Here is a 72,089-nt window from a genome sequence, read left to right as displayed (position 1 = left end):
GAATTCTGTAAGACTTATAGGATTCTATAAGTCTTACAGAATTCTTATAGGATTCTATAAGTCTTACAGATTTCTTATAGGATTCTATAAGTCTTATAGAAATTCTTATAGGATTCTATAAGTCTTACAGATTTCTTATAGGATTCTATCAGTCTTATAGAAAATCTTATAGGATTCTATAAGTCTTACAAAAATTCTTATAAGAAATCTGCATTTCTTATAGAATTCTACAATAATGCTGTGCGGGTCGCATACCTTTTAGGTTTTTATCCAGCAGGCGTGTCACCATAACTTATGTTGGCAATTGATAATTATTTAAGGAATTCTACATAAGACAATTTTTTAAAAATTATGTATAACTCTTTTTAAGTAATGTTCTGCTAATTTCCTGGTTTTTTTCAGCATGGTATTTGACATAAATGGTTCCAAGAAGCGGAGGCTTCTTTAATGCGACTTGTTAGTATATATAGCTGAGGGCACATGAAAAATTATAGACTTATAAGATCTCTCTGTTTCGAGTCTACAGATTACTTGACCGATGGAAGTTCGATATGGGCCATGAATGACCACGATGTATACTACGATTGCATACGTTGCAGGATACTGTTCACCCCTATTGGAAATTTCTTATAAGAAAATTTCTTATCAGAAATTGGACATATTTCTTATAAGAATTTTTCTATAAGAAAATTTCTTATCAGAAATTGGACATATTTCTTATAAGAAAATTTCTTATCAGAAATTGGACATATTTCTTATAAGAAAATTTCTTATAAGAATTTTTCTTATAAGAAAATTTCTTATCAGAAATTGGACATATTTCTTATAAGAAAATTTCTTATAAGAATTTTTCTTATAAGAAAATTTCTTCTAACTATCAGTTACAAAATGTTATTTATAACAAATTTTCTGATGGAAATATTTATTATAAATATTATATCAACATGCTTAAAACACTTGCGCAAACTTCTATAAAAAGCTACATAAGATTTACATCCCTACTGAGAGTACAAAGTTAGCATTATACCTAATTCAATCCAAATGTAGACGCCTATATCTTATACAGCAAACCTAATGATTTCCCATGAACCAAATGTAGATGTCTATCATCAGTGTACATCAAAAAGGACATTGAAGCCCTGTAAAGTTCACCTGGCTGGCCAGACAAGGCGAGATACCATAGAGGTCTTTCAGGGCATGGGTTCTGTGTAGGGTTAATGTCCCCACATGATAAAAGAAACTAAAATCAATGAAACCAACGATAGCCTAGAATGATATACTGATAATTGAATACAACTTTGGCAATCATTACACAATGAAAGATACAGGAATTGCAATATGGAATATGATTTAACCTGGAAAATTGAAGAAGCAAATGAAATAAAATTCAAGTTCCACTCGGGATAGGTACTTCAAGAAATTATATGGGAAGGAAGAGTAAAATTTGATAAATCAAATGCATATGAGCAATGTTTATTTAAGATACCAGAGAGAATGAGACCTCTATATGCAGATTTGGATAGATAATGAAAGAAATAAGCAAAGCAAAATGGAATTTGATGCCATTTTGGAGAAAAGGATATGTAGAATATGGCTAACAATAATTGCAAGATTTGGGGAAATTAATAGGAATCACAGAAACACTGATTGAGAATAATAGCTGATGTATTTTCCATAAAATAATAACTGTGCAGATGTTGGCATACTCATACAAATTCATTCTCATTCTCTTCAGAGACGACTAAATCACTCACTTTGTCCATTAAAACACTGTTTTGATTAAAACTTCCTCTTATGTTAGATATGCCACAATCTGAAAAATATACATGTCTATCTAAATTAATGATGAAAAGTTTAAAATCAATGAAACTATCTGTTTAAGGTAACATAATTTTAGGAATGCCAGTTTTTTAATACTTACCAAATGAGGTCAATGCCTTATTTTGGTTAGAAGCACACGACTTATTTTATTAAACTGCTATCACAAAGACATTGTGAATGATTAACATATAAAAGCAATCCCTAGCAACCTAACAACCAAACAAGTTTTGGTTGTTAGGTTGCTAGGGAACCATGTGAATAGTATCCTGCAACGTATGCAACCGTAGTATACATCGTGGTTATTCATGGCCCATATCGAACTTCCATCGGTCAAGTAATCTGTAGACTCGAAACAGACAGATCTTTTAAGTCTACAATTTTTCATGTGCCCTCAGCGATATATATACTAACAAGTCGCATTAAAGAAGCCTCCGCTTCTTGGAACCATTTATGTCAAATACCATGCTGAAAAAACCAGGAAATTAGCAGAACATTACTTAAAAAAGAGTTATACATAATTTCCAAAAATTATCTTATGTAGAATTCCTTAAATAATTATCAATTGTCAACATAAGTAATGGTGACACGCCTGATGGATAAAAACCTAAAAGGTATGCGACCCGCGCAGCATTATTGTAGAATTCTATAAGAAATGTAGATTTCTTATAAGAATTTTAGTAAGACTTATAGAATCCCATAAGAATTTCTATAAGACTTATAGAAACCTATAAGAAATCGGTAAGACTTATAGAATCCTATAAGAATTCTGTAAGACTTATAGAATCCTTTAAGTCTTACAGAATTCTTATAAGAATTTCTGTAAGACTTATAAGAAATTTCCAATAGGGACATGGTTCCCTAGCAACCTAACAACCAAAACTTGTTTGGTTGTTAGGTTGCTAGGGATTGCTTTTATATGTTAATCATCACTATGTCTTTGTGATAGCAGTTTAATAAAATAAGTCGTGTGCTTCTAACCAAAATAAGGCAAGGACCTCATTTGGTAAGTATTAAAAAACTGGCATTCCTAAAATTATGTTACCTTAAACAGATAGTTTCGTTGAATTTTAAACTTTTCATCATTAATTTAGATAGACATGTATATTTTTCAGATTGTGGCATATCTAACATAAGAGGAAGTTTTAATGAAAACAGTGTTTTAATGGACAAAGTGAGTGATTTAGTCGTCTCTGAAGAGAATGAGAATGAATTTGTATGAGTATGCCAACATCTGCACAGTTATTATTTTATGGAAAATACATCAACTATTATTCTCAATCAGTGTTTCTGTGATTCCTATTAATTTCCCTAAATCTTGCACTTATTGTTAGCCATATTCTACGTATCCTTTTCTCCAAAATGGCATCAAATTCCATTTTGCTTTGCTTATTTCTTTCATTATCTATCCAAATCTGCATGTAGAGGTCTCATTCTCTCTGGTATCTTAAATAAACATTGCTCATATGCATTTTATTTATCAAATTTTACTCTTCCTTCCCATATAATTTCTTGAAGTACCTATCTCCAGTGGAACTTGAATTTTATTTCATTTGCTTCTTCAATTTTCCAGGTTAAATCATATTCCATATTGCAATTCCTGTATCTTTCATTGCGTAATGATTGCCAAAGTTGTATTCAGTTATCAGTCCATCATTCTAGGCTATCGTTGGTTTCATTGATTTTAGTTTCTTTTAGCATGTGGGGACATTAACCCTATACAGAACCCATGCCCTGAAAGACCTCTATGGTATCTCGCCTTGTCTGGCCAGCCAGGTGAACTTTACAGAGCTTCAATGTCCTTTTTGATGTACACTGATGATAGACATCTACATTTGGTTCATGGGAAATCATTAGGTTTGCTGTATAAGATATAGGTGTCTACATTTGGATTGAATTAGGTATAATGCTAACTTTGTACTCTCAGTAGGGATGCAAATCTTATGTAGCTTTTTATAGAAGTTTGCGCAAGTGTTTTAAGCATGTTGATATGATATTTATAATAAATATTTCCATCAGAAAATTTGTTAAATAAATAACATTTTGTAACTGATAGTTAGGAGAAATTTTCTTATAAGAAAAATTCTTATAAAAAATTTTCTTATAAGAAAAATTCTTATAAGAAATTTTCTTATAGAAAAATTCTTATAAGAAATTTTCTTATAAGAAATATGCCCAATTTCTGATAAGAAATTTTCTTATAGAAAAATTCTTATAAGAAAAATTCTTATAAGAAATATGTCCAATTTCTGATAAGAAATTTTCTTATAAGAAATTTCCAATAGGGTAGATTACTTAACCAATGGAAGTTTGATATGGGCCATGAATAAGCACGATGTATACTACGATTGCATACGTTGCAGGATACGGTTGCCATGGAAACCTTGTTTGGTTGTTAGGTTGCTAGGTATTGGTTTTATATGTTAATCATTCACCATGTTTTTGTGTGACCTGTTTAATGAAATAAGTCGTGTGCTTCTAACAAAAATAAGGCATTGACCTCATTTGGTAAGTCTTACAAAACTGGCATTCCTAAAATCATGTCACCTTAAACAAACAGTTTCATGGAATTTTAAACTTTTCATCATTAATTTAGATAGACTTGTATATTTTTCAGATTGTGACATATCTAATATAAGTGGAAGTTTTAATGAAAACAGTGTTTCAATGGACAAAGTGAGTGATTTAGTCGTCTCTGGAGAGAATGAATTTGTATGAGTAAACCTAAATAACATCTGCACAATTATTACTTTATGGAAAATACATCAACTATTATTCTCAATCAGTGTTTCTGGGATTCCTATTAATTTCCCTAAATCTTGCACTAATTGTTAGCCATATTCTACCTATCCTTTTCTCCAAATGGCATCAAATTCCATTTTACTTTATTTATTTCTTTCATTATCTATCCAAATCTGCATGTAGAGGATAAACATTTCTCCTATGTATTCGATTTATCAATTTTTCATTTTCCTTCCCAAATAATTTCTTGAAGTATCCCAAGTCGAACTTGAATTTTATTTCATTTGCTTCTTCAATTTTCCAGGTTAAATTATTCCATATTGCAATTCCTTTATATTTCATTGCGTAGTGATTGCCAAAGCCATATTCTATTATCAGTCCATCATTCCAGGATATCGTTGGTTTCACTGCTTTTAGTTTTTTAGTTTTAAAATGTGGGGGGCGTTCACCCTATGCAGAACCCATGACCTGAAGGACCTCTATGGTATCTCGCATTGTCTGGCCAGTCAGGTGAACTTTACAGAACTTGAATGTCCTTGCTTGATGCACACTAAAGATAGACATTACATTTGGTACATGGGAAATCATTAGGTTTGCTGTGTACCAGATATAGGCACCTTCATTTGGAAAAAATTAGGTATAATGCTAACTTTGTACTCTCAGGAGGGATGTAAATCTCATGTAGCTTTTTATAGAAGTTTGCACAAGTGTTTTAAGCATGATGATATGATATTTATAATAAATATTTCCATGAGAAAATTTCTAATAAATAACATTTTGTAATTGATACTTTTGATAAGAAATTTTCTTATAAGAAAAATGCCCAATTTCTGATAAGAAATTTTCTTATAGAAAAATTCTTATAAGAAATTTTCTTATGAGAAGAATTCTTATAAAAAAATTTCCTTATAAGAAAAATGCCCAATTTCTGATAGGAAATTTTCTTATAAGAAATTTCCAATAGGGTAGCAGCTTGCGGTCTGCTCAATGAGGGTGAGTGGTGTTCAATTCATTTTAGTCTTGTTATTTGAGAAAAAAAATTCATATTGTACGCATTATCTGTTTCTTATAACTGTTTGTGTGATTATAAGAAGGGTCACAGTTTAGGCTATTTCCCATTTGATAATTTGCCTATCAAAGCTGTCCTGCCAAATTACAAATAAAGTCATATGTGAAATCATTCAAGTCAGATCTAGGGCGGATATACAACTGATGTTGTCAGAATTTCTATTTCGTGCCCGGTACTGATGGGTTCAGCATTCAATGGCAATTAATGGGAGCAATTCAAAAGGGAATGCCCAGGATCTGAAGTTGGGTGACAGCTGTCAGGGTGTTGCAGGGACTGGAATGGCAGTATGATCTGTGAAGTTGGTGGAGGATATACTACAACTACAAAATGAAGCACAGGTTTAACTTTTTATCAAATATACACATACATTTACTCTTATCGTATTATTAATGTTTGTTATGAAGAGTAGAGTGTCAGGCAAATGATAATTTGTTGGATTTAATGAAATGATTACAATAGCTTTATTTTAAACTACATCTTAATTTTATTCTACTATTTTATGTATGCATAATGTAACAAAATATATATGTACTTGCTGTATTTGATTTCTAAAACATCGCTTTTTATGTTATTTTCCACTTTTAAAAATTGAACATATTAATTAGCATTAACTGTATTACTCATCCCTATTGAAAATTTCTTATATGTCTTACAGAAATTCTTATAAGAATTCTGTAAGACTTATAGGATTCTATAAGTCTTACAGAATTCTTATAGGATTCTATAAGTCTTACATATTTCTTATAGGATTCTATAAGTCTTATAGAAATTCTTATAGGATTCTATAAGTCTTACAGATTTCTTATAGGATTCTATAAGTCTTATAGAAATTCTTATAGGATTCTATAAGTCTTACAAAAATTCTTATAAGAAATCTGCATTTCTTATAGAATTCTACAATAATGCTGCGTGGGTCGCATACCTTTTAGGTTTTTATCCAGCAGGCGTGTCACCATAACTTATGTTGGCAATTGATAATTATTTAAGGAATTCCACATAAGATAATTTTTTGAAATTATGTATAACTCTTTTTTAAGTAATGTTCTGCTAATTTCCTGGTTTTTTTCAGCATGGTATTTGACATAAATGGTTCCAAGAAGCGGAGGCTTCTTTAATGCGACTTGTTAGTATATATAGCTGAGGGCACATGAAAAATTGTAGACTTATAAGATCTCTCTGTTTCGAGTGTACAGATTACTTGACCGATGGAAGTTCGATATGGGCCATGAATAACCACGATGTATACTACGATTGCATACGTTGCAGGATACTGTTCACATGGTTCCCTAGCAACCTAACAACCAAAACTTGTTTGGTTGTTAGGTTGCTAGGGATTGCTTTTATATGTTTATCATTCACTATGTCTTTGTGATAGCAGTTTAATAAAATAAGTCGAGTGCTTCTAACCAAAATAAGGCATTGACCTCATTTGGTAAGTATTAAAAAACTGGCATTCCTAAAATTATGTTACCTTAAACAGATAGTTTAGTTGAATTTTAAACTTTTCATCATTAATTTAGATAGACATGTATATTTTTCAGATTGTGGCATATCTAACATAAGAGGAAGTTTTAATGAAAACAGTGTTTTAATGGACAAAGTGAGTGATTTAGTTGTCTCTGAAGAGAATGAGAATGAATTTGTATGAGTATGCCAACATCTGCACAGTTATTATTTTATGGAAAATACATCAACTATTATTCTCAATCAGTGTTTCTGTGATTCCTATTAATTTCCCTAAATCTTGCACTTATTGTTAGCCATATTCTACGTATCCTTTTCTCCAAAATGGCATCAAATTCTATTTTGCTTTGCTTATTTCTTTCATTATTTATCCAAATCTGCATGTAGAGGTCTCATTCTCTCTGGTATCTTAAATAAACATTGCTCATATGCATTTTATTTATCAAATTTTACTCTTCCTTCCCATATAATTTCTTGAAGTACCTATCTCCAGTGGAACTTGAATTTTATTTTATTTGCTTCTTCAATTTTCCAGGTTAAATCATATTCCATATTGCAATTCCTGTATCTTTCATTGCGTAATGATTGCCAAAGTTGTATTCAATTATCAGTCCATCATTCTAGGCTATCGTTGGTTTCATTGATTTTAGTTTCTTTTAGCATGTGGGGACATTAACCCTATACAGAACCCATGCCCTGAAAGACCTCTATGGTATCTCGCCTTGTCTGGCCAGCCAGGTGAACTTTACAGAGCTTCAATGTCCTTTTTGATGTACACTGATGATAGACATCTACATTTGGTTCATGGGAAATCATTAGGTTTGCTGTATAAGATATAGGCGTCTACATTTGGATTGAATTAGGTATAATGCTAACTTTGTACACTCAGTAGGGATGTAAATCTTATGTAGCTTTTTATAGAAGTTTGCGCAAGTGTTTTAAGCATGTTGATATGATATTTATAATAAATATTTCCACCAGAAAATTTGTTATAAATAACATTTTGTAACTGATAGTTAGAAGAAATTTTCTTATAAGAAAAATTCTTATAAGAAATTTTCTTATAAGAAATATGCCCAATTTCTGATAAGAAATTTTCTTATAGAAAAATTCTTATAAGAAATTTTCTTATGAGAAATATGCCCAATTTCTGATAAGAAATTTTCTTATAGAAAAATTCTTATAAGAAATTTTCTTATAAGAAAAATTCTTATAAGAAATTTTCTTATAAGAAATATGTCCAATTTCTGATAAGAAATTTTCTTATAAGAAATTTCCAATAGGGATGGAGCATTAAAGTAGTATGTAGATGCTTAATATGTAAAGAATATTGCATGTTATCACATACCTTTTTAAAACTGATTACAGCATTATAGGTCGCCATCAAGACTTGTAATAAAATGAGAAGTGTGGAGTATTTTGATCCTAATTTCAAAGTAGGAAATAATTGAGTCAGAGTACGCTGTTATTCAGATATGTAGTTAAACTCTTCAAGAGCCAGACATTGATCTATCAGCCCATATGGGGTGTGTGAGAAGAATGACATGGGCCAATCAATTGGCCAGGTATTCTACGATAAATATTGGACTCCAATATAATTCTCAAGTTGTGCAGGAGAGATACAACATAGGTGAATATTTTTATTGATGACATAAGTACAAGAAGCATTAATTTAAAGAAATGGCTTTGACATGTAAACGATGCAATTTTTTATACAATTGTGATAAAAATCGTGTAAATTAGTCCAAAATCCTTGGTATTCTTTGCGTGTATCAGTTTAAAGAGGGCGGTACTAAAAGAGTCAAAACTCATTTGGCAAAAGGCCTATTGTTTTGTTTGTCTTTGTGACATTTTGATGAGGAAAATTATTATTTAATTGTTAAGTTGATTATTTTAATTTCATTGGGTTTGGTCCTGATTTCTGTGAAATGATGAGGAGTATGTTTCTTGTGTAGGATTTTCATCTATCCTCATGTGTATGACATGGATGTAGTTATTACTAAGCCATCAGATGAAATCAAATATCTGGGAGTTATGGAAACCTCAACCCTATTGTGGGGAACACACAGAAGAAATATTTGTGGCAGTCTTTCTTTGTCAATAATACCAGCAGCCGTGGCTAAGATCCTCTGTAGGAGTCAAGTGCACAACAAGAAGTTCATCTTTATAACTCACTCACTGGTTCAACCCAAGGGTTGGTTTGAATAGGTGAGGGTACAGCTCACCCGGGACTAGACCACAGGAGTGTGAATTTCATCCACTCAGGGTAGGGGGAACTTAAGTCTTTTCCCTGTTTCACTTTGCGCTTTGAGGATTTTTGATTCAAGGTCTCTGAAGGCTATAAATCAAATTATTATTATTTTTCAGTTTTTATGCACATTTGCTATTTTTGATAAACTTTTAAATTAATGCGTTAAAGTCTAATACTGTTACTATCATTAAAAAAAACAAATTTGACCAAAATTCCATATTGTGTCATAATTAACCAAAAAATTCCAAAAAAATCTACCAACATTACGGAAGATAAAAGTTGATTTCTCAAGAATGTTTAAACATAATTTGGTTCTTTCAAAAGCAATGTAAAGCTGAATTTCTGGCCAAATGGCACTTACCCCATATGGGGTAAGTGCCATTTGGCCAGAAATTTGTATACATATGTGCCGCATAATGTGGAAATATATTGCACATCAACCATGGGATGCACTTGCCCCATGTATGGGTAAAGTGCAAATCCCTTGTCAAGATTGTAAGAAAAAATAATAAAAATTCACACTTTACAGAGAGAGGAATGTAAATCTAATTATCTTTTTCGGTGTTTCTTATACATACTATACTTACATTGAATCTCATGTTTTTAGCAAGCCTAGAAAATTTTAATCAGCTAGTTAAAGTTGATACCTGTACTATGCTATTTAATGGTCACACTTACCCCACCTTACCTTATATCAAATTCTAATATAAAATATTTGGCTGATCCCATAGTGGAGTATTTGAAAAAAAGTCAATTCAAAATTTTTAAACATTTAAGTATTACGACAAGTGGTGTCATAGAGCCGGAACACGACGGAATGCCATTCTGGCACTGGTCGATGAAAGACACAGTAGTCAAATAACAATTTTATCAATTTTTTCCTCATATAATACAGTTGAGGACCTCAAATCCATAAAACCATAAACCCAGAGCGTTTGAAAATTGTGCTACGATAAATCACTGGGAGGGCTTGATGTGTGTGCTTAGATATATTAAGAGTACCATTAATTTAAGATTATTTTTTCCAAAATGTAATGCTGATGTGTTCTGTGGCTATGCTGATGCTAGCTTTGCTGATAGTGAGGATAGAAAATCAACCTCTGGGTATATGTTTCAAGTTTTTGACTGTCTTGTTTCATGGAATACAAAGAAGTTATCTATTATAGCTAGATCCACCCATGAATCTTAGCATATGTATAGCACTAAGTAAAGCATGCAGTGTGTTCGGTTGTGTATTTTATACACCAAGTCGAGCCACAACACCTATTGGCAATGCCACTCCAATTTTGATAATGACTGAATAAGTTAACAGAAATACTTAATCTGGTCTAGTAGTAGTAAGCATAACATACATTAAGCAACCAATAACTTCTTATAAGGTTTTTCCTGTAAAATACAGGGCTGATCGTTACATGCATTAAAGTCTTCACCAAGTTTTAAAGGTGTATCATTTGGATCGCAGTCACTCATATTGAAATGATTCAACAATTTCTCTAAATAGGCAAATTTGCTTAAAAACATTCCTTCTCTTGTTCTTTCAATTTTAATCCCAAGAAAATAAACAAAACGTCTAAGATCAGCGACTCGAAAGAATTCTGACTTAACCTTTTCCCTATGGAGGCCGTGTTTTCACGACTTGAATTTTCCGATGCTAAAGGCTGAAGGCCGTGTTTTCACGACCTGAATTTTCTGACGCAAAAGGCTGAAGGCCGTGTTTTCACGGCTTTGCGGTCAAGCATGCCAAGTGGGTCCCCAGTGCCATTAGGGTCCCTAGGCACGAGAGGTCCGACCCTTTCCTATTGTCCGTGTGGGGAATATCTCGGCCCATTCCGGCACTTAGTGTCCCACTCAAGGAAGGTGCTCATGGTCACTTATTTGTTTATTAGTTAGAATAACTAAAAACGTACATGTTGCATCTATTGAAAATCAATGCCAAGAATTACATTCTGGATGTTCTGCTGATTGGTTTCAAATTTTAAACGGAACTCTAGCGTTCATTTTAACGGAGTTCATCATCACCAAGAACAAATTTTGGAGACGCTAAGGTTAGGTGCTTAATTGTTATTTTTAAACCTTACTAGCAAGTTTATAGGAGCGACATTGTAATGATTTACATCTAAAGATATTCGTTGCTCCGTTAGCCACATTCTAAGTGTACATTTGCAGTGAAATTCGATAAAATATCCGATTTAACTCCTATGAAAAAAAGCCCTCGTAATGTAATATAATATGATTCTCTCAGCTCTTTGTCGTGAACCAAAATTACAGCGACTATTTTTAATAACCTCTTATAAACCTTTGAATACAAATGTATTATAAATGAATTTTGCTATACATGCTAATTAGTGCATATCCTAAAAATTCGTAAATTTAATGTACAAATAAGGAATGTTTTTCATAGACACATGTTGTGATAAGCATTCCATACCATTGCAGGAAAGAAAACTGTTCTACCCAGGTAATTACCCTCATATCTTAGTTCTCTGGTCAGGTACCGTTAACGTTACATTAAGGTGGTCTGCCCTGTGCACCTCACAGGCTTACTTTGGGACACATTAGCGCATTAATGTTTTCTTGGAAAAACTTATTACCCTCCAACTGGCACATCCAAGAGTAGATTGGTGCAAGTAGCCTCCTACTGAAATATGTGGAAGAAAATAACCTCACTCTTCTCGGAATAACTCATTTTTTTCAAAATTTTCTTGATGAGTATTCAAATTTAGCCGTTAACTCACTGTACGCATTCCGCTACCTATACAAGGGATGGTTTCTGTAGAATCCTGCTGTGCGATGCAGCCCATACCATGAATAGAAAGAGAACTGCTCTACCCAGGTAATTACTCTCATATCTTGGTTCTCTGGTCAGGATCCATTAAGGTGGTCTGCCCTGTGCACCTCACGGGCTTACTTTGGGACACATAAGCATATCAGTTTTTTCTTGGAAAAACTTATTACCCTTCAACTGGCACACCAAGAGTAGATTGGTGCAAGTATCCTCCTATCCCAAGTGTTTTGTATTTTTTCTTATTTCGTGCGTAATATAAATTTATATTTATCTAAGTGAAATTGCTTTATAAATATAATTTAGCCATTTCAAACAACAAATTTGAAAGATTCAAGTAGTTTTATGAGAATTTTTTGGGAAATTATTCTTCTAAAAAAATTCGAAATGTTTCATTCTCATGTTTTCAGAGGACTTGTGAGAATTTGGGCATCATGGATCTGAAATATGTAAATATCATAAATCATAAATACCTAGAAGTATGCTAGGAACATTGAAAGATTTCATTCCCTTTAAAGTATTTGTTGGTCTATGATATAATGCCCTTTTGCTGAAAACCCTAAAAATAACTGTAGAACTTCGTTTAAAAGTTCTATAGGCATTGCAAAATGAAAGGTATACATTGATGAACTGACATTTGCTGCAATATTATCAATAAAAAAAAATTAAAATTGCACTAGTAACAATAAACTGATTGCAAAAGTACGCCGTGATGGGGTGCCTTCGGGGAAAGGGTTGAGGATTATATTTGCCCAGTTGCCGAGGAAAGGGTCCAGCACCCCGCTAGGAAAGGTCATTATGGGGAGGAAGCGACTACCTGGACAATTCCTTACCGAGAAACAACTCCGTACAGTGCGAAAAAGAAATGCTCAAAGCCTTCGTACAGCCATAAGCAACTTCCCGTGAAGGAGCCCGGCGCGAAAGGGTTAAGTTTGGCTTTAACTTCACTCAAAACTTTCATGTTGTTTCCTGTTAAAACAATATCATCAACATAGATTAGCAGATACATGATAGTAGAATTGCTACTGTAAGAGTACAGATGTTCATCGCTGATGCAAATTCTAAATCCTAATTTATTTATGAAACAATTAAATCGGTCATTACAAGCCCTTGGAGGTTGTTTCAATCCATATATAAACTCCTTTCAAGTTTACAAACCAAAGGAGGCTATATATGAGAACCATGAGGTGAAAACATGTGCATAGATTTTATATTAACATATTTGCTGTCAATACACTACCTATCGACTTGATGTTTATTGTAATTTTTTTATTACATAATTAATGACTTTTATTGTAATTTTCCTTACAATTAATATTTGTAAATTGGGTTTACTCCCGTAAAATAAATATTATTATTATTTCTTCATCAACAGTACCATGCAAAAATGCATTTTTTACATCTAGTTGTAAAGCGTAAGGTTCTTAGCATTAATTACTTCCAGCAAAATTCAAACAATGGTAAAGATGTGCTACAGTGGCATAGGTTTCACCAAAGTCAATACCTTGCTTTCACTAATACCTTGCTTTTGAAAGCAACCTTTTACAACTAATCTTGCTTTGTACTTTATGTTTCCTTCCTGATCAGTTTTCTTGCAAAATACCCACTAACAAGGCAAACATGATTTACCTACTGGCAGATTTGTAACAGTCCTAGTTTTATTCAACTCAAGAGCATGTAATTCCTTTCTTATAACACCATCCCACTGCTCTATATCTCTCTTGTTACTACACCCTCATATGAACCTGGCACGTCATCAAGAAAAGTGTCTAAAATGCCAACTTTCATGGCATAAGCCATGGCCCTGGAACTTTCTATAATATAATCTTTATGCCAGCCTGGTGGATTTGTCACTCTCCGGGACCTACGGACAGCAGGAAACTCCCTTTCTAATGCCTGCTCTTTTTCCTGTATGCCTAAATCTTTGTCAGCCTGGTTTGATTGGAGTTAAATGAGTCAACTCCTCATCCTGTTCATGAGTCGGATCCTCTTCCTGTTCTTGCTCATAATATACATCATCCTTAGAAAAATCATTTTCTAAGTTGCCACCTTCTAACAAAAACCTTTCATTAAAAATTACATCCCTTCCCATAACAACACACTGGCTTTTCTCACACCACAGCCTGTTACCATTTGTGGCATAGCCTATCATCAACACAGCTCCTGACCGAGGCCCAAATTTTCCATCAACAATTTGGGAGGGCAACTTCAGAAAAACAGGGCTTCCAAGTATCCTTGGATAACTTACATTAAACTTTCATTTCTACCAAAAACCAGGTGGAACATTTTTTTCAACTGCAGTAGTAGGACACCTATTAATGCCGTAAGCAACTGCCAAAATAGCCTCATTCCACAAGATTTTTGGCATACTTAAGCCTAAAATCATACACCTGGGGCCCTATGCTCGAAAGTGCATGAGCTCCTCCTGTCAGGTCTTCGTTTCGTACAGTCCCATCCGTAGGGGTTGCGAACGGAGGGGAAATCGGCATGCTATAGTCCCCTACGGATAGACCCATGCGAGGGGAGTTGCTTTACATACGGCAAGAGTTAGCAACGTCGGGCCAAGAAGACATGCAAAAGACTTCAGCCAATCACAGCCTCCAAAATCTGTGATTCATTCATTTCCGCGAAACTTTTTTTTGAATTCTCCTTCCACCCTCACATACAATGTAGCTGTAATCCCTTGGAGTAGAAATGCAGTTTGTTCATTTTAAGAAGTAGGTGCCATACAAGCATAACGTGAAGAATGGCGAAACTGAATGAGGAGCAGAAGAATATCCTGCTAGAATTTGTCGAAGGTCAGCAGATTTTAAACATACCTGGTGCCTATTTTTGTAAATTCCAACGGATAATCAAATTCTTACGATATAAATATTTTATCTTACAGGTAACGATAATATTGGGAAAGCAAAATTCACCTCCAAATTTGGGGCAAAAGATGCGGCCGACGCATGGCGTGAGGTGACAATGACATTAAATTCTTGTGGTGGTGCGGTGAAGCAGTGGAAGGAGTGGAGGAAAGTAAGTAGTAAGCACTCATTTTTGGACTCGTAATACAGTTCTGAGATTAGCGACTAGACATATATAGATCATATAAGGAGGACAAAGGCAAGCGGACACCCAGCCAGCACATTATAAGTCATTGAGATAAGGTGAAAGGAAAAAATAAGGAAGGTACTTATCAAGTAAGCTTGTTATGGGTTTCCTACGGCCAGGCTGACAAACATCCAGAGTAATGACAAAATGGATGCTACACTTTCAGCACTTCTGGAGATGTTGTCTTTATTCCATCATTTTAGAGTATTCATTAAGGGATTTATGTATAAGAACTATTTTTCCATTCTTTGCATGTCTATAGTATGAGTAGAAATAACATCATACGGCCATAATTTGAAAATCATTTACATTTATGAAATGATGGCAAAACGACGGTCGTAAGAAAAACACATAATTTCACAAGAATAGTGACATAGAATAATATGAAAAATACCAGAAGGAATCTCTAATAAATATATATAATGTAATCATTGGGTTATCGGACCGTAAATTTAAATTCATAAATGTTTGAATGTGTGGACCTTGAATAATTTCAGTTTTTTCATTCACGCACCAGCTTAAGTTTTTCTGTATAATTGGATTTTAAAATGGTAACTACGCCTTTCACACTCATCAGTTGCCGTGGTGTAATAGTTAGAGTGTTGAGCTGCGGATGCATAGGTCATACGATGCATTAATATTGACCTTAGAACTTCGTTTAAAATTTGACAATACTGAGAAAAAAATGAGGAATTCAATTCAAAGTCAGCAATTTACATGCAAGCAACAATTATCCATATGCCAAATACATATAAGCAATCCATAAGTTGACGGTGAACCAATGCCACAGGTATGGCCGTAAACCCGGAAAGGAGGGAGCACAATTACCCTCGGAGTCTGTGATAATGCGGAGTCCTCGCTGGGAGGGGTCGAAAAAGGTTGGAGCTGAAAGCATGTGATTATCAGCGAGACCCTCCTTTACGAATGTCCTCCAAAAATGCTCCATACCACAAGAAAGAAGAGTCTCTTGAGGCTCAGCACAGCAGTCATGCTAAGAAGAAAACTCCACCGTGTCGAAAGGGTCAATATATTTCATTTGTATTTTCAATTTTTATGCATGTTAAACTTATACAATCTCATTATATTATTTTAACAGACTGAATTAGGGGCAGGAAAACCCTGGAGAAACCCCTCATGCAGCACTCCTACCTTCCATCCCGACTCTACTCCCCCTATTTCACTCCCTACATTTACCATTTCATCTCCACACTTCAACCTGTTCCTCCCACAACCCCAACACAAACATTTTGAACATAATATCTGCCTTCTTTTACTATTACGAAGAAATTGGTGACTTGCTGTCCACAGCCAAAGATATAATGCAGCATGACCTTCATGAAGGTGTGTACAAGGTGCCTTGCTCTTGCGGGAAAACATATATTGGTGAGACTTGTCGCTCACTGAAGGTATGAATACAAGAGCACCGAAGGGCCATGAAAAATAGGCAATTCCAGCTGTCGGCCATATTGGAGCATGCCTGGACACTGGGACATGACATGAAATTTGATAAAGCCAGGATAATAGTTAAAGGAGGCAGTTATTATCCCAGACTTATCCGAGAAGCAATTGAAATAGCCCGGACGGACACTTTTAATAGGGACGGTGGCTACCACTTGGATGCCAATGGGAGGAGACTACTCAAAAGCACCAATGAGAGAGCAGCAGCCACAACTGGTGGGAATGAGCCCCTATATAAGGAGGACAAAAATCGTGGACCGGCATCCTCTCCTATTTCTTTTTCTCTGCAAATCCAGGAATTTTGGATTATGCCTTTGTAACATGTACCCACTTGGGTCTTAGCTGCTCAACAGCCTTGGCTGGCCAGACACCTCCGGAATTCAGTGATGACACTCTCAGGCTGCTACGTTATCTTGCAGAATTTCCATCCCATTTCTTTTCCAAATAGCGTCTATAAAATTGGAAGAATGGTCAGTCATGTTTCCTCATTTCTCTCTTTAACCCTTTCACTGCAGGAGTACATGATTTTAGCTACCAGCCTGTGCGGGTGAGAACCAAGAAATATTTTTCCCTCTAGCCTGGTGGAGTATCTCGCAACGAGTGAACCCTTATATATTCCGGGGCAACCCTTCCTTCTTTCTTATCAAAAGATGGGCCTGCATTTGGGCACTTGTCGTAGGCATATTAAAACCTTGGAGTGGGAAGGAAACAATAAAAAAATGGGCAGTAGGATAGCAATTACCTGGATGCATAGGCGGATCCAGGGGGGGGGGCACGGGGGCACGTGCCCCCCCCAGACCCTCAAAAATATGCAAGATTTTTAATACGCTCCCATTATCATTGCATTCGTTTTGTATTACGAGGTATCCTTGTGCTCCACCCAGAAAATCCAGGATACGGCCTTGCTTGTGCCCCTCCCAGAAAAAAATCCTGGATCCGCCCCTGCCTGGATGGCCTGGGAGAGTTAGGCCACGTTAGCGATCCCTACAGTGAGTGAAAGTGCACTTAGGCTTTACCCGAGTAGCAATAAAAAATTTGGGAAAATGCCTTAGGTAGTCAAGCAATGATCAAATGTTTAAAAACGTTTTTCTTGCTGTCAGGATACATAAATGTTTAAAAATTATCCGCAGTCTCAGGGTTGAAGTTTGTTAGAAGTTTTCAAATGGTAAAGCACTAAAATCGTCCAAAGTCCCAAATAGTCTAGTGCCTTCAACCAAATGAATGAGCCCATGAACATTGAGAGATACAAACTGTCTACCATAAATATTTCCAAAAGTTTCCACAGAATGTTCTGAAAGTAACAGAGCATAATTATCATGTTTTCTTAGCAATGACTGACTGGTTGAAATTATGAGAGCCACATATGAAGAGTCATGAAATGTTGAGGTAATACAGGATGCAAGAGTATAAAGCAAATTGCCACGGTTCTTTAGCTTTCCATTTACCAACATCTTATATTGGTTGTGGCCACTGAGCAAATTCTTTTACAATAAATGGTCGCAAGGACGATGATTTCTCAGAAATTAGTTTCACTTTTGCTCTGCTGCATCTTAAGACTTCCAGAGGAGGAGGAGTTCCAAGGAAGGGTAGACGAAGGATAGTCCTACCCTTCCCTTACCCTCCTTGGAGTGTAGGGTGTGGGTTGTGCAAGGGTAACTACCCACCATGAAGGCTACTACCCTTCCTTTACCCACCATGGAGGAGTTTATTTTTATCAGGGTTGCATTGCATGGACCTTTCACCCAAATCAAATTAGTTTTTTTACCTCCCCAATGCACACCAAATGCATGTAGTCCAAAAGAATTTGAGAATTGACCCCAAAATTGAGGTAGAGCTTAGAAGTGAATCACCCAGATGGTATTCTTCTTGAGTTTTTAACCTGCAGCTTTCATCAGTTCATTTGGCACTGTCTCTTTCTAAGTAGCTCATTCTGTTGCTTTGAAAGTCTCCTTCTTGAATACCTACATACATTTGGAGCATCCGAAATAAGCATGTGTGCTTTGGTTTAAAAGATAAAACATTTAGCAGGAGCATCACATGTAATTGAATGTCCATGATTTTCCAAAGCATTCAAATCATTCATTTATCTCACAAGTTCATTGAGTAACATATTTGAGTAACCATGGTATAAACCAATAACAAATATTTTCTTACTAGGGATAACACAGCCTAGAATTTGCCATAACTGACTTATATTAGAGTCTGATAGAGACAAACCATCAATTCCTACTTTCAATTTGATAACTGAAAAAAAATCAATATCCTCAAATTCATAGGTCTCTTTTATTCCATTTTCAATGGCAATAAGTACCAGGGTGCCTGTCAACTGATTTGCTAAACCTTGGAGTTTTTAACAGTATCCAAAGATCTTTTGGGAGTGAAGTTCCAATTGATTGCTTTCTAAGGGTCTGAAGAAGACCTCATAATGCTGATTGCGGAAATGAATGATTTATAGCCCATTCAGCAAGCTCTTGACTCAAAGTTTCAAGTGGAGTAATGTAACTGTGATATACTGGCTGTTGAGAGGTCAGAATTTTCAGAGGAATTTTTTGTCACCTCATTGCCCTTACAATTAACACTTGCCACATCCAAGGTTTTCATTGCATCTTCTACAACTATGCCAAATTAACACGAAAGCAATTATCAATGTCTACTTCTTGGGCTTTCTCAAGATGAATATTTTCTGAATAATTTCCCTAGTAACAATGGATATCCATACAATATCCATAGATGGTTACCAATATCCAATAAGTATTATATCTAAAAGTAATATTGTGTGGATATTGCAATGATAATAAATTACGATTGATTTTTGGAAATTAATGGGGATGTAGACATTTCTCTAATTCCATTCAAACATAGGTTTAATTTGATAATGCGATTGAGGAGAAAAAATATGATAACCATAGTTGCCAAAATGATGTGGGATCAGAAAGTGGCGATATTTCAGACCAGTCACATTCATATTTGAATACTTTGGAAAATTCAGCCTCAATCCATTATTGCTCATTACCGGATATTAGAGTGAAAAAATTGTTTCTTACACCAGTACAGATGAGTTGCTTACTCACTCTTATACAGATGAGTCACTATCTCGATGCTCTCTAAGGGTTCTGATGTGTTCTTAGATGTTTTCATCGCCTTTGTTGATGTTCTTCCACGTTTATTTATGTTTCCCTCTATTTTTGCATGTTCGCAAACGCTGTTCTGATAAACCAGTTCAGAAATGCACTATAGGAACACAGTAGAACCATTGTAGAACACCTACCGAGAGTGTTTGCCTTTCTGTTCTGGAACACTCATGAACGCTATCCAACTGGGCTGTGTTGGAATGCAGGTGAACCCCGGAGAAAATGCCTTCCATGAGTGTTTTATCATTTCTGTTCGGAACAACCAAGAATGCTGTCCGCCTGCGCTTGCTCATTTGGAGAACACATAGTTATTTCAGCTCCGTGACTAATTGGTATTTGCTCTTGAATAGCATCTGATGATTTTAATTCATTTTTATAAATAATTTTATTTCCTCACTTCACTACCTACTTATCAACCTCTGTCAATGTCTCATTGTAATTTCTATTGTCCTTCACTTTTCCTCAGTACAGGTCTCTGAATTGGATCCATTTTCTTATTTATGCAGGTTATCCTATGGAGACAAGTAAATTGTGATGTATTTCTTAACAATTACATATATGAATTAAAAAATTAATAATACCTTATTGTTCTAGTGACATAAGTAGCTCATATTTACACACAAGAAATTGGCGCATGAGAATAGTGAGATTATGTGTCAAGACTTCCATTCGTTACATGGGATAACATGATATTTCTATTTATTTGTCCTAAAAGACTATCTAGCAACATATGAAATGATTTATAATGAAGAGATGAACTCTTCTAACATGAACATTAAAACAATGTCAAAACAAACCAAAAGTATCTCAGAATTCCAGACAGAAATTAAACCATTGAAAACATTTTTCTATGGAAAAACAACCTTCAATTTGTGCATCAATTTTCCGTAACTGTTGTTGTCTATTTTCTAACTGCCTCCTGCTGTACATCCATTTACCACTCCTTCCTCAAATTTTCAAATCCTGCCCCACCTCTTCTTCAAATGTACACCTTCATAGCCACTCGAGAGGCCTTTTCATGGACCGTAGGCTCCTTTCCTGCGTTCTCGGATCTAAAACTATTTCATCACTTCTCTAAAAGTTGGTAACATCGATTTGTTTAACCCCGACGGGGCTCCTAATAAGGGACAAGTCGTCTCACTAAGCTTCCTTTATTACCTTCTACCATCTTCCGATTTATATTATCAAAGATAAACGACCTCCTAGCAGCATACGCGGGATGAATTTTGCTGTATTGGAGGCGTGGGAGGGGTAGAAGCGAGCGGGGAGGGGAGGGGATCGGCCTGCGGCTCTTGTATCCGCGACGCTGCGTGGGCGTTGGAATATTTTCTTTGCGGACGCGGACTCAAATTAGGCATTTTGTGGCTAAACGGTGGCAGATACATCAAAATGCACGAAATTTTTGCTCTAAAGGGCAGTAACTCGGCAAAATCTATAGGAAATGACCATAAAATACCATATTTTTCGAATTTCGACCATCCCCCCCCTAAATTGCATTTGAGCGAGGGTCAGGGGTTCACCTAGAGGTCTCAAATTTTTCAGGCCTTATTTTTGATCGGTCCCACAACTTTTTTTCATTGGGCCAGATGGATTTGAAAAAAATCGATTTTTCCGATCCGCCCTAATGTACATAGATATAGATGGATAACATAGAAAGACATAGATCAGTTCATGAAACAAATCTTCTGTTTGTTCCTTGGAATAATTATATGGTCACAACTTTGCAAACTTTTCTCATGGACAACACTATACCACACCTACCCCATGATGTTTTGTGTGGATCATATTGGTTCCATCCATGTAAGGGATGCTGGATCAAATATTGCTCATGGTGATGTGCTATTGTTCCACATCAGTACTCCTTGAAGGATATGATGCTAACCTTGGCTGGATCTCACATTCTTCCGAAGACATTGAGGCATTCAATGAAAATGCATTCCATGATCATTATTGAGAGCAGAGCTGAAGATGATGGTAATAGATTACTAGTAATGGTTTATCATTCCTTCAGTGTGATCCATGATCATTTTTATGGCATGATATTTGGGGAACTTGAAAACTATTGGTATGAACATTTATGTTCAAATAGGTAGTAAAGCTTTTCATGTGCAAGAGACATATATGTCTCTCTGTACAACAGCAATAAAGACAGGCTGTTTTGCTCTCTGTCAACTGTCATGTTAATGTACTAGTGGTATTGCAGCAAGCAACTTAATATTCTTCAGAAGAACTTGCGTGAGCTATGTTTTTGTTTGAGGGACAGCATTGAAGGTGGTGATGTTGATGGCTTGAGGCGTAGCTTTGTGAAAGCGGTTGATTCATTATGAAAAATGAAAGCCCGAAGTTTCTTCATTTTCATTTTTCATATTGAAGGTGGTGATTGCAGGATCAAGTGGAATGAATAAAGAGGAACAGTTGTGTCTCAGTGATCGATTCTATAGGAGTGTGCAAGATTTCATGATTTGCCCAAAATGTGTAAAAGACCACTACATTTATAGCAAAAGGAATCAAATTGTGGTCAACTTACCTTCAATGGCCTTCTGCCGGATGTTGTGACTTTAGCGCAGCAGAGTCAAAGCAGCTATCAGTCTTGTCAGGACAAGGTGGTGTAGGGTTATGGCCGGTTTTAATCTTTCTTCAACCTTGTGGAGGATTAGCATGGATGTTGCACTTCAATTTTAAAACAAGCTCCCAGCAGCAATAGCTGGAGTGCAGTAAAATTGCTGCCAGCTTTATATGTACTTCTCAATGCAAGCTTGTAAAATGTATGCAGAAAGCTTGCTTTTCTTCGTGCATTGGACAGTGAAGGTAATGAGTGACGTGTGCTGCAAACTTACGTCTCCACGAATGGAGTTGGTGATGTACTTTTTATTGCAAATGTTGTGTGGTATGGGACTGCATGAGAGAGATTATCTTTGTGCTGACTTGGCTGGATTAGGTACTTAAACCGAAGGAGAACTGAAATGGTTGACTGTTAATCATAGGAAGTGAGGTGTCCAAGGAAGGCATCTGCAATGGAGTGAGGGAAGGATGAAGATGGATGCTCTGACGAACTGGAGGAAACGTCGTTTACATGAAGGCCATTGATTGATCGATTGATTAATGATGGGGTGGGGGATCAGCTCCCAGGGCACTTAGACCTGTAGGTCCATTGTGTTAACCACCGACAACTGATCACCCATAGAGGCCTATGTCCTTAGCGAAGGACAAGAGGTCCCCAATGGGAAGATCTCTTACTTCCTTGGGCTCTATAAAAGGTGAGCCCAGGTGTCTATATCGAGTCCTCATAATTGCGGGGCACTCGCATATTAGATGGGTGGTTGTTTCTTCTCCCGTCTCACACCATCTACACCTATCTGAGTCTGTTACCCCCAGCAGGTGCATATGTCTCATTACATGATAGTGGCCCGTAAGCAGGCCTACTACCATTCGCAATTGACTTCTGTTCATAAGGAGAAGTCTTCTCCCGAGTCTGGGAGAGAGTTCTCCTATAAGGGTTTTAGCCTGACATACCTAACTCCGGTGTTTTTTATTAAATTTGCCTTTTCGACGGCAAAATTCGTACATTTTGTTACGAGCGCAGTTGAAATGCTCCGCCGACACTCACCGCTTAAAGCATGTGAGCGACTGGTCAGCTGCTATTTGGCTGGGACTCTACGTAGCCGCGATCTACAAGTGGGCACGGGCAAGCTACACCTCCGCCACTATATGTCGTATTCCTTAATTTATCATTGTTCTACAACATAATTATTTAAAATATTCTCTATTTTATCATATTACTGTGTTTCACTACATTTCATCGTCATTACCTCATTATGAAAATAAAAAAACTAGGCGCTACAGAATGTGATGAACTGCTATTGAAAGTGCGATAAATAAAAAATGAAAGTGCGATTTTCACGTATCTCTGCTCATGATTCATGGACATTCCTGATGTTTGATAATAGGGATCGGGTTGGTGTGGTGGCTAGTGTTGGTTTCCCACCCGCCAGGACCGGGTTCAAATCCCGGCAGTGGCAGAGAATTTTCAGAGATTGCCCGGTCCCTGCTTGAGTGTTGTGTGGAGGACATTTAAGCGCAGCACCTCCGTCCGTTGGATGGCGTTAAGCCATGGTTCCCTTTGCGCCTTTTGTTAAGAGCAGACTATTGCCAAGCGACGGGTTTCTCTCCACTCTTCCCTCATGGCGCGAATGACCTCTGCAGTCGGTCGCCTCCTCCAAATACCGTACCATACCTGATGTTTGATAAGGATGCCATTCATCGACATCCCTGGTTTTTAGTCTACTTCTGGGTCATTGATAGCCCCTAATAGGGTAGTTTCCTTCATCAAAGAAAACGAAAGGCATTGATTGCGATTCCTTACCCACAAATTACTGTATTCATAATATACAATTTTTTTGGTTTTAGAAATCCCAGTTAATGCGAATGGCAATGGTCAGTCTTAACTGCATTGGAGAAAGGCCAGATTGGCGCCCATGCGATGCCACTCCACGTGACGTCACAGGGACCTAGTTCCTATACGAGGAGTTTTACATCGTCTGAGATTACCAATGCATGCATGAGGCACAGACCTCGGGGAAACATGTCTTAATAATCACCTATTAAAACTGGCTATGGTCGGAAAGTTTCCTTCGTTTGATAAGGTATTAATAATCCATAATTAAGCCAAGCTCTACCTACTAGCAGGGTACTCTGCTACCTGCTAGCAGCCTGCATCGCATCAGCGCTCAAAGCCTCGCCCCAAGGTCACCTTACACGGCGACAGCGGGAACCAGAATGACATAACATGGGGTTATCACAGCATTCATACTTAGCCGTCGTGTTTTCCCGCGCTTGAAAATTTTCACTTTTCATTTAATCGCGAAAAATAGATATCGCCATTTAAAAATCTAAAAGCGTGAAATGCGTACTCCAGGAGTAATAATCCTTCAATTTAGGCAATAAAAAATAATAGGAAACCACCCCATTGAGGACTTTTGTTTATGCATATGTGAGTTATGTATTAGTAATTAACCATATTAAAATGTGTAAATACTTTGAGAATTTTAAATTTACATAAGTAGGTCAACGCTTGTAAGCGAGAGGTTCCGCTGTGAATCAATTGCAATGCACCATACTATTTCCTTACCTTAAGCATTATTGACTTCTTCCTTGAATTCCACCTTTGTCTGATTGCAGATACCTCCTCCAAATGCATGTGGTCCTCACTTAATATTTCAGATTCCGTCAATGAAAATTAAAAGGTCAACTTTTTGCTCCCAGCACAATACACATTTGGACCAATCACCACGTTGATACTGTTGACGTTAGCACACCAAAAGCACATTCCCCAACAATCTAAAAGTGTGAAACGCGCACTCCAGGAGTGCTAATCTTTTGATTTAGGCATATGCAAAATAAAAGTAAACCACCCTACAGTTAGTCTGCTGCTGATTCAATTTTGAATTACTGTTGCTAGAAATAAGGACAATCATTTAACATGAGAATTAAACATGTTATCGAGTGAATTTTCTAGATGAGATTCGGAGGAGATGATAGAGAGTATGGTTGGAGGGAGTACCTAGCGAGGTGGGAATGTTGAAAAAAATGTTAGAAGGTAGAATTTTAATTAAGGAAGAGGAAGGAAAAGAATAGGATTTTTTTTAGATAGAATGGAAGGGATTAGGCCTCAATCGTGAATAGGGTGGTTTCCTATTATATTTTTATTGCCTAAATCGAAAGATTATTACTCCTGGAGTATGCATTTCACGCTCTTAGATTTTCGAATGACGATATCTATTTTTCGCGATTAAACGAAAATTGAAAATCTTCAAGCGCGCGAAAACGCGACGGCTAAGTAGGAATGCTGGGAAAAGTCCGTGTGACGTATTTCTGGTTCCAGCTGTCGCCCTGTGAGGTGACCTTGGGGCGAGGCTTTGAGCGCTGATACGACACAGGATGCTAGCAGGTAGCAGAGTACCCTGCTAGCAGGTAGCACTTGGCTTAAATAAGGATTATTATTACCCTAATAAACGAAGGAAACTTTCCGAACTTAGGTAATTTTAATGGGTGATTATTAAGAGATGTTTCCCTGAGCTCTTTGCCTCATGCATGCATTGGTAATCTCAGACAATGTAAAACTCCTATCTACTCATATAGAAACTAGGTCTCTGTGACGTCACGTGGAGTGGAATCGCACGGGCGCCAATCTGGCCTTTTTCAAATGAGGTTAAAATTGACCATTGCCATTCGCATTAACTGGGATTTCTAAAACCAAATAATTTGTATATTACGAATACACGAATGGTGGGTAGGGAATCGCAATCAATGCCTTTCGTTTTCTTTGATGAAGGAAACTACCCTATTGAAGAGGGAAGTACATGAAGGAAGGGGAGGCTGCCAGAATGCTTCTTAAGTACTCCATGCAAACTTACCTTAATCAGCGGAATACTTTCCTAAATAAATAATAATCGAGTAAGTTGGTTACGTAAATGGAATAGAGTGGATTTTTCCTTTGCACGCCATTACCCGTCATGACAATTTCACTTGTCCCACGACTGCTTTCGTCAGCTTTCATGTGAGGATGATGTGATTAGACAGGTTGGCTCTTACTCTTAATCCTTCGGCGATTTCATGTTTTTGTGATTACCGCCATTAGATTCTTCGATTAAAGAAGGCGTCACCAGTAAGAATGACCTTATCCTAGAATGTTAATTTTTCTGCGTCATCGTACTTATCGTAGCGTTTATCCGTGAAAATAACCAGTGTGTTCTAGGCGGAGGCGTAGCCAGGAATTTTTTTGGGGGGTTCAGGGGAAAATTTTTGAATAATAGGGTACTAAGTATAGGGCTTTAAACCAATCTTAACACTTATGATAATCGAAAAAACTTAATTTCTCAAAGAAATCTTTTGTAAATTCATGATTTTTAAAATATTTTGTTCCTTATTATTTAATTTGTTTTGTTTTATTATTTAAAAATAGCAATTTTTTTGACAACGGTATGATAATTTATTATTTTTATTTTTTATTGGCAAAAAGGGACATTGATATCATGTGCGTGGACTGTGACGTGAAACTATCGGGAGGAAGTGGAAACTCCACCTCACCCCAACTGAAGCATTTGCGGGTGAAGCACAAGTCAGTATGCGATGAGAAAGTGATACAATTCTGGGGATACTTATGTGAGGAATACCAAATATCAGTCAATGGTTTATCCCAAGGTTGAAACCTATTTTCATTTAAAAACGTAAGCGTAACAGTTTAAATCCTGAGTGTGTAAAGATTTTATCGTTTTTAAAAAATAAAATGGAAGCATATAAAAACGATTTTTAATCAGTAAAAATGTTTATGCGTGTATGTAAATATAAATAGCATTCATTTGATTGTATTTACCCAGAAGAAACGTGCAAAATTACTTCGTTTTATAGTAGACAATTGAAAATACTAGGGATGGTCGGATCGGATACCTCGGATCCAAATATCCGCGGATATTGCCCTTCATCGGATACATCGGATCCAAAGTCGCGGAAGACATTGGATCTGGATCCGAAATTTTAAATAATAGCTTCACTGAATGCAACGCCCGATAGGGATTGAAAGAGTTCCGATTCTCTCTTCGAATGCGCCGTCGCATGCGATTCTTGTCCTACTCATGAACCGTTTTGTTTGAAAGCTCTCGCAGGGGTTACGTAGGAGAATTTCAGCCGAGGAAAATAAAAATAGCAAAATACGACTGGCACACAATGTGACTCTTCCCAAGAGATCGAGCAATCATCGGGGGAATCTCAGCGTCAGGAATTTGAAAATGCATTTGGATCCGAAAATATTCGATCCGAAAGACCCGGCTCCGAAAATCAAGGATCCGATCCGAATCCGGAAAAAATCCTGGATCCGTCCATCCCTAGAAAATACATTTGGATCCGAAAATATCCGAAGATCCGGCTCCGAAAATCAAGGATCTGATCCGGATCCGGGTCCGAAAAAAATCCCGGATCCGCCCATCCCTAATTTTTATAATTTTCCCTGCTCCAGGCTTAATTTATTTTTATTTGACTTAATATTTCGGGGGGGGGGGGGGGGGGGGAGTGATCCGGACCCCCTGGACCCTCCCCCCTCGCTACGCCACTGGTGCGAGGGTGATCATTTGAACCGCTGTTGGGTGCAAACCTGAAAATGTTCGTGATGAATGATCGTGTGATTCAAGTTTTACGGGGTTGACCGTGAAATGACATTTTTTTTTTCGGGGAGGGAAGGGTAGGGCAATGTATGGTCTGTTTGTGTTTCTTTTGTGAGCTTATTATACGTTTCGCCTCGTCGTGAAGGTGACTGCGTAGTACTAGAGGTCATGAAGTCATCCCATAAAACATCAGCGTAACTAGAAAACGCAGTCATAACGAGGAAAGGCAGTAGGTGTAGGCGTGTAGGTACTCGAGTTCGCGTGGTAATTGGGGTTACTTTACGACTTTGTTTACGGGCATAAAAATCTATCCTCCGATGGGAGATGAGAAAAAAATCGTGTTTTCTTTTCCCACTGCGGTTTTGGTTTGGCGGTGAGAGGAATTTATGTTCGGGAAAACCCTTTTGATGGGAGACCTACTCCTTATATGATCGAAGGTCGTGAAAGCAAGCGTCATAATTCAAACTAGGGAATGTTTTTCACGCCGTCGTCGCGGATATATAGCTTCTAACCGATTCATTTTGCGGCTAAATTGTAGAATCGCACTCCCAAGGTTTCCCGTTGCACGTTTACTTGACGCATTAAAATCATCTAAATCGCAACGCTAATTAGTCTAAATGCGGTTGATATATGGTCAAAATTTTCAGTGGGCATGAAGTATCGTTTTCAAGATTATTAAATTGCACTCTGCGACGTTATCTTTACCGCACCTGACATTTGTTGGTCACGGTGGCCGCGAGGTAAAGTTCTCACCTGCCGTGCAAAAGGCTGCGGTTCGAGTCCCGCCTGGGTAGGTTACCTTTATCCATGACTTACTAGTATTAGAAAGTTTTGGATGATTACTAGTTTTTAGTAGGTATTTCTGTTCGGTCATTGTTTATTAATGAACGTTGTTGCTGAATACCTCTCGACGGACATGGGAAATGGATTAAATAACAATTTTTTTTCGGAGGAAATGGATAAAAAGAAATAACTACCTGGAGCTGTATGTATCCCAATGTAGACTAGCCGTGAGTATTCCTATTTTTTGTGATTGAGAGTATTTTTACCTTATGTTGATGGAGGCGTCTGAGGAGTGGTGCAGTGGGAGCAGTTACGTTTCCGGGTTGTCCTTCGCGTCGTTCATCTTCGTGGCGACCTTGGTTTTGGCCTACATAAGACGATCAAAAACTTGCATGCGACAATGCACAACCAAAAACGATTGCTGCAACGTCGGCGAAATTGACATCACATTTTCACCGATTTATGCCTTAAAATAATTTAAATACGATCTATTTATCACATTTATATGTTATTAGAAATAACGCACACAATTCTTTAATCGCACCTATCATTTAATAATAATTTTATTATTGAATGCATACATTTCAATTTTATTTTAGCGTTTCTTAGCACCTAGATTTCGGGGGGGGGGGGGAGGGGGAAGAGTGGTCTTGGGTAGGGGATCCTAAACTCTTCAATCGCTTCATGGATTGGTGGTCGTGCTAAAGTACTACCGGTAATAGGGAGAGATTTCACACTTTGGTTTGAAATATGAGATTTAACATTGGTTGGATCGAAATAGAGATTTCTAGAGGTTTGAAAATTGTTTGAAAATTTGGTGGTGAAAGGCTTAGATTGGATGAAAGTGACGGGGATCATGATTTCGCTTTTGGATTAGAAGCTATGGACGGATTCAGATTCGATTCGAGTCGGCGTCAAAATGATGTGCCACTGTACTTTGCAAATTTATATCTGGCCTTGAGTGCATGCTAAAATAATGAGGAATACGTCATTGTAAAGAAAATGTTACCGTTAGTTCTGATTTATTATTTGTTTCATGAAAAATTCAAAAATGTAGATACGTCAGTGCAGTAAATGACTACGCGCACAGTAAAATTAGCCGTCTTATCAACATCTTGAACTATTCAACTTAGCCTAGGAAAAACAACTACGTCTACAGCATTTGTCTTCCACAATAATTTGCAAGCATCAATGAAAATAAATGAAATGGTTTTGGTGTAATTTTAGAACGCATAATTTGTTGTTAATTATCTAAAATGTTTAAGCATTATGTAGTCCTACAGTTTACCCTGATAGAAATAATAAAACAGATAGAATTACTTATTTTAATTTATTTGTAATTTTTTTATGATCCAGGAATACAGGATTTATATTTAGCATAAATTATATATGGAAATTATATATAATTATAATAATAATAATCATGTCGTTTATTTTCGTAGGCACTGGGGCCCATGGGAAAATAAAAGTACAGCTTTCTACAATTCCATCTTGGTAGATAAATAGAAGTAAAAAAGTAAATAAATATTATTACAGACAAATGCAATCAGTGCAGATCGCCAAGAGCATGAAAAAACAATACAATATTTTCTACAAAAAATAAATAATCGCACTTAGATATAACATACTAAATACAAGAATTTAAGGCGACTATACATTATTATGACAATTATGACAAACAATCATTTTTTTAAAGAAACCGTAACATTAGGATAACACTGTGTTTTAGTACAATTATAAATTTAGTTGACCATTTATTCACATATGTATCAATAAAAATAAAAATAACAATAATAATAAGAATTAGGCTAAACATGAATATAAACAAAAGATATTCAACTTGAGTTTAAGGAGGCATTCTTCAGAAACCCATATTTGCTATGTTTAAACCTACTGATATTTGTACTGCCTCTTATTTGGGCTGGGAGAGAGTTCCATATTCGTGAGGCGGTTACTATGAATGATTTGATCATATAGGGCGTGTGATGTTTTGGAATATGGAGGTCAATGGTATGATTACGGGTAGGTATATTATGTACTTCAGATTTTCTAACGAATTTCTCGTACAGGTATGGCGGGTAACCGGTCGTTAAGACACTAAAGGCTAGAGTTATTATCAGAAGGGTGTGACGCTCTTTATACTTAAGCCAGTTAATGCGGTTGTAAGAGTTACTAATATGGTCCCATTTTTTTAAATCATAAATAAATCTTACAGCTAAATTCATGGCCACTTGGAGTCTATTATTGTTTTCGTCGTCTAGATTAGTGAATAAGGCTGCACAATAATAATCCAGGTGAGGGAAGACTAATGTTTTCACTAAAGAAATTCGTATGTCGGGTGTGTTTCTCTGGCTCTGAAAAGTTGACGCAGTGATCCCAAAAATTTACGCCTCGCATAATGGGTTTGAGGCTTCCAGCTAAGGGTTCGATCAAATATAACTCCGAAGATTTTTACCGTTTCCTCATAAGGCATATTGTGGCTACCGATTCTAATTTTTGGTAGATTTTCGTGGTCTAATTGGGAGAAGAAGTAGTTGCTCCCGATAATTATTGCTTTTGTTTTCATGTCATTAAGAACCAAATGATTGGCCTGCGCCCAACTGCTAATTCTCTCGATATCCTCATTGATAAGTGCGATTGAGGTTATAATATTGGACAGCGATGAATGACGATAAATTTGGAAATCGTCAGCGGGTCTCGCTGAACGGCGTCATTGCCGGAACTTAAGTGAGCAAAGAGGGCTGATTTTATAGAACGCATTTATCTAGGGGACTTAGTTTGAAGGTTACGCTGCCGGAGTAGAAATATGCAACCATAAGAGTCGGCAGATTCCCAAAATTGAAATTAACAAATCTCATATCTGACCAAAACTCTTATGAGATTGAATGGTGAGTTTATTAGATGATAAATTTTGTGTACGAGTTTTATCTTTTTTTCCAATCGAAATGATGATTCAGTTGGGTCTGACTTGCCGGCTAATTCCCAAAAAAGAATTTTGTTTTGTAACGGTCTGCGAAATTAATGCAATTATTAAAAATTCAATTTTTTTCTGTGAGTCTCTGACAAAGGTTACTCCTCAAAAACAACCAAATATAGTTGGTACTAGAATTTGAAATTCGCTTTTTACGCGGAATGAATTGTTACGAGCTTAGCTTGTGTATAAGCATCCACTTATTCGAATATCCCTTTGAAAGCCTTTTTCGTGATGGTAAAATGATTAAATCCTGGAAAACGGCAGATGTTCGACAAGTTTATAATCCCACCAATCCTATTCATAGAGGTGCAAATCCCTCGGTGAGAGAGCAATATCTTCTCTATTATGAATCGTGGCTTAGGTCAGCTGAGAGTAGCCTTCTGTAGTTTTTGATGCTATTATCCTATCGAGCTGAAGGCTTTTACCCTCCTATCGTCCGCATAAATACAGGCATTTCAGCGTTGATTACACGATTTTACTAAATTTGGGCCTCTTCATAATCCCAAGTGATGTTAAAAGTTTTATTTAGGCCTTAAAACGTAAAACGCATCGTCTGTTAAGAGATGTAATAGTCATAGGCGGATTTAGGGGGGGGGGGACAGGGGCACGTGCCCCCCCAAAATCTTAAATAATAGATGCGATTTTAATACGGTTATCGTTACGTTCGTTTTATTTATTGTATTACGGAGCCTAAATCATTTAATTAAATATTAATACATTTATTATCAAAATAAATAAAATATTGTCTACAGTAATTGTTGTATTTTGTATTTAATCTCAAATATGAGAAGACCAGTCAGACCCTTGTTCCTCCGAAAAAAAATCCTGGATCCGCCCCTGGTAATAGCATTACAAAGCTATGAATTATTATGATCTAAAGCCATGAAACTAGAATACAATGTTATTTGCTTACGAGGCGAATAAAACGTATTTCTGGCTATCAAAACCTTTCACACCCAGGGCTGCTTCTGGGAGAAATAAAATTTCAAAACTTACCCATTTTAAAAACGTGCAAATTTTATGCTAATTCATAAGTATTGTTGCAGCTACATTTTTCGCCATCAATTTTACTGCACTAATAAACACGTAGTTTTAAGTCTTTTCATATAGAGCTGAAAATGTATACATTTTAGATGCTACTTAAAATTAATACTGGGTTATAATGGATTAATCACTTAATTTTATTGTTTAACGGATATTCGTAATCTTCGTTGTCCATGGTAGGAGTGTTTATGTCAGCATGCTTGTAAATGAATAGGGTTATAAGCAGCGTAAAATTGAAAGTAAATATTTTATATTTAAACTTATATTTAAAATATTGAATAATTGATACTGGAAAATTGGATGTTCTCGAATATCTAGTCGTATGTTCACTATTCAAAGATCAAGCCTTTGGATTTTTTTATTATCTCCTTTTTGGGTACATAGGCGTTTTGTAATGGAGCATTCCATTTAAATTTTAATCTGTTATGGTCGATTATGGTTTTGCAGGTCAGGAACGTTGTATTCATTAAGTTTCCAAATATGGGGCTGAGGAGGTTACCTAAAAATCTACGGTGTCTGTTCATTCAATATTACGTTGTGTGCTTGTTTAAATGCGGCTATGTTGTTCTCGTTTATCGTCAGTATCTTGGTTCAAACACCATTCACTGTTACGTGAGAAATGGTACTCAAGACAGTGTCGGATTTAGAGGGGGTCACAGGGATGATGCCCCCAAATTTTATCCAAAAGTTTTGATTTTCATTATTTTTAGAGTTTTTTAGGCTATTAATGTCTTCTCTTTTGTTTAAAAATTTCAGTGCCTAAAATTATTTAATTTCATCTGTCGTTGAGAATAAAAATGAAATTTTAGGGTCCAAAATGCGTAAGAAGGGAGAATCAAAAAAATTACACTGGAGAACTCCCCCTCTCTTCCGGGGAGTAACCGGTCCCAGTTCATGACCCCCCAAGATTTGGCGTTGAATCCGCCCTTGGCACAAATATGCTGTTCCAAGTTAAGCATCGACTACATATTAAATCAATCCATAAACGAGAAAATATTTCTCTAAATGAAATTTCAATTGCCTAGCAAAGAAATATATTGAGGAGATAATGGTTTGGTTGAAATTCTGCGGCTATCAGTGGAGGGAGACGTGGAAAAAAAACCCACAAAAAATGGTAATTAAGGTAATGATCGAACCAATGTGAATGGGGTCAACATTTGGTCGAAGCGTTATACTGTCAAAAACAGTACTGGCTTCGACTTCAATTGTTTGTTTTTCAAGATTTAACCAATAATGCTTGAATCATGCATATGCGATTAAAATTAATCCGACGTAATCCGTGGATTTGGGATGCTGGTTAAATTACCTTGACCGAGAGAGTTAAATCATCTGGAAATAAAAGTCTGCATTAGATCCTTTAGTATGGAAGAGAATATTTAACCAATTAAATTTCCACCCATATTCCCTTCATTGATTGCGTTGTATTACCGGGGTTAAAAATTTTAATTCCCTGATTTGATTGAGAATTAACCGTGTGGCTGAGGATCACATGTGCAATAAAGAATTCTTATGGCATTGATCGGCTTTGCGGGGATAGCGTCAACTAAAAGTTTTGTAAATTATGTCGCTGTCATCATTACAAACAATAAAATTCTTCTAACAGAGACTTTTATTTGCAGATGATTTAACTATCTGGGTCATAGTAATTTAACCAGCATCCCAAATCCGCGGATTACGACGGATAAATTTTAATCGCATTTGCATGGTTCAAGCATTATTGGATAAATATTGAAATAAAAATAATTGTAGTCGGAGCCAGTACTGTTTTCGACAGTATAACGCTTCGACCAAATGTTGACCACATTCACATTGGATCGATCATTACCCTAATTACCATTTTTTGTGGTTTTTTTCCCCCACATCTCCCTCTACTGATAGCCGCAGAATTTCAACTAACGCCTTATCTCCTCAATATATATCTTTGCTAGACAATTGAAATTTCATGTAGGGAAATATTTTCTCGTTTATGGATTGATTTAATTTTTAGTCGATGCTTAACTTGAAACAGCATCTTTGTGCCAAGGGCGGATTCAGCGCCAAATCTGGGGGGATCATGAACTAGGACCGGTGACCCCCCGGGAGGGAGGGGTGTTCTTCCGTGCAATGCTTTTTAATTCTCCCTTCTTACGCATTTTGGAGCCTAAAATTTAATTTTTATTCTCAACGACAGATGAAATTAAACAATTTTAGGCATTGAAATTTTTCAATAAAGAAGAAGAAATAAATACCTTTAAAAAAACTATAAAATAATAAAAATTAAAATTTGTTGATAAAATTTGGAGTGAGGGTTCATGATTCCTGTAACCCCCACTAAATCCGCCACTGTCTTGAGCACCATTTCTCACGTAACAGTTAATGGTGTTTGAACCAAGATACTGACGATAAACGTGAACAAATAGCCGCATCTAAACAAGCACACAACGTAGTATAGAGTGATCAGACACCGTAGATTTTTAGGCCACCTCCTCAGACCCATATTTAGAAACTTAATGAATACAACGTCCCTGACCTCCAAAACCATAATCGACCATAACAGATTAAAATTTAAAAGGAATGCTCCTCTACAAAACGTCAATGGACCTAAAGAGGAGACAATAAAAAAATCCTAAGGCTTGATCTTTGAATAGTGAACATACGACTAGATATTCGAGAATATCCAAGCCGATTTATCTTCCAGTATCAATGGTTCAATATTTTAAATATAAGTTAAAATATAAAATATTTACTTCCAGTTGTGCGCTGCTCATAATATCATTCAATTAAAAGTATGCTGACATAAACACTCCCATCATTGACAACGAAGATAACGAAGATCTCTTAAACAATAAAACTAAGTGATTAATGTATTATAACCCAGTATTGCTTCTAATAATTATAATTTTTTTTGCACTTTTAGCTCTTTCCCGGAAGAATTTAACTCAAAGTTCTCTTGTGCAGCAAGCATTAATGGCGAAATTTGTAGCTTCCTCAATAATTATTATGATTTAGTAGAAAATTTGCACGTTTTTACGAAGATGAAGTCTTGAAATTTAATTTCTTCCAGAAGCAGCTCTGGGTTAGTAAGGACTAACAACCAGATATACGATTCGGCTCCGAAGATATTCGGCTCCTAAGCAAATGACTTAATATTCCACTTTCATAGATGAATTGTAAATCATAATTATTCATAGTTAAGTAATGGTAACAGACCGATTAGAATATATTCCCTTTATTTTGATAAGAAAATTATTAATATTAAATTGAAATATTGAGTCTCCATGACACACAAAATAAAATACATATTATGATGCCCGTATTAAATATATTGTCTATTTTTAAAGCGTCTGGGGAGGGCTCGTGCCCCTCAGTAGCGGATACATATGGGGGGCGGCCCTTGCGCCCCCCATTAATATCCCCCGCTGAGTGACACCTTCGTTCAATTCCTCTATAGATGATCCCTGTCAGTATCTTCGGCGCATGTGAAGTGAGGCTTATGGTTCTAAATTCTTCGAAGTTATCCGCTAATTTGTTCTCAGGAATAGGGATTAAAATGTTCCTCTCGAAGTCCATTGGTATCCCACCAGTCCAATACATTTCACTAATGATTATGTACAGCTGGTTTACATGGCCTCAAAATCGAACAAATTTCGCAAATATATGCCCGCTTTAAAAGTTTTTTGAGAAATCATTTATTTGCAGCAATTCGTTTAATATTTTCCTATAAAAATTAATTTGAGTGAAAGTGTACACTAATTTTTGGACAACAACTGCGCGAAGTATCAAATCCATTCTAAAAGGAAGCATTTCTGACGTTATGTCCAGATTTTTTCGATTTTAGCCCACTGTGAGGCTAACTGTTCAAGGACGACTTTTCATGTGAAAAGAGTGGATGATAGTTCGTGGGGATACTGAATGGCGACAACGCATTTCTCGGGGATTTTCTAAGAAGACGTATCACACTGGCTGAACGGGTTGCATTTTGCCAGATTTCGTGTAATACAGCGTGTTCACAACTTACGCAATCGCCTTGAAAATTTTAAGATACGATCGTATATAGGAGCGGTTTTTTAATGCCTTGGTTACTTAAACGTTAGGAATAGAGAGTGTATTAATTGACTAATCATAGCGTATAAAAGATGAAGCACTTGGTATGCCGCAAATAGAATAATCTCTCCAAATGCACTGATTGCCATTCCACTAATAGTTTTCTCGACTCATAAATAAGTTTGAAACGTGTCATGGTACCATAGTAACATGGAGGGCATGTCTTTGCTTTATACTTAAAGGATAGAGCAATGAGTGTGCAACTTTTCATGGCGATTTTTAAAATTTTATTTCGTACTCGCCTTTCCTTCAGCGGTGGACGTCAGATGTTTTCAATACATGGCATAACGGTTTTCGACTCCTATATTCATGCAAGTGAACTTGGAATAACATATACCAGTAAATAAAATCATAATCCGTAATCAAGGGTGACATTCTATTTATAAAGGAACTTCTTTCAACCCATACTTAATTAACGCATTTATAATTGTGCACATTTTACTTTTTATTAATTGATAGATATTTATTTAATCCAAACAAAAGACATCTGCATGATTTATTTCGACCCATTGGATAAGAAACGAAACAGGTCGCATAAAAATATTTTCATAAGCAATTTGATATTTCTTTTTATGTGCAATGGCACATCGCTTCTACAGTATTTTGATTACGTCCATAGATTACGAGAGAAAAGTGACGGAGCAAACTACCCTCCGAATTTGGAGAACAGGTTATCCATGTTGTTAGGGTAACAATGCAGACTCGCGTATAACTTCCTCCTTGATTAACAAACAATCAGAAGTAGGAAATGCGCAGATAAAAGTCACCATCTGAAATTGGAAATGCGTTCGTATACGTCATCACTCTCGTGCATGCACACACAAAACAAAATCAAAGCGTAGGCGACAGGATGTTTTAAGCATGGAGTAATATGCCAAGTCCGCGGTATGGAGAATTCTTATTTAAACTCTTAATACTCGGCGGTATTTTCACTTCGCTTTCAGCAGGTCTCTGTACCAGGTTGATCCTCTGAAGAACCAAGTATAATCGCAGCTGGCAACCGTAGGATGGCCTTCTGGCTATCCTTATTGCTACTAGGCCTCGCCATTAGTGGTAAGTCCCTTCAAATCTATTAGTTGTAACTTTTTAACAATCCCTTCATGAATAAGGAAAACCAGTATAGGTCCTAGTAATGTTTTATAAAAAAATATTATGTCCTCGAACTATTTCTCCGTGGATATTAATACCTAAATCCTTCTCTTTCATTTCATTGCTGCCATTCTCAATGGAAATATTGAAATTTACGGGAGAACAGTGCACAAAAAGATGCCTCGTTTAGGCACTTTTTTTTAGGAACGAATCGTAATACCCGGCAAAGTTTGCGTACCCGGATGGGTATTGCAAATACAATTTTTTTCGAAATCGGTTAAGAACTTATGTTCGAAATTTAGTCTTAAAATTTCAAAAGTTTTAACAAAAAATGAATTAAGTAAAAGCTTTGATAAAATGAGACCAATGAGACCGAAGAGGTTAGAGAGGGACCAGGATGACCTGCTGTCTCGTCCTCCTGTGGTTCTCGTAGCACCTCTGTCCGGCCGCTTGAGGACCTGTTCCTCCAAAGCCGAGATTTTATCAAAAACTTGACCAAAAAAGTTCCTTAATGTCAGAACTCTCATCTCTGTTAATACCTGTGAAAATAAAATAATTTTATTCGCAATTTTGCAGGCCAACTGGCGTTGCATGTGAAGGATAGTTAATATTCTGAGTAGTACCAAGACGAATAATTATGTTGCGGAATAATATTAGAAATACTTTGCACAAAAAATTTAAAACATTATCAGGAGTTCAAGGAGGTATATATTTCGTAGTTTTCGTTTACCTTCAATTATAGTAAAATTCTTTCGATTGTATTTAATTAAAAACGTATAAAATCGTTTCAGGATTTATTTTGTTGAATATTTTTACACATCAATGATAAAAACACAAATGGTAAATTGACCCCTGGTGGAATGAAAGGCCATTGAAAATGACAAAAAATGTCAAAAATTATTGGTCAGTCGTTAAGTGTTAAATTTAATAATGTGGAAAATACCATTTCCGTTTTCCATACCAAACTCACAAAATGCCCATATGATGACATCCAGAAGCGTAACTAGGAATATCCTTTGGGAGAGGACGGGGGAGCTTGGGGGACAACCCCCCTCCAAGCAATGGAGGGTCCGGTGTTACAGGGTAGTATTTCGCCGGTGACTGTCATAGAATTTCTCTCATCATTCGCGGTACTTCTATTAATTTATAAACTCTGTTTCTATTAGCCACTTTACTCGTGGGAATATTATTGAAAATATACTTTATAACTGTATTTGCTAATTTCCGTTGGCTATACTTGAGTGAATACCAGTATAATTGAAGGTGAATGACTAGTTTACTCTCGTAAAATTTTATTTCCAGCTGAGCTGGTTGCAGAACGTAACCATGGTGATTGATAATAATATTCCCTGGGGAAAGGTTTTTGAGTCATAACTTCGCGAAGCCTAGCAATGAGGTAAGAAAAAAGGTTTAAATTTTGCGGTCCGTAGTTTATTTCAATGTATTAACGAGTTATTAACGAGTTAACGATCGGTTAATATTTACGAGTAGTTAACGATCTTTATTACGTTAAAACAAACTATCGGAAACGAACACAGTAAAATTTTTTTTATCATTATGGAAAGGCTTTGTGAAAATTGTGCCTCGATTATGTTTTCCCGAGGAAAAATTATTGTCAATCATAACACTGTGAAAATAAGCTTAGCCGAAAATAACATTTTAAAAGTCGAAAATATCCATTCCCCTACACTTCTACTGGTAATTAATGAGATTACAGCCAATGATAATCTTACGATAGCGGACCGGTCACAATAGTAGTATGAAAATATGTTCACGACGATATATTATCACCACGATATGACTATAAGGACAGTTTAATATACACAGTAGTATGACGAACGATCGGAAAACTCCGGTGACAATCAAGAAGTAATCGTTGCATTTTAATTTTATAAATCAGAGGTGATATAAGGAGTAGAATACTTGATTACAAGCGTACTCTGTTTGAGACTAAGTCCGAAAATGGTCAAACCAAGATGGCGGATTTCTGACCACGCTCAAAATTCAAGTACAGCGCCTCCAGTGTATTTACAACCTCGTTGCTGAGAAAAGAGGTCTCCTCCAGACGGCCATTGCAGTCTTTTCATGTCCCTGTTAAACTCCTCTTTAACTCGACGGAGAGTGAGAGCGACTGACTTGGGCCATACCTGCTGTTTGCTGATTTGCCAATGGAATGTCACGTACCCCTAACCCTCACTTGCTTTGGCCACACCAGCTCACCCGCAAAGATAAAATGAAAAAAAGAATAGTTTCAGCTAAGAAAGGTATTGGATACTTACTCAGAAAATCTGACAAGTTATTAATGCCCTCCTGAATCGCCTCCTTCAAGGACATCCAATTTGAAAGGCTTTTTCACACAACGCTTTCCTCTGCCGGAGGATCCGCAGTCATCGCCATACTGGTCTTCAGGAGCTGCCTCTTCTGTAAAGGGTGAAATTAGGCTTTTATCCGTCCATTCCTCAGTAATTGCTTAATATTCTCAGTTTATCTCCCCTAAACGTAATTTTAACATTTTCTAATCTTGGTGATTGCGCTTATAATTGCTTAAAAGTTTTGGTATACAGTTGGAAATGTCGTTTTGACAAGTAAAAATGAATATGAAATTTCAAATCAATAACACTAACTAAATAAAAATTACATTTGGAATATATTACATCTAGTATATAACATTTATTAGTGGCAATTAGAAAAACAGTTCGGTAATTTATGTCAAAATTCGTATTTAAATAAAAAAGCACTGCTACAAATGGTTTCAATGGAAGGTAAAATAGCGGAATACAGTAGAGTATCCACGACTTCTTACTTTATAGACCTATCTTAATGATTATTTTTCCTTTCATTATTATATAAATATATAATATTATGCACCTAGTCACTAAGTTTATATCAGGTCAATTAGGAAAATTAGGACAAAATCAATTAGTAAAAATGGATATAAAACTTCAAAACAATATCACAGACTCAATCAAAAATAAATTTGGAATATTTTACATCTAGTATATTAGATTTATTCAAAGCATCAGGAAATTACTTCTGAAATTAATAGCAATATTCCTTTTCAAATAAAAAAAAATAATGGCATATGAGTTTTCAATGGAAGGTAAAATAGCGAAATACAACGCACTATCTTACTTTATATACCTGTTTTAATGCTTATTTTTTTCTTGTTAAAGAATGCTACTTTTGGGTTTTAAAAATATTAGAATTAGAGTTTGTTGGCAATGTGGCTAAATTATAGCAATCAAATCGTTTTTGGTCTTATCGTATACTATCTAACCCGATTGATACGTGTTACAAAGACGCAATAGAGATTAATTTTATATTTACCATTTCCGGGTGTTCGGGCTCCTATAGCTGTTGCACCTTCTGTAAAAGAGGGAATAAATATTTAGCAATTAATTATTCAGTTTACTGCAACAAAAGGGGTCATTATGTTGGAACCAAAATCGCAGTGCTGAAAAGCATTTAAAGGTTAAATGTGTGAGAAATAAACCATTATTTTAACGTATGACTTTCAATGCTTTACAGGTTACCAGGATAATGATAATCTTGCTGGGTTGACTACTCATTTCTACAAAACAAGGGTTGACAAGCAAAAATGGATTAAAACCTTAAATCAATGTGACTGACGAAAATCAGAATTACATTTAAAATATTTTACATTTATCATATAATATTTCTTCATAGCTGCTAGGGAAATAATTCTGTATTTGATGTCAAAATATGTTTTCAAATCAGTAACTGATGCATGCGGTTCCATATAAATATCGTTTTGATCAGTATAAATGGATATAAAACTTCAAATGATTTTACTGACATAATGAAAGTTACATTTGGAATAGTTTACATCTAGTTTATGAGATTTATTCAAAGCAAATTTCAAAATACTTCTAAAATTCATGACAAAATTCGTTTTCATATAAATACAATACAATATCGGAATCGTTAGAGTATCGGTGATTTCCTAATTCAATGACCTGTATTAATCCATTTTTTGGAAGAATGTTAATTTTGGTTTAAAAAAATATTAGAATTAGAATTTAAAGGCAATGTGGCTAAATTATAACAATCAATTCGTTTTTGGGTTTTTCGTATACTATCTAACCCGTTTGATACGTGTTACCTAGACGCAATAGTGATTAATTTTGTAGTTACCATCTTCGGGTGTTCGGGCTCCTCTAGCCGTTCAAATCAATTAGAAAAATTAGGAAAAAATCAATTAGTAAAAATGAATATAAATTTCAAAATAATATCACAGACTCAATCAAAAATAAATTTGGAATATTTAACATCTAGTATATTAGATTTATTCAAAGCATCAGGAAATTACTTCTGAAATTAATAGCAATATTCCTTTTCAAATAAAAAAAATAATGGCATATGAGTTTTCAATGGAAGGTAAAATAGCGAAATACAACGCACTATCTTACTTTATATACCTGTTTTAATGCTTATTTTTTTCTTGTTAAAGAATGCTACTTTTGGGTTTTAAAAATATTAGAATTAGAGTTTGTTGGCAATGTGGCTAAATTATAGCAATCAAATCGTTTTTGGTCTTATCGTATACTATCTAACCCTATTGATACGTGTTACCAAGACGCGATGGAGATTAATTTTATATTTACCATCTTCGGGTGTTCCGGTTCCTCGAGCCTTTGCACCTTCTGTAAAAGAAGAAATAAATATTTAGCAATTTATATTCAGCCTAGTGCATGAAATGGGCTCTCGGACTCAAAATCTCTCGGACTCAAAATCGCAGTTGATGAAAAGCATTGAAAGCCGTATGTTTAATAAATGGGCAAGGCAAGTTACGAGGATAAAGATAATCTTCTTGGTTTAACTTATTATTCATGGTTTAGCATAAACTCTTAGGTTAAAATAGTGGAACGATAAGCTGCCGCTGCCGGACCCAAAATCGCAGTTGATGAAAAGCATTGAAAGGTTTAAGTGAAATGAATGGGAAAGAGAAGTTACAAGGAACATGGTAATCTTCCTGGTTTAACTACTCACTCATATGTTAAAATAGTGGAACGATAAACTGCCTCATACTTTTGAGTATTTATTACGATATTAGTCTAGGGACTTATCTTTTAAAATCTCTAGTTAAGAGAAAGAATCTCGAGTTATTGGTCGAATGGTCGGATCGGATACTTCCGATCCAAATATCCGCGGATAATGTCCTTCATCGGGTACTTCAGATCCAAATTCGTTTAAGGCATCACATCTTTATCCGTAATTTTAAATTTACGCTTCAGTGAATGCAGCGTCCCATACGAGGGAGTGGAAAGAGTTTCTATCCAACCTTCGCATGTGCCGTTGTACTGCGATGCTTATACTACTCATGAACCATATTGCTTTAAAGCTCTCGTAGGGGTTATGCAACAGACCTTCAGCCGCGGAGAATTTTACGGAAGGATATGACAGGCGCATAGTGTGATTCTTACTAAGAGATTGAAAAACCATCGGGAGAATCTCAGCGCCATAGGATAGCAACCACGTCAAAAGTGATATTTTCGTAGATTATAAAAAACACACCGTATCCTTCATTACCCCAAGCATGTGATATTTTGTACCCTTTCCTAGACCACATAGTCATTATCATCGAAGGAATATATCAATTTCGCGTCCTTTTATGCATGCATAGAGTAGGTAAAATGAGGCTGTGTGCTTAGGGTTACCCACCCCACAAAAGATCTTTCGGGGACACGACAGAAGGTCATCTCCTCGATACTTTAAAGAAATAAAGCTGAAGTATTTGGTCTAAAATATCAATTACATTCCAAATTAATACTATATTTCCAAAAAAGAGTGTTTGATCAAACCAACTTAAAATAATATTCGTCTTTATCATTTTTTTAAAATTTCGAAAAATTAAGGCGAAATGGTGAACAGAAGAAATTAACCGATTTCGAAAAAAAATCATATTTGCAATACCCATCCGGGTACGCAACTTTTTCCAGGTATTACGATTCGTTACTAAAAAAGTGGCAAAACGAGGAATCCTTTTGTGCACTATATGGCTTTCGGTATTAATATCCACGGAGAAAAAGTTCGAGAACATAATATTTTTTATAAAACATTACTAGGGCATTAACTGGTTTTCCTTATTGATAAAATGATCGTTTAAAAGTTACAACTAATAGATTTGAAGGGACTTACCACTAATGGCGAGGCCTAGTAGCATTAAGGTTAGCCAGAGGCCCATCTTACGGTTGCCAGCTGCAATCATACATGGTTCTTCAGAGGATCAACCTGGTACAGAGACCTGCTGAAAGCGAAGTGAAAATACCGTCGAACGTTACGACTTTAAATGAGAATCCTCCATACCATGGACTTGGCATATTACTCCATGCTTAAAACATCCTGTCGCCTACGCTTTGATTTTGTTTTGTGTATACATGCACGGGAGTGATGACGTATCCGAACGTATTTCCAATTTCAGATGGTGATTTTAAACTGCGCATTTCCTACTTCTGATTGTTTGTTAATCAAAGAGGAAGTTATGCGCGTGTCTACATTGTTGCCCTAACAACATCGATAACCTGTTCTCCCCATTCGGAGCGTAGTTTTCTCCGGTACTTTTCTCACGTAATCAATGGTCGTAATCAAAATGTTGTAGAAGCGATGTGCCATTGCACTTGAAAAATAAATATCGAAATGCCTGTGACAATATTTTTATGCGACCAGTTTAGTTTCTTTACCAATGCGTTGAAATAAATAATTGCAGATGTCTTCTGTTTGGATTTAATTAAATATTGTAGCAATTAATAAAAAATAAAATGTGCACAGTTATAAATGCGTTAATTAAGTATCAGTAGAATAAGTTCCTTTATAAATATAATGTCACTTTTGATTTCGGACCATTTATGTTTTTCTTTACTGCTATATGTTAATACAAGTTCACTTGCATGAAGATAGATGTCGAAACCGTTATGTCATACGCTGTCGTTCACACCTGATGGAAAGGCGACTAAGAAATAAAATTTAAAAAAAAACGCCATGAAAAATTGCGCACTCGTTGCTCTATAAAACAAAGGAATTCCTTCCTTTTTACGAGGGTTCATGATACGTAAAGAACTTATTCAGACGTCCAGAAAACTGGTTGTGGAATGGCCATTAGGTGAATTGGAGAGAGTGTTTTATTTGCGACAGACAAAGTGCTTTATCTTTTAAGTATTCGTTTTGATAATTCAATTAATGACATTCTATATTCCTAACGTTAAAGTAACCAAGGCATTACAAAACCGCTCCTAAATACGATCGTATCTTAAAATTTTCAAGGCGATTGCGTAAGTTGTGAACATGCTGTATTACACTATATCTGTCAAAATGCAACTCGTTCAGCCAGTGTGATGCGTCTTCTTGGAAAATCTACGGGAAATGCGTTGTCGCCATTAAGTGTCCCCACGAACTGTCATCCACTCTTTTCACGTGAAAAGCAGTTCTAGAACAGTTAGCCTCACAGAAATCGAAAAAAGGTGGACAAAACGTCAGTAGTGTTTCCTTTTTAAATGGATTTGAAACTTTGCGCATTCCTTGTCCGAAGATTAGTGCATGTTTTCGCGCAAATTGATTTTTTAATGTTAATTTTTTAAACGAATTGCTGCAAATAAATTATGTTTCGGAAAAAATGTAATGCGTGCGGTATTTGCGAAATTTGTGCAAATTTTGAGGCCATTTAAATTGTTTGAAACCTGTGAAAAACAGTTTAACATGCACTTATGTATTGACAAAAACTGTGCAACATTTCGACTACTATACTAAAAAAAAACATTTTTTTGAGGTTTCCCCGGATTGTTTTTTAATTTCAACCCACTGTGGAAATTAAAGGCGATTGCGGAAGTTGTCAACATGCTATACATCAAGAAAACAAAAAAAAATCACGACCGTTGTAGCTGGTGGGATATGCCTTCTAAGAAAATTCCTTGGATATGTGTTGTCGCTACGCAGTTTCCCCACTAACTGTCTATCCCCCCTTTTCACGTGACTCCTAGTCATGGTACAGTTAGCCGTTCCAATTTTAGGATATCATGGCTTTGTTGGGGAAACCCAAGCACGCCCTTGGGTCAGTCCTCTCCAGAGTCGAAGTATGTCACGCATGTATTCGTATATGCGCATGTATAAAAAGATATCATCAATAGTCTCGCAGAACGGCAGACGCTTTACCGGGGGACCCGCTTGAATATTTAGTTTGCTAGGTATTCGCTTCCAAGCGGTGAGAAGCAAGTTGTTTTGGGGCATATTTCAGAGATTATCCTTGTAATTCAAAAAAGCGTATGGGCCTGTTTTATGATGTCAAGTTAGTGATCAACGGAGCATGGCTTTGTCGTAACCAAGGAGCCCAAGAGCGAGTAAGATGACCTCAATAAATAAACAAATGATTTAATAAATGATTGTACAAAATTACTGTTTTTGAGCCATAAAAATCACGTTTTAAACATCGAAAATCCCCAAGCATTGCCCTTGGGGTGTTTTCCATACACACTGGAAGGGCCCAGAAATCTCAGGTCAACCCCCCCAAATCAAAATCCTGGCTACGCGACTGCCTTAACTTGAACATAATTAAAGTAAATAAAGGTATTTCGGAATAACGTTTGGCTGAAGGTATGACCTCAAATGGATCGTTATCTATGGATCTACGATCCCACAAAAATTAACTAGACATTATAAACCGCATAAGTTCAACATATTGAGGCTTCAGTTGATGTAAGGTAGACATATTTAAGTAAATAAAAGATCGTAGCACTTTTCCACAGAATTTTTTACAAGGTGGTCTTGCATGTACCAGATGATGGCTCAGTGAGCCGAAACGCGTTGGACGCAGTAAAAATTTTGTGGAAAAGTGCTACGATCTTTTAATTATTTAAATATTATAAACCGCTCCTATTACTAATATACGTACTGAAAAAAAGGTAGCTACACTTTTCTATAATAAGTTTTATGAGTACAACGCGTTTCTTTTTACTTGCCATTATCTGGTACAAAACATAGTGCCCAAAAGCGTTGCACGCATTAAAATAATTGTGGAAACGTGTATAAACCTTTAATTTTTACGTGTGGAACTTCCAGTATATCACGCCTAAATTGGATGAATTTACCAGTATCCGTCTTTGTACCTTGAATGCGCATGAATAAAGTTCTCAACACTAGACGCGAGGAACGGCAGACGCTATGCCGGTCGTCCTCTTGAATATTTAGCTAGGTAGGTAGGTATCCGTTTCTAAATGGTGACAAGCGAGTTGTTTGAGACATATTTCAGATTTCCTTGTAAAATTTTTCTTTTCCTTGTTAGCTTTTATGTAACCCAATGTAAAGGTGACAGCGGAAACGAGCAACGTAAATTCTTTTCCGTGAAATGCAATTTTTTTGCGAACTGTCGAGTACAGCCTTCACTAAACGCAAAATCGATAGGAATTTTAAAAACTCAAGCCACAGTGAATAATTAAATTTTACTATTACTTTCGTGAAACGTAAATTATTTTGATTATTGTCTCATAGCTGTAGTTCTTCGTATAGGGAAACTTAAAAGAGACCGAGGAGTAAAATCCCAGGTGGATTAATATATAGTTCGGCGACATAATAAAGACGGCAGCCTCTTGTTTTCAGAGATAACCATATCTTTATTACGTCATGCAACATGAAATGCGATTTCCCTCACGATGCGATAAAATCACGTTCTCTTGTGCAGTCGAACCCTTAAGTGTTGCAACGAATGAAGTGGCGCCACTTTCGCCGCAGTTTGGAAATTGAGTCTCGGTATTTTCTATTGTATCAGTGGGATGGAAATTTGAACAACATTCCCACCTCCCGCCATATCTTTATTACGACATATTTAACGAGAAGTATATGCGGGATATGTGCATTTTTCAATACCACATGAGTTGTACAGCTCATGCTAGATAATGAATCCACCTCCAAAACTTCAAATTACTTTCTCACGTAAATTGACCGATCCGTCGAAGTATATTTTCTTACAATCAACGCTGAAGTTTTTCGATTATTTCGAAAATCCTCTAACTTTAAGTACCAAAGAAAAGGCATCAGCACCCTATTATTATTAATGTTTGGTGCTGAATAAATACATTAAAATGTCTATGACAAGTATACATATTCAAATAAAATGTGTTTGCGATTTTCTACAATAATTAATGCGTCCTACCGCATTATGCGGTGCAAGATCTAGATGTAGGGGTGTTGTACCAGATGATGGCTCAGTGAGCCGAAACGCGTCTTACGCATTATAATAATTGTAGAAAGTATAACTTATTTTTATTTCAATATGTCGAAACTCCAATTTATCACGCCTGAATTGGTTGAATTTACAAGTACACGTCTTTGAACCTTGAAATTTACTCTTCGATTTTTGAGTGGAGGGCATGTATAAGAGCGGCATATTTGGAACGAAGATTTCGTTTCACATTTTAACCTTGAAACAAAAAAAAAATAATACCCATTGGTGGAACCCAATGTTTTGTAAAAATAAGTATGAGTAGCTTTCCCCTCGAAGCCAATCGTACTGGTTCATTTTAATCGATTCATTTTTTTTCTCTCTGCCAATTGGAACATAGGCCACTAATTAACCCATTTACGGCCAAAGTTGCGAAAACGCAACATTATTAAGAAACGCCTAAAAACTTGTTTCAATTGAATTTTATTCATATAGAATTCGCTTTATTTGATATACGTAAGTTTAAACTGATTTTAAGTGAGATTATAATGACATTTCATAAGTATTTCGATATTTATAAAAACACTCAAAATGTGTCAATTTTCAAGTCACCTTTTACTGAAAATAAATAATTTTTCCTAAGAGTTTAGAAAAAGTTTCCTAACTTTCCCTATGAAATGGCAACATATGGTTATGCGGGTTGCATAACTCCCTATAGATATCGGATTCGGCCAAAGTTGCGAAAACGCAACATTAATCTTTTACCATAAGTAAAATTTTTTGAAGGCCCGTATTTTCAATTTACCTTATTTAGCATGTTATTAGGTAAAATAAAGAGGAAAAATTACATATTTTCAAGTATTTCTTCACTCGGCCGGTAATGGGTTAAGTATGCTGTAAAGGTCTCTTCACACGGTAATTTGAATTACCCTGAGAACTAAATAACTGGGTATTTTAACAGTCAGACCAGCGCGCAGCAGCGTCCCGAAAATCCGTGGCTTCTTAGCTAATTCCTTACCCAGAGATAGTTTTATTATTGCAAGTAATTTTTATTCAAAATTGTTTATCGTGAAAGCAGTGGCGTAACTATGGAGGGGATGAGGGGATAGATCCCCCCTGAAGTCTCCAGGGTTCCCACTCAGCCGTGAAAACCTTAAAACTGAGAATAAGCCGTGAATTTCGTCTACCGTGAGAGAACCTGGAAAAAGCCGTGAATTTCGTAATAAAACCTTAAAAACCTCTCAAACTTGATTGTAGAACTGCGATTGACGGATCAAAAAAAAATCGATACATCGCGACGTATCGATACGTCGCGACGCGTCGGTAATGTTTCAAGACCGAGTCATGCGCAGACAGACAGTGTCCACGAATTTAACTCCACGCGTGTATTCGAAAGCGCAACTATTAATTGGTCCGTGCGTGTCATGACAGCACATTGACATTAAGCCTGTGATTGGAAGACGTTAACCCTGGCAAAAAATCAGGCACTTCTTCACTTCCCTGCCACCCTGCTCTATCCATTTTCGCACTCACACCCTCTGGCCGGACCTGAATTTTGCAATTTCGCTAACTATGGGGGTCATCATGAGAGATAGCAGTGTCATTGCTGCGTTTGCATTAAAGGCATCTGTCGCGTTTGTTGTTATTCCCACTGTCCCTCTCATTGGGATTTTTCTTCCTCATAGAAAAATCTCCCCGGGATGGTGGGAGAGAAATTGCGTATGCTTGGTTTCGCTAGGTAGGGCCTCCTTTGCTTCTATAGCACTGGAGTGTTTTAACCCTATTCCCCGCCCTTCCATCCCTTTCCTTTCCCTGGAGGTGTCGGCGGGCTCCGATCGCGACGGCGGCGTCTCCATCCTTTTTCCTTCCACTCCAGCCCCTCCCCGGGTGTCCCGGCGTATAAGCCTCGGGCTTGGTTCCGGGCCCCGGTGGTTGTATCCCGAGAGGGTTCACCTAGAACCCTCTAAGCTCTTGTCGCGTTTGTTATATTTTTAATTAACGCGATCAATATTTCTGCCTTAAATGCCTCATCTACAAACCGTGTATTTGATGACATTTAGACCGTGAAAACCAGCAAAAAACAGTGAATTTTATATTTTAGTTCGAGTGGGAACCCTGAGTCTCGGAGATAGTAATGAATAATTAAAACTATTGTCTAGTTTTTAATAAATGCATCTGATTAAAGTTAAATTTTTAGTATCAAAATGTGGCAAAATGTATTTCCAGGCATCTAATTTTTCAAAAATTTTCCCGAACTGGGTGGGAGGGGGTCGCCACCCCAGCCCATCCCACCCCCCCAAACATATTCCTAGTTACACTACTGCGTGAAAGGTTTCCATAAATCCATGTTTCATAGGTTCTATACTACCGACAGCTGTGGTTATTTGTGACATAAAGGAATGGTAGGAAGGGACGGGTGGAGAGAAACCCGGCGTCGGCATTAGCCTGTTTTTAACGAAAGGCGCCAAGGGGGTCACACTATAATGTCCCATCTCACGGATGGAGAACTGTACTTGGAGTACCATCTAAGAAGAGCATAAACCGGGAGCGGGCCTTCACTGAATAATCTCTGATAACGCTAGGATATGGCCTTTTTCAACATTTTAACGTATCTAAAATTGAAAGAAATGTATCTCATGTATCAATGGCTAAGTTCTAACAACACGTATCTAAAAAAATAACAACTTTTCAGGGTAGCAATAGAAACGATTTATAATTTTAATCATACGCGGAAAATTAAAACCGAAAATCATAAAACTGAAAAAGAAGCTTGAATTTGCAAACAAAGAGTTGTTTTTTCCTTGAATTATATGTTTTAAATGTCATTAAACTTTGTTTTCAATACCTGTCTCAAACCGGCCAAATTTTGAGATAAGTGTTGTTAGAACTTAGCCATCGATATACTGAAGCAACATTGGCGAATATGGCGGCAAGCAAACCTTGAAAAGCATCATCATCATTAGTCAACAATCCTAAGATTGGTTTGACGCAGCTCTCCATTTCTCTCTCCTATCCGCTAATCTCTTCATAGCTACATATTTATTCTCTTTTACATCCTTTATAACCTGTCCTATATAACTCATTCGGGGACGTCCCTTGCCCTTTTTCCCTTCCACTTGTCCTTCAACGATTGTCTTCATCAGACCATCGTGCCTCAAAATGTGGCCAACTAAGTTGTCCCTTCTTCTGCTTAATGTTTTTAGGAGGCTTCTCTTTTCTCCTACTCTCCTTAGCACTTCCTGGTTACTCACACGGTCAATCCATTTTATCTTCATCATTCTTCGGTAGTTGAAAAGCATGTACTGCAATTTTAATGAGAAAATTTGTTTTTGAAATTCCGTTATAGTATAACTCCAATTTAAAGTTAAATTTAAATGTAAAGTTACTAATTTAAATTGACAGTCGGCAAAGTAATTTATTTCTCTATTGAATCACCTTGAAGATCTCGTGATCCGTTTCCTGTGATGAAACGTTCGTATTTCACGCAATCTCGTTTGCGCATGCGCATAAAGTTATCCCGATCGGATGTGTGGAGATGTATATATCGAGGGGGCATGGAACTAAATGAAAACCTGATGAGCTGGAAGGGTTGCGATATTGTCGCCTTTGGATTCTTTCCTCCTCTCTTTCCGTGGGAAACCTTCTTATGTTCCTTTGAGATGGGCGCCCTTCGTGATTCAGATGTTCGCAAATGAGATTCAAATTCGATGCGTGAGCACACCCGCCGGTCGTGAGTCTGGTGCCTATGACCACGTCGTGAATTTGAAAGGGAAAACTCGCGTGGCGCCACATGGTCGGGGCATGAATATAACACGCCTTCGTTTCCTGTTTCTTGAACTTAATACTGCGTTTTTTTCCTCCCAACCCTGGAATTAGATGAATAGAACGAGTTTATGAATCTGGTGATGGGAATGCAATGGGGTCCAATTACGCTGTTCTCCGTGTCGCTCTTAACCTTCCGTTGGGCGCAATGGATCTGACTGGCACAACAATAGTGTTTTTTACATTTGTCGTGGGATGAAAAAGGAACGATGTTCATATAACTATGACCCGAAGGACCAGAGAAATACAACGCACTTTTAAACATTCAAAAATATTTATTCACAACTTTAACAATATCATGCAAATAGTGAATAATAATGGGGGAATTTCCCTTATCAGTCAGTCTTCAGTCAGTAAGCCTCTTTGTCTGCAGCTCCGTTCTCCACACCACACAATCTCACTATGAGTTCCACACACTGACTGACAACTGACTCCGAGATTGACGAAGACACTGGTCGCACGCACACCCACACAAAAATTGAATATCGGAATAAAACTACGCCCTCCGGTGGCAGTTAGGACAACTAAAACATACTTCTGTTTACGGAACACCATTCTTTCGTGCCATTAGGTCGCATGGACTCTTCATGCTCATTTTAGCTCTTTGTTTTGACAAGCTCTATACAGCCCTTACTTTTTGTATTATGAAAACAGAAAAAGAAGAAATTTTGTGCCTTCAAATGAAATATTTACTCGCACATTTACAAGACCACGGTTTCAACGTAAGACGTCATCATCAGGTGGAGATGATGACGTCTTACGTTGAAACCGTGGTCGTGTAAATGTGTGAATAAATATTTCATGTTAAAGCACAAATTTTCTTATTTTTCGGTTTTCATAATGAATCGCTTTCACAAAGTTACGCCTCATACCATCAATTTTTGCATTTACGCCGACAGAAGGACATGTGCAAGGGAAAAAGGGTAAGGGACGGCCCCGAATGAGTTACATAGGACAGGTTATAAAGGATGTAAAAGAGAAGAAATATTTTACTATGAAAAGGTTAGCGGATAGGAGAGAGAAATGGAGAGCTGCGTCAAATCAATCCTAGCGTTGTTAATAATTTCAACATATTCAGGCTTCAATTGGTGGAAGTTAGACATATTTAAATAAATAAAAGATCGTATTATTTTCCCACAAGATTTTTTAATACGTACAACGCGTTTCGGCTCACTGAGCCATCATCTTGTACAAGACACTGCAAAAAATTTGAAAATCTCCTTTATACCCTTGAGAAAGGGGGGAAGGGGTTAGAGGGCGTTTATCATCGTTGAAGAAGGGGGTGTGAACGGGCGTAAAGAGTAAAGACAATGGGAAAAGGAACAACTACGGGATGTGGGGAACCCACGTTGGAAGGAGGACACTAGTCATAACTGTAAAATAAGGACACGCGAGGAAGAACCATGGAAAAACGGGAGGGGGGTTGAGATTGATGATTGAATGCTGACTAACTGACCTAGGATTGTTGACTAATGATGATGATGATGCCGACAGATCAGTGGCGGATTAATCAGCATATTTAAGCAAAATTATGTCACAATAGAGCAAAATAAGAGCATTATTACATAAATAATTTAGCAGAATAAAAATCTGATCTTAAGGAATAAACATGCTAAAATATATTACATATAATAATAATACTTAATAGCCTAAAGTGCATCTTTAATCGCACCTTCTGAATCGATCCGGGGCTGTATGATGGTGTGTAAAAGGGTATATGCATAGAACGGAAGACATGTAAGTGTTCAACTATATAATGGTGCTTAAAACTTTAAAGGTGGATCACTGAGCCATGCTAAGAGTTAATAATGTTTTTTCACATCTGTGCCTGTTTGGCACATTGCGCCTGAAAGCATCAATTCCAATATTGCGCCTGACGAAAGGTTAAAGATATAAATTCCTAATTGCTCAAGAAATATAAAACTAGCGCCATATGTAAAGTATACGTATTCAAATAAAATGTATTTGCACTTTTCCGCAGTAACTATACTTAGTACTACACGGAAAAAAGATTTGATTAAAACTATCGAACTGGTGTGATAGGGAGTATTTTTGTTAAATATACTTCAACTTTGATGCAAATTATTAAGCACTTGATTTATTTTACCAAATGCTAGCGTGAGCTCGTGATATATTTCATCAAACATTTTGATACTTTATAATTTGGTCAATTGTACGGAAGAGTTTGGTGAAAATAACTGAATTAATTCAATACGATTCTGAGTTTGGTAACTTTTATCGAAGTTATGATTCATTTTACGAAGGTGATTGGTTGTTTGGTAAAAATTATTAAACTCTATATTTACTATGCAAATTTGGTTTGATAGAATTGACCAATTGTTTCGTAATCTATCGAACGGTCTGTCGTTCCTCTTATGTTTATACCAATACACATTTGCAGTTGAAATATTCTTAAACAGGCCCTACATAAAATATAGGTTGGTAGAAATGATTTTGTTTTTATTATTTGTGATGGCGATAACGTTTTAATTTTGTTTAAGTTCATTTTTCTGTTTTTTTTTCTGCTTTAAATTGCAATACTATCCGTTAACTGGTGCATCAAAGACAATGATTGAATAGCTAATTATCATAGATATTAAAGCTGTAAGGAGATGTTTGTGTATCTCGACACCTTAAAACTTTAATTAGAGGTATTCTTGAGTTATAATCATTCGCGATCATGTTGAATAACATGTGATAAAAGCCGTGATACTAGACCCAATCCATGCTAAGGATATCACCTAGAACGTTAAAGCCATCTCGATATCTATGTAAAAAGCCTGCAAATAAAGTTTCCTTGCGCATCCGCACTAGATATTCATATGGAGTAACTACGTAATGCAATTGTGTGCATCAAGTCTCTTAAGCATACAAAGGGAAACTGTAGTCACACCTTATTCACACTTCAAAACAAAGGTTTAATACTTACAATAATAACATATTGCAGCGTTTAAGTAAGCATTTATTATGGCAACCAATTTAGACTAGTTGTTAGAGTGGGTTGCTACCACGCGGGGGGCCCACGTTCATGCAGGCTTGTTATTTGTCCTCTTTTTTTGTATTTCTTTTGCAGAAACTTACGTTAAACTCCTAATTCTATGATTTTCAATCTGAATAATGTTTTCTGGGTTGAAAATCTTTCATATGTGCACGCTACGTCGGTTTTATTACCCTTTCGATTTTGATAGTTTTTATCGAACTGCTGTGGCCATTTCGGTAACAATTACCAAACAGTATGATAGAATTTATGAAACTGGTTTGGTAATAATTACTGAATTTTTCAATGTGCCATATGAACCCAAAAGTTTGATAAATTTCATTAGAATTCAATAGTTCTAACTAAACTTTTTTTCCGTGTACGTCATCATCTGGTACAAGACCTAGGGGTATAGGTCTTGTACCAGATGATGTCTCTGTGAGCCGATACGCATTAAGTAATTGAGGAAAAGTGCATCTGTCTTCCAGTATATCACGCCTGATACGGTTGAATTTTTCAAGTATATACTATGCTCAGATGCGTATACATTAAATTCTCACCACTAAGCGCGAGGAACTGCCGACGCTATACCGGGCGGTGCCCGTGAATATTTATTTAGGTAGGTACCCCCTTCCAAGCGGTGATAAACGATTTATTTGGGGGCACATCTCAGAATTTCTTTTCTAAAATCTAATCCTTGCGCGCAGCATACGAGTGTCTTGCGACTCCCAGCCATTGGGGCAGTGGCGTAGCTAGGGGGAGATCCGGAGGGCCAGGACCCCCCCCCCAAATATAAAAACACAATTACTTTCCTTCGTAAAAGAAAACAAAATATTGAAAAATCATGAATTTACAGAAGATTTATTTCACTAATGAAGTTTTATTGATTATGCAAAGTGTTAAAATTAGTTTGAAACACTCTACTTAGTACCCTATTTTTTTCAAATTTCCCCCCTGATTTTGGACCCCCCACCCCGAACGAAATTCCTGGATACCCCACTGCAATGGGGGGACGCACTAAAAAAGGGCTTTCTCGTTGCGACACATGAGTTTAAAAGTGGCTGTGTTGTCGGAATCAAAAATGTTGCGTTTTACGTAGCCTCCGAGATTAGGGATGGAAAAATCGATTCCAAGTAAAGTCTAAAATTAATAATATAATTATATAACTTTATTCCATTTATTTTCAAATATATAACATTAGAAAACACTTAAATAATTGTGGAATATATGTAGGAACCCCTTATTGAATAGTTTTGGGGCTACCATCTTACACTTTTTGTACAGGTCTGGTGCAAACATACATGAAAAGTAAATTTATTTCTTTGCATTCAGTGATTTTTTATCTTACCGATTGCATTCACTTTTGATATTTCAAAAATGTACACAAGGATAGCAAACTTTCTTACATAAACGCATAATTACATCCATACAATATACCTTTAATTGAAAACGTTTTTATGTCACCTTTCTTAACAGAAACTCTACTTCCTCATACCTCATAAGCCATTTTTTTGACAGCGGATGTAAATCTCCATCTTTTTTCCGAGTTTTCCACAAAATTGGATTTTTAATTGTCAAAGATCAAGGATATTGCGGTCGAGTCTTGATATTCGAGTTTTGATCAAAAATCGATTTTTCGATTTCGTTCTTGACCACTTCGTTTGATATCAGCAGTGTCACTACCGGCCTATGTTAGACTCATCTGCCCCATATGTAAGACTTTTCTCTAAGGCATGTAAAATTATAAAGCATGCCCTCGATCATCAAGAAAACATCTCAATCAGTCGATCTTTCTGAAAAATTTATTGAAGCCGAATGATTCCATGCGGTAATCTAAAAACTTTAATGTTCTGCTAGTTAAACTTTTTACCACTATCACGGTCCATGGTATTAAGATCCTTATTTTTGGGTTTACCCGTGTCACAAATTAAAATTCCAACAGTTTCGTCCCCGCTGCTGGAGACTTCATCAGGGCGATGACACTTTTTCTTCGTGCGCGTGAATATATATTCTCAGGAAGGTTGGGGTGGAGGAAGGGTGGGGGGTAGGTTTGGGGCTTTCTAGAATGATTTGGCGGTTATTGGAAGCCAGGATGTGCTGATGTGTTGCCCTTGGTCTCCGTTGAAATTATCCCGGTGTTTTTTTTTTTATCTCAAGGGCCTCCCTTATTATTCTGGTTTTGAAGTGTCTTTCTTTCCCCAAGACTTCTACGTTGGTAGCCTCGATGTCATGTCCTGTTGCGGCGTGTTCTGCGACGGCTGATTTTTCGGTGTGGCCCAGTCGAATGGCGGCGGCATGCTCCTTCATGCTTGTCCGTATGGTTCTGCCCGTCTCGCCCACATACACTTTACCGCATGCGGTGGGGACGAAACTGTTGGAATTTTAATTTGTGACACGGGTAAACCCAAAAATAAGGATCTTTGTACGACTAATAATTCATGAATGCATTTTAAGTGGATATTTTGGTATTTTTACTGCATCGCGACAGTATATTTTGAGGGTTTTTCGAATGTATAATAATCATGTTTTTATTCAAGCTGTATTTAAAAAAAAGCCGGTTAAGCTGTCGCTATCTCTTCTTAAAGTTTTTACATCAATTATCTTTTCTTTAACTCTGACTTCTATATTATTCACGTGGTCAATCTGTTTGATCCTTACCATTTTATGTGAGTACCACATTTTGAATATTTCTTCTCTTCACATTTCTCTGCCGCTGTCATAGTCCAACATCACTGCCGATCACGAGCATGTTCCAGGCATCTGCAAGAAAACAATAATTTAAACCCTAGCAAATTGCCTTCTTACTTCAGGGCTTACACTTCCAGCTGTGAGATGAATTATATTCATGGAGAAATACCACTTTGCTTGGGGTATTTTTTTTGACGTGACTCTGCCAAATGGTTTAGCAATTCAGCATTTACATCTGAAATTAGCGCCGACTTTTTGGGTTGAAATTATTTTTTCGATGATTAAGTGGTTTATTTGAACACACCACTGGGCCACACCGAAAAATCAGCCGTCGCAGAACACGCCGCAACAGGGCATGACATCGAGGCTACCAACGTAGAAGTCTTGGCGAAAGAAAGACATTTCAAAACCAGAATAATAAGGGAGGCCCTTGAGATAAGAAAACACCGGGATAATTTCAGCAGAGACCAAAAAAATAAAGAGATAAATCTCTTTTAATCGTGGATTTTTTACGAATGAAACACTTGGTTGAAGGGCAAATATGCATTACATATTTTTTCTTATTTTTCAGCCTAGACGTGGTGAAAATGCGATATATCGATGATAAAATATTAAACACAATAGTTATTTCCACCTATTAATATTATTATTATTATTATTTATTATTTATTTATTCCACTACCGACCATGGTTTGGACACTATCATCTCATTTTCACGGAGAAAATTAGAATATTATACCATTCTCTTTTTGCATTCTTCTTTATGTTATTCTCGAGAATGACATATGTGTTTCGAAACCAAATTCGGTAGTAGATAAGGTGTGGAAATTGCTGTTGTGTTTTTATTTAATCATGGAAATATTGTTCTGCTTAGGTTACCGGATATTCAACAGTTTTCTTCTATTCGTAGCTATTTGGCGCTATCAGGGACTCAATTCCGTGTAATTAGTGGGTCATCACACTTGTCTAGGAGAGTAATTTCGGTCTTAACAGCTGTCGCTCGACCTCTTACCCTAACTGACCTACTTGTCCTCACAGAAGAGTGTGCCCTTCCGCTGACCTCGTTTTAAACTTTTTCATTACTTTGCCTCTTCGGGTACAGCAAATGAAGAGGTCGTGTATCACAGAGAATTGGAAGCGATAGAGGTGGAATTCTCCCCCAACAACTCCTCTAGTATTGATTTATGACTGCTCAAATGTCTTAGTTGGGATATTTATTTAACAAAAGGTAGTTTCAATTTGATTTAAAGTATTATTATTTATTTATTGATTTTATATTACTGCACGTAAGCTTGGTGGTAGCATTAGATTTAAACACATGACTGACAAGTCTATCTGTCTAATAACAAAGTAAAGAAACAGAAAATACACCTCTAGCCAAAGAAATAATACATTAATTCTAATATCATACAACTAACTGATGAAGATTGACCCTAATAAGCCAGTTTCAAACTATCCATAGTAAACCACTATGACATCAACCAAGAATCGATGAACTTTTATTCTTAAACATTTTAGTATATGCGGGAGAGATCTTAAAATTATCTTCAGATAGGTCGTTTCCCTCTTTTATTCCTCTAAAGAGTAAGGATTTTTTCGCCTCCTTTACTACTGTTTTTTATTTGTTTTGACGTGGTGAAAATGCCGTATATTCATGATAAAATTATAACACAAGAGTTATTTCCGCACTTAAATATACAATTCCACTACCGACCATGGTTTGGACACCATCATTTCATTTTCAGGGAGAAAATTAGAATATTATACCATTCTCTCATGGCATTCTTTTGTCCCAAGTTTTTTTTGTGAATATGCATGTATATTTTGCTAGTGTAATTAATATTTCTATGACCGAGCGGTGTTCATTTGGCAGTCCTCTTGCATGCTGCATGTTTGGTGATTGGTCACCCTCTGCCAAACACCCTAGAGGTGGCTCGCAGGGTATTATGTAGATGTAGATGTACTGTGTGATTTAATTCTAAGGTTGGTACGGAGAGGAGAGGGTAGAGGCCACCCCGGACTAGGTCACAGGCTTTAAATTTCACGTTGTCATTGTGGGAGGGCTTGGCTACCCAGCTGGGATGGAAAATTCGATTTCGATTAACACTAGCATTTCCGACCAATCCTTACATCCTATAATGCCATAGTGGGTCAATTTCAGCCAAAATGACCATGGTTGCATATTTCACTCAAAATACTTAATTCCTTCCCAGTTTATTTATTAATATTGTTTAGAAAGTATTTGGGTGGGTAAAAAATTTTTTAATTAGACGAAAAATATTAAAATTGTAGTTGTTCAACAATTTTTATGGTGTTATGGGAAGTTAGCTTCCAGAAATTTGTGAATACCCATCACTTTTCCTCTGATGGGTTTGGGAGGTACAATGACTTCAATGGTGTCAGGCTAAAAAAAATACCGTAACAATTTGACAAAAAATCAGTATAAAACACACCGTTACATTGAATACAAAAGAAAAGTACAAAGGCTTCAAATGAATTCGATAGTCTGGGTCGAAATGAGCCATCCGGGCATGGCATGTATAAGTGAGACTCAATTTCCAAACTGCGGCGAAAGTGGCGCCACTTCATTCGTTGCAATACTTAAGGATTCGACCTCGCAAGAGCAGGTGATTTTATCCCATCGTGAGGGAAATCGCCTTTCATGTTGCATGGCGTAATAAAGATATGGTTTTCTCTGAAAACAAGGGGCTGCCGTCTTTATTATTTGTGGTTTTCTCCGAATTATATATTAATAATAAATAATAATAAAGATAAAGATATTTATTTCACTGCCCCAAAATATTACAACATATGCATACATTAACAGAGAAATTAGACACCCCTTAATCCACCTGGGATTTTGCTCCTCGGTCTCTTTTTAAGATTTCCTATACGAAGTGCTACAGCTATGAGACAACAGTTAAAATAATTTACATTTTATGAAACTAATAGTAAAATTTAAACATTCACTGTGGTCTGAGTTTTTAAAATCCCTACCGATTTGCGTTTAGTGAAGGGTGTACCTACTCGAAAGTTTGCAAAAAAAATTGCATTTCACGGAAAAGAATTTACGTTGCTCGTTTCTGCTGATGGTAGGTGCATTTATTTGTTCTCCGTTTACCTTTCTAAGACACAAATGGAATTAATGACGAGCCTTAATTGGTGCTCTGTGGGTGGAGGAAGCGAAAAAAGGAACGCTGACAGCTAGCAATTAACGTAGGTCCTTCGAAAACCGCGTCCAATTAGAATGCTTCGATGACCTCTTTCGCGGTTCATTATTGCATGGAAAGCGTTCATTGGAACGAGGCTGGCCGATAATCTTTGGCCAGCTGTCAATGCGCTATCCTATTCGTCTGCAAAAGAGCCAGTGCAGTAATTTCGTTTAACTTCGACGCTATATCCAGATCATCCGTTCCATGCATCCTTCATATATGTCCCTTTCTGTTATTTTCGAATGGCTTATCATATCTTGTGTCCCATGCTGGCCGCCATCCTTAACACTTTGAGTGACGGCTGCTAAATTTAAAGCCCTACTGAAAAATCCAGCCATTTTTACTATATTCGTAAATTTTTTTAAAACATTAGCATCAAAAATATATTTATATCGATGTGCATTTTAATAAAAATGGACTTTGCTTTTCTTTATGAATGAGTTGAATAACATTTACTGATAATTTTTAAATATATAATTTAACAATGAAAACCTACTGTTTTTGAAAAATAAATAAGTTGCAACATATGATGAACCGCCATAACATGCATAATAATTTTTTTAATACGCTCAATTTGAACTATTTAAAGCATGGAAATCATGAAAAAGCATTTTTCCAAGCAAAGCATTACAAATCTTGGATGACAAAAAGGGTCAATGCACCCTCAACGACCGGTCAATTGGCCCAAAGAATTTTCACACTAAGTCGCCTAAGATGAGGATGCCGGTAGCTACAGAGGACTTTTCGTCCTCAAGACATAAAGTGAACTCTTTTTCTATTGAGCAGTTGATCATCTCGCGAGCTATTGAGACGATGTTGATGTCGATGTAGACTGCATTTTCCGGGTTTCACCGCGTCGTGCTTGTGTTGGAGACGAAGAGTGTGGAAAAATAAACAATTTCATGAGTCGGCTGTGGCTGAGCATACTCTGAGTGAGCCTGGACACGACACAACTGGGAAGAAACAAAAGTTATCGCCAGAGAATCCCGATATTTTCCGAGGATCATCCGAGAGGCAATTGAAATATCTAAACATCCTCATAATTTCAATCGAGAGGATAGCTACCAACTCCACAGTACGTGGAAGAGACTCTTCGCCCCATACTCCTATGCTATTGGCCGCTAGGCGACCAATCAGGGAGAACATACACCACTGGGCTTCCTATATAACGGCGGCCAAAACACGGCATAAGCACTTCGACCTGAAGACGCCTCCCCTCTTTACCGAAAGAAGTTCAATTGCTTTTTCAATATAACAAAAAAAAGTTCTTATATCCGTCTATGGGTGTCTATTAATACCTTTGGCGTATTGTTCGAACGTAAAAACAGCGGAAAAGACTATGTCAGCTATGTTAATGAAATAGGGTTCCTTTCGCATCATAGCGGTCATTTTCCAATATGGCGGTAATAACCCAAATTTCCCTCGTGGTACACTTACATGGCTATGATATTGATTAAAATATTTTTATATTCTGTTTAGCGAGCTAAACGTGTGTTGAACCGCGTAAAAAGGAGTTAAGAAATAGTTCCCTAAAATTACACATCTCTAGAGGATATTTATGACCACGGATTCCACAGTGTTTTCTTCTAATGTTATTCTACGTTATGCCTCTTCTGGTGAAGCAATCATCTCTTGAGTATGTTGAAATTAAGTCATGGTAGTTCAGGAACACTTCGTAATTACGCTGTTACGACATTGTTTCATTTTTAAGCCAATTCGGTGCCATCATATTACCCTAATGATTTGCTGTTCATGGAAATGCTCTTTTAAAGGCATTACTTTTATTTGATGAAATTGTATTCTAAGATTTAAGATTTAAAAAGATATTTATTGCTCTAGGACTTATGTCCTCTAAGAACAAAAACAAATCACTTGCACAAAATCATAGAGTGGATTTAAACAGAGAATTAATTGAACATAGAATCATGAAATCAACTCATTCGTTGTGAGCGATAAACTAACAGGACAATATAACAAAAGAGTTACACTATACATATTTAAAAAAAGAAAGAAAGGAAAACATATCATTCAATGTTCCAAAAGATTATAATTAGTTCCAGCATAGTAACTATTCGTAGCATTACAGCTCATCAATTACCCAGCGACAAATCGCAAAGAGCAGAATCAATGAGGAAAAAGTTTCAGGAATGGCATTAATTTACATGATGAAAAGAACAAACAACCAAAGAAATATAAGAGATATAAATTTTTGTAAACTTTTAATCTCCTTAATTTAATCGGAAATGCACAAGTTAAATTAAATTCTCATTTTTTTTGTTTCAAAGCTCCTAAAACTTTTTGTGCCACGTTATTGTTTTTTTTGTATATGAAGTTGTAACTTGTCATGTAATATAAATGCTATGCTTTCTATGTTGCCACTGTGTAGGATAAATGGAACCTTCTGACAAGCCATATTGCTTAGGAGGACCAAGTTTGTATATGCTAATAAAGGCAATCAATATATAAAACTTCTTCACGTAACCATTAAGCTATAATGAGGCAGTAAGTAATAAGCTATAAACTTTTGCCATAAACGATTTCAAAAACCGCACACTTCATGTGGTAGATTATTCCAGAGATTTGATCCTACAACCAGGAATGATTTTGGTCAGATAATTTCCAGCGAATTCACCTCATATCGCAAATATAAAACCAAAAATGAAAATGTTTCGTACGGGCTTCAATCTCTCTGAGAATCACTTGTTAACGGCGTAATTCCGATATAATATTTCTTTCCAAACCCCCTTTCATCCGCTAATGAATAAAAACCCGTCTGTCAGATGTCTCTGGAGCTATTCTCCTAATAAATGTTCTGTGATTGATTTCCAGGTTATCCATCTCTTCAATTCATCCAATCGATCGAACGGTCATTTTTTTGTCGTGTCAAACTTGACAAATTGATGCTGAGCCACTATCTCTCACCTCTTGACTCATTGGTCGTTGAATTCGTGATTTTTTTAATGGTTCCATTTACATGAATGCGACTTCTGTGCAAATTTATGCGTGAAGGAAAACGCCACCCCAAAACTCACGTCGTTTTTTCCACGATCAATGAGATACTAAAATGGGAGCGTAAGAATTTACAAATAGGTAGGTTGACTTTAAGTTTACCCTACTAGCTTATGGATTCCTTAATGCATGTCCCTCAATTATCTTAGCAATTCTGACACAATATTTTGTGTGTTCTAGCTTTACTAGCAAATTGCCTTCATGAGTAGTTCGCAAGTTATGCTTTTCCATGAATGTGGAAGTATAGGTTTTTAGTATGCGTAACATTTTTATGACCGTGCGGTGTGCATGAGGGAATCCTCTTGCATGCTGCATGATGGTGATTGATCAGCTCCTGCCTAACAGCATAGAGGTGGCTCTCAGGGTATTATGTAGATGTAGATGAAATCTATATTTGTGTACATAGTCTTCACTTACGGGCATGTAAATTGGTAACGATAAAGTAGAACTTAAGAGGGAGATATGTGAGGTTCCACTCAGATTTTTAAAAATTTTACTGTCCAAGTTCACGGTCGGTTTCCTTTAACACCGTAAATAGATTGAGATTCATAATATCTAAAGAAAGGTACTCTGCAACCTTCTATTTTTCCTTATCCCAATTCGATTTTGTTTCTTCCCTTCGGATATATTCCTACGCGGGTTCTTAATCTGCTCCAAGAACTTATCTCTAAGTCTTCCTAGGGTGGCTTTTATTGCCGTTATCCCTTCCAATGTATATCCCACGAGACTGATTAGTTAGATTGCTCTCCCAATACAGCCTTTTCTCTCCTTCGCATTACGCTATGCAGTTTACTTTCCTCTTATATTATTCGGTATACCTCCTTCTTTTTTCTCACTCCATTTGATTACAAAATTTATTTGATCTTCAAAGTTCTCCGTCAACATCGGGCTCCCGAAACCTAAAAAAGTTCTTTGATCCGATTTCCTAATAAGTTATTGTATTAATAAATAGATATTCGTAATTTTTTTACTAAATTTTTGAACTTGTGCAACATTCGTCGCTATGTGAAATCATTAGTTACATTTAGTTAAAAAAAATTCTGCAATTATATATTTATTATTTAAGATTCCTGTAAACTAAATAAATATACCTACAAGATGATGCCGGCTTGCGGTTGTACAACAATTAAAATTTGGTACGAGAAATGGACTAATATTTAATAGTAAATCCATATGTCTTACTCTCAATTTCTGAAAGTATGCTTCATCTTATTTTTTTCAGACTCAATTTGGTTCGTTGAGCCCAATGAATACACCATAAAGTAATGTTTTTTTTTACAAATTCTAAGGAAATCACCTTGTCCATGTTACGAAAGACTTAGGTATTTCTAATCAGTTCTCTTCATTAATCAGTCTCGATTATGGAAAAGGATTTTCTCTTCAAAATGCAGTTCAATAAAGTTAGTTATGCATAGGGTAGCGAATGCCTCTTGAGTTGACTTCCGTCACGGGACGAGTTCGGGTGTACGCTCATATTATTTTGTGAATCAAAAACTTCTAACAATTATGACTTTGTGAAGATCAGTGAGAAAGGATGCGGGATGGCTACGTCTAGACTTTTAATGAAGCGGGAAAAGCGTCTAATTGTAGCTCAAGAGCCAAAGAAAGTTCTGCAAGAAAATATAATTCCAAATAAGAAGAGTCAGAATCTTTATCGATTGTTGTCCCGAGTAATTGGACCGTTGAGCTGCTTGTCTTCAAGCAACGAGTCCCAGACAAAACACTTGCATACATCTAGAGCTTGGCTGGGGTTAGGTGATAATAGGACCGCTGCTCTGCATGTTTTGAAACAATGAGTCTTAGGCAAAACACTTGACTGCCTCTAGAGCTTGGCTGGGGTTAGGTAACTTACTTGGGATTGCTCACTTATTGCTCCTAACTAATTGCTCCTTTTTAAAAGTATTCGATGTTTTATGAAACAAACAATCACGTTAAAAACAGTTTAATTTATAATAAAAAATCGTTAATAATTTTTTGGCAAAATTAAACGCAACAGATTGCTTGAATATCTTTTCTTTATCATCCCAATACTAAGTCTCAATACGATGGAGGAAGATGAAAAAAAATATATTTAATCATAAAGCACTTATGGCGGATAAGTAAATGATATAGTTAAATTTTTACGATGCCCCAATTGTCATTTCGTATTTCTGATGGAGGAACCGGTTGCAAGAGCTATAATTTTCGTATTTCATTTTTTTCCTTTTAGATACCATGGACTCATTCCCCACTGTAACTTTACGAGGGTTCGCTCTTGCAATAACTCAGGTCCTTTATTTGTTTTTATTTACGCCTTATCAGAGTTTATAGAGTAGCCACATTCTTTGGCGTTTTCCACATTCGGAAAAGAGGCGAATCTTTTGAGAGTTTTCCGTCTTATTGGTGTTGAATTTTGCGTTCTTTTTCGTGAAATATCTAGTTTTAAAATTTACAAGAATATACCGTTGCGCATTTTAGTAGTAATGTTTAGATCGAAAATATGATTTAAGTTTTGAAAATACGCGAGATAAGATGATTTTATCATATTTTTTCCAATATTTTTTTGATATTTAAGCTTTTCAAAATGATTTTTAGAATTACTGAATCAAATATTCGTGATTCATAGCGAAAAGCCATTGCTTTTAGGACGGATTTCAGTGAGAAGGAAAGCATCGAATGTATCGACTGAGTTAGAAATGATGACGTCCAAAGAAGAATAGGAGAAATGAGAAGCCTCATGAAAACTTTGACAAGAAGATGTAACAACTTTATAGGCCATATCTTGAGACATGATAGTTTGATGAAGATAATTGTCGAGGGACAAGCAGATTTCAAGAGCCAAAAAAAGGAAGTCCTGGAATGAAATGTATGAAAAAATGAAGAAGGATTTGAAAGAGAAAAAAACGTGGGTGTAAAAAGATTAGCTCGCAGGAGAATTGAGTCAATTGAGCTACGTCAAACCAATCTTAGGATTGTTGACTAGTGATGATGGTGAGTGAAAAGAAAAATCTTTAGTATAACGTACGTTTTTTTTTTAGGAATCCTAACGATTTATTACGGACTGTAGGTCTCGTATTTGAAAAAATGGGGAGTTCTTAAATGCAGAATTTGGTTCTTGTAGGATGATCACAGCTGGGCCATGACACCTGCCAGAAATAACGGTGTCAAATAATTAATTTATTTTATATTCTGTTAAAAATTTATCGATTGACATTATTCATTCAGATATTTATTTTTAATATGTGTCAAATTATCGCACCTCTTTGAAGAATTTACGATCAATCTTAAGTCGTCAAAAGTATTTAATAACTGATAAATATTCCAAAATTTCATTGACAAAGCAACATACAGGCCACTATTTGGCCAAATTATAATATTTATTACTCTTTTTCGGAAACCTTTTTCCTAATTATTAATAACTAACTAACTTTAAAGTTTAGTTTTTTGCTTACCTGACGAAGAGTGGACCGTAGCGAGAGTGTAGTCCTTAGGGAAGTAAAATCCTTCTCTTGAGCGATTGGGTGTAACAAGTAATTTTTTTTAACGCCGCCTAACGTAAATTTACATATTTTTGCATGCCATTTGTTATTGTTAGGAATCATGTCAATTAATGGCCCACTCCAATTCTATTTGAAAATAGGTTTATTGATCTAATTGGGTGCCTCTGAGCATAGTAGGGACAAGCAAGAGGAGGACACTTGCCCCACGCAAGGGGAAAGGTTCCTATTTGTTTTTCTTTCACAGTTTGATGAATAACGGCATTTATTTATTTTTTGTACAATACTGGAAGATAAGTATTGTAGTACATATGTTATAACTCCGCCTAAAACTTCAGATAAAAAACGATGAAAGTTCTAAAACTTTTTTTAATGTACAATACTTTAAATTATTATTATCAATAGTACCCAATTTTCTCCGAGAGGTGCCGGATAGCTATTCCGGCGCCTTTGGGCCAAGATTAAGCACTGCTTCTCGTGAATTGAGAATTTTATGCACTGGGGCCTGTTTAACCCACGGTTGAATTTCGTTCATGCTCTCTCGAGTCTGAGGCATCTCCGTCATGCTATGCTGCGGGAGCATCTTAACGTAATGAGGTTCCTCCCTCTAATTGGGTGCTTCTCATATCACACAAATTGCTACCTCTCCTACTGGCTTCTCCGCCTTTTCAACCCCTCGGCACCATCTCATTAGCCGTTGTCTGTCTCCGGCTTAGTGTCCTTTCCCTGCAGAACATTGTAATCTATTTAATGGATAGATATATTGAGAAACAGATTGCCAAGATGGATGTATCCGTTCCCGTCCAGTTATTGAAATTAATTTTAGTTTATTAAGTTTAGAAGAGAATGACATTAGTGTCTCTTTTATGCATCCACATGGTCCATCCACATGGCCCAAAGTAGAAGACTTATGTGAAGTGCCATTGAAAAATACTCTGTGCAAATTGCGACTCATTCACCGTTTCCAGTCAGTAGCAGTGGGTGTTTGCACACATTGGATGCCATGGAAGTAAACAAGATTGAACTTGATTTCACTCAATAGATGTGACCAATCATTTAGATATGAAATTTTCACTGTTATGAATGCTAAGTAGAATGAAACTTCATTTTTCCCCCTTTGATGATATGCAATCTTGGTTTAAATGAGTCTATAACTATATAATTGCCTAACTTTGACATGCCGTAAAACAAAAAGTTTAAAAATACTACCTTTTTTATTTTTTAAATTCATAAAAAAACATTTAAACTACCCACTGAGTAATTTTAAAGAAAATAAAAGGTGGCCTTTTTTAGTAATAAATTGTTAAATAATGACTAATGTTTATTGTTAAAACAAGTCCTATTTGTTTATAATTGCTCAAATGACTTGCAAGTTATGCCAGAATGCGTATATATAAATTAACTTCAAAATGAAACAAAAACCATTGCTTTACGGGCCATGGTTCCTTAGTAATCAGCATTTATGTGATTTTTCATTTTTTACTCTGAGGCCTGACTCTGCAATGTTCAAAGGATGGTAACTTTATAACGGTTCATTTCTGAGCTGAGATAAAGTGATCGTTATTCATCATAAGGATGATGATTTCATTTATATAACTTTCAGAGTCATCGGTGATGGTAACTTGACATGATTTTGCACTATTTGCCTGATTTGAGATGAAATGGCTCATTAGATATCCTTCGTATATAGTGTCATTCGTCTGAGGCTGAACTTTTTGGAAATCAATTTTGATAATAAAATGAAAAAAAATTGTTTTATTCCACCAATTCATTTAAAGGTATCACTAGTTTCGACGCATCGGCGTCATCATCAGATACCTAGGACGTAGAATATACTAGTATCTGATGATGGCATAGCTGTGTCGAAACTAGTTATATCTTTTAAATAAGTTGGTGAAATGACTCAAAGTTTTTTCATAATATTATAATTAGTACAGCCAAAAATGTTAGGAGCGCCATAAATCGGCCATTCGCTGACGCTCATATCTGGAGTAGGATGAACATTTCATTTTCATATAACTGTGTGTTTTGCATGTAACATGACATTAGCTTTCACTCAGTAGGTTTTCGCAGGTTTTTCACGCCCCCCTACTTGTGTGGGCGTTTTCCTGCTGTGGGTTTTTTCGCTGAAGGATATTACACAGTTATCCTCATGTTTTTTCCCCACAAACAGAAATTTTTTTACACAAAATTTTCACATATAGTTGTTTATATTTTTGACATTTCACAGATAGTGTAAATTGTATATCCTATGTATTGTAAACGTTTGTCTACCATTTTTTAATATGTTTGCATTGACGCTATCGAGGGGTTAGGTGGAAGAGGGGACTTCATAGTCTCAACCTCTCCCGAATAAAGGCATTTTATAATTATTATTATAAAAGATAGTTTCCGTCGTAATTCGAAAGAAACCTTTGAGATTTTAACGCATAAAATAGTTTCAGGCTTAACTTGGTGGAAGTTTAATACATCCAAGATCAAAACTACAAATCTATTTAAAAAAATACTTTTTATTTACAGGGTACTCTTGATGAGTATGTAATATTACTACTAATAACAAGGAAGTATGATTAATAATAATCATTTGCATTTCTCGTATATTATAAATAAAAAGTTTTAAAGAAGTCATCGTTTTTTTATGGCTGGTAAAACAACATTCCTCATTGTAAATTGTGAAGAAACTTTACAATGTACTTTCAGTTTTGTATTAAAGTGTGAAAATTACCAGTTGTTGTTTTTATCATGGACGTTGATATTTAACATAGTGAAAAGTACTTGTCTGTTTCAAGGCTTGAAAATGGCATTATGTGTCAAAACCTGGATTGGTTGGAATATATATGTGTGGAAGTAGACGAGTAATCTTCATAATGTTAAATATTCATCTATTTATATCGGTTCCGAAACACTTGCGGATACAAAATCTTAACTTTTTCTAGAAAAAGTCTTCGCACCTTTGAGTTAAGGATTCTTACTATCGCATCTCAAAATGCTGCAGCACTTAAGCGACTAGAAGACATTTATTAAAGAAGGATATATGCCCTTTTCGCAATGCCTTTACTCTAAAATCTGAAACATTTTAAAAATCGGATGAAAATTTCAGTATTTATCTCCTACTCACTACGAAAAACCAACAGTGGCGCTTCCAGAAATATTTCTATCTTTTAAATCAATAGAAAATGGCATTGCGCACAAATTCTAACACTAACGCGCGTAAATATCAAAATGTACAATTTCAGTCTACGATTTTATCCTAATATCCTTTTTGATGGCATAATGTGAAAGATTTCTGAAAAAAATCCAGCCTTACCATTGCATCTTTTGCCTTACACATGATTAATCGTAACAATTAAATATATATAAACGTTTCTCTAAAGGTTACACACCTAAGGCTGCTCGGAGATGTTGGAACTTAAAGAGTAAAATAAATAGAGTGGAATATTTTCTTTCTCGGCAAACCGAAACTTTCACACTCAAGCTACAAAAAACCTCGAAGGAAAGAAGGAAGAGAACTTATCACTTTACCTTTAGTGTCTGGAATTCACACCCTTTGCCTTAGTTCGGGGTGAATTGTACCTTAAATTGTCCCAACCAATTGAGCGAGTGAATAAGTATTTATGGAAATTTATTTAACGTAATGGAATGTCACCAAGTTTCGGCCTAGGTAGAGTATATCTTTACCATCCATCACTTTTTGTATTGTGAACATAATTGAATGTGTGAGAAGCCAAGAGGTAGGTACAAGTGATTTCTTTTTTCTACACAGAGTTTGGCACAGAAATTAGGTATAGAAAACAAACGAGATCAATTAGATGTTTGGTAGTGCTTTAATTTTCCACTCGATGTCAGCACAGTACAGAGACTCGCTCGTGTCCCTTGGCAACCAAGTTTTTGTGTATTTCTTCTAACAATTAACTTTACCTAATTCTCTTTAGAAAAAAAAAACACTTCTTCTCAACCCCTCAGTTATGAGTTCGTCAGTAGTTTCATAGGGTATTCTTTGAATATGGCACGAAAGTGTTGATACCATTGGAATTTATGCTTGATATTTAGTGTAAAAATATATTCTTAAATATATATTTCGGCATTAAATAATGTATCGATCCAGTCAATGTAGCCATGTTAAGTTGGAAAGAGTTACTTGTCCCTTTCTGGCTCTGCACCTATACCCATGGCGCGCAAATTCTCGGAAGGTAATGGCTAAACCCTGGATAATTTTATCCTTTGAAATCATTGGAATCTCCGTCAGACTTCTGGAAAACGTCTTTACGTGATGAGGTCTTTCGCCTTAATTGGCTTCCTCTTGTGATCATGCAATATTATATATTTCCATGGGACTTCAATACCCACTCTATCCTCAGTGGCTGCTCGTTACGTAACGTCTGGCTCTTGCTCTTGTCTTTAGCTATAACGAACAGAATGATGTAATCTACGTAATTGATGCATCGGGAAACGTCTTTTACGGTCGAATACACTACAAATCCTTGACTAATGAATCAAAAATCCCTAATCCAGGTAGGGATTCGTAGTATTCACTCAGTCTCAATTCAATGCAATCGTAGACTACGTATTTTCCATCATCAATTATGATAGAAATATATAATACGACATATAAAATATGCCAACAAATAAAGTTAAGTAAAGTCGCTTAAAATGGAAGTAATTAATGAAATTATGATAAGGTGAATATGCCATTCTGTTTCATATACGGGTGCAAATAGATGCGGAAGCTCATGTGTATAATTAGACCATGAATGAACTCTTTGCACGAAAATATTTTTTAAAATTACTCACGGTTAT

Source organism: Ischnura elegans, chromosome 10, assembly GCF_921293095.1.
Source record: "Ischnura elegans chromosome 10, ioIscEleg1.1, whole genome shotgun sequence".
In the NCBI taxonomy this organism is placed as follows: Eukaryota; Metazoa; Arthropoda; class Insecta; order Odonata; family Coenagrionidae; genus Ischnura; species Ischnura elegans.
The sequence above is the reverse complement of the archived record's forward strand: the minus strand, read 5'-3'. Positions refer to the sequence as shown.